The sequence below is a fragment of the Aegilops tauschii genome, chromosome 3, assembly GCF_002575655.3.
Source record: "Aegilops tauschii subsp. strangulata cultivar AL8/78 chromosome 3, Aet v6.0, whole genome shotgun sequence".
NCBI lineage: Eukaryota > Viridiplantae > Streptophyta > Magnoliopsida > Poales > Poaceae > Aegilops > Aegilops tauschii.
The window spans coordinates 623,930,679-624,002,767 of NC_053037.3; the positions used below are offsets into that span (position 1 = coordinate 623,930,679).

At 46.7% G+C, this 72,089-nt stretch overlaps 3 protein-coding genes across 3 annotated transcripts; 2 read left to right on the forward strand and 1 right to left on the reverse strand.

Annotated features, from left to right (window-relative positions):
- Positions 1-1,360: 1,360 nt before the first annotated feature.
- LOC109748979 (uncharacterized) lies at positions 1,361-4,585 on the reverse strand. The gene is made up of 4 exons (XM_020307983.4): positions 4,511-4,585; positions 3,122-3,752; positions 2,344-2,918; positions 1,361-2,166 (listed from the first exon to the last, which is right to left on the reverse strand). Exons 2-4 carry the CDS (start codon positions 3,726-3,728, stop codon positions 1,534-1,536), a joined length of 1,815 nt encoding a protein of 604 aa, XP_020163572.1. The 5' UTR covers positions 3,729-3,752; positions 4,511-4,585; the 3' UTR covers positions 1,361-1,533.
- A 9,732-nt stretch (positions 4,586-14,317) lies between these two features.
- Positions 14,318-15,574, forward strand: LOC109748978 (uncharacterized). The gene has a single exon (XM_020307982.1). The coding sequence runs from the start codon at positions 14,318-14,320 to the stop codon at positions 15,572-15,574; it is 1,257 nt and encodes a 418-aa protein (XP_020163571.1).
- A 26,912-nt stretch (positions 15,575-42,486) lies between these two features.
- On the forward strand, positions 42,487-44,213 carry LOC109748982 (anthocyanidin 5,3-O-glucosyltransferase). The gene has a single exon (XM_020307986.4). The coding sequence runs from the start codon at positions 42,604-42,606 to the stop codon at positions 44,047-44,049; it is 1,446 nt and encodes a 481-aa protein (XP_020163575.1). The 5' UTR covers positions 42,487-42,603; the 3' UTR covers positions 44,050-44,213.
- Positions 44,214-72,089: the final 27,876 nt, after the last annotated feature.

Genomic DNA, 72,089 nt, shown 5'->3' on the forward strand with positions numbered 1-72,089 from the left:
CTGCTCTCTACAAGCTCCTGCTCAACTGAGTCTAAGGACCAGAGGCGGCATCGTATTATGCTCACGGTGTGCCGCCGGTAGATGCAGGAGGAAAGACTTCGACATCCCCATGTGTTTAAATGTAATTTTATATTTCTGTATGTGTGTGTTTGTAAGAAGCTCAGATAAATGTTTGCCTCTAGCGCAGATAAAATTTCTTTCTTCTATACCGCAATTGCTAGGTAGACATGCCACTGTCGCAATTGGTAAGTATTTGTTCAGGTATCACCGTTGCTTCTTTTTCTTTTTTAGTTTCTTCCAGAAAGGGATTTCTCCATATTTTCCATTAGTGGAAACCAATACAACACTGTTGCTGCAAGTGGCCATTAAGTACACCGATCGAGATTTAAGGCACATGCTAGATATTTGTTCAGCCATTTATTTTGATGTCTAAAGTTACTGATCGGTTCAACCACATACACGCTTTCGTATGTAATGTTTGTTTGCTAATATCGTATAGTTAGGGAGTGGTTCCGAGATCTATCGATCAAGATACATTTTGATATGTAATCGCTCTTGCTGCAAGTGGCCATTAGGTACACACAGATCGGTCGAGATTAAGGCACATGCTAGATGCTTGTGAAGGGACTGTCATCTATCCATTCTATTATTAAAAGAGATAAACCATCATTGGTCACTGAACTCTCGTGAGATGAGCACATTGGCCACACTTCTCTCAAAATGTGATGCATCGGTCACTTTGGTCCATTTTATGAGCGAATGAGTCAATCCACCATTTCCGACTGTTATTTGCACTGACATAGCCTGTTTACTCAGCATGGGGCCGACTCGACACCCTTCGCTGGAGTGTTAATTTGCAGGAAACACCCTGCAAAGACATTGGTCTCATTTTTCGACCCTGACATTTTGTTTTGAACAGAGAGCGGCATGTAGTCGGCTGGAACCCTAATCCAAGCCAACAAGGAGCACGGCCAGATCCACAACACAGACCGCGAGCTCCCCTGAGAACTCATCGGCCTCCGTCTCAGAGTCGTTGTCATCAGCCAGGGACTAGAAATGTTTGATTCTACACCTCGGAGGAACGGAAGAGGCCGGCAAGGAAGGGGGGTGGGATGGACTTGCTGGGGTAAGCGACGAGCACGAGTCGCCTCACGAATCTCCCACTAGCAAAAGCGAGAGAGACATTCAAACACATTGTTTTATTTATGTTAGTTAAACAATATGGAGTTATCAGAATAATATTTATTTATGGTGCTCTAAAGTATATATTTTTTGATTTCATGGGAAATCTTATATTTCAAATGCAACTAAACACATGCCAATTGTCATTGGATGTGGCACGAACAATGAACCATCTCTGCGGTGATGAAAGCACTGCATTATATTTGAACAGAATACAAGAGTGAACAGTACATTGTAGTTTTCCCGATAAATTAACAATACTATATGAATATCCAACAATGATAATTACATATGACATGTAAAATATTTTTAAAGCGTAACGATAAAATGAATTGTGGAGGTCAGGCCATGTTACTGAAATTGGAATTGGAGGTCAAACCATTGCAGAAATTTGAGCTCCAAGTCATGCCAAGTTTGACCCAACCGAAAACTGAGCTTCAAGGAAGGCCATTTTGCTATAAAAATAGTAAGAATGAAGAAAAAAGCTACCAGAGAGCAAATCAGAATGGCCAACCAGTGGATACGTGGCGCCAGGACCGTGTACAATCCAGTTGAAAAAGCCGTAACTGTTGCCAAGTATGCAAACCAGGTGAGCTTCTTAGTTACAAAGATGTAACAGGTTGTGAATTTATCATCCTCCCACTTTCCCATGAGGCATATAAAGGCAACAACAAATGCAGAGCACATTGCTAAGGTGTCAAAGATCAAGAATACTATAAATGTAACCTTTCCAGACATGGTGGGAAGTCCCGCATTTCCAGAATCACTGCTATATCCTCCGGGTAGAGTGAAAGCAGCAGTAAAGGTGATTGTTGCAAGGAGGATTGCCACTAATGATGTGTTGCTTCTGTATTTTTGCGTCATTGACTCTCTCTGCCTCCTTGATTTAATATTTTCCTGTTTCTTGGCCCCCTTGCGAAGATTATACAAGGAGATGTCATCATCATTGGGATCAGCTTTTGACATGAGAACGTGCACTTCCTTCTGCAAATGAACATAAGGATTAATACAATGTATGGTTCAATATACTGGATTAATAAGGTTTTGTAGTACAGCCATAAAGAATAGCTACATGGTTCAATAAACTGGATTAATGAGGTTTTGTAGAACAACCATAAAGACTAGCTACATGGTTCAATATACTGTATCATAATTACGTACCCAGTCCAAAGTCTTGTCAACAATTGTGATGCTCGACAATTGCGAAGCCGCTGAATTCCCTCGGTTGTCCAAAATTGTTGGGTCTATACTCCCATGAGATAATAAAGCAGCAACAAGTCTAGGATCACATTGCTCGACTGCGTAATGTAGAGCGGTTCTTCCAACCTTGTCTTGCATGTTAATAAGTTTCCGAAGTTGTCGTGTCTGCAAGATAAATTTGACAAACTCCAGATGGCCATTTTTTACAGCTATTTGAAGGCATGTCAAGGTATCACCACTTAATGAACTCTCTCCAATTATTGGACTCTTTTCAATTACCAGACGGCAATAGAAAGCATCTGGACAAAATTTGAGAAGTGCACGAGCAACATCAACTTGACCCCGAGTTGCAGCAGAATAGAGGAGAGGATAGCCATCTTTGTCGGTTTCATAGGCTAAAGAAGAACGCTGTTCCAGCAATACTTGTAGCACATCAACCTTGTTATAAGATATAGCCATTCTTAATGGAGTTATCCCATCCCAGTCAGCTTCTGTGGCCAAGCGAGGACGTTTCTTCATAATTTGGAGAGCAATATCTGAAATCAAGTCAAGACATGCATGAATGATGGTTAACAACCAAGTGATGTTACGACACGTCCTTTGATATGAAAAATGATCGTCGAGTATTAGACTATTAGTAATGATGATATATAACATAATAGAAAACTTGAACTCGCTAGCTCTGGTTTGCTGTACATACGTACTTTTGTAACCGTAACTTATATTCCACAGTTCTCACCTTTATTTCCATTTCTAGCTGCAGCATGAAGAGCATGGCATCCATACTGTCCCATATGAGAAGAATCGACAATGTCTAGTAGGTTTTCCAAAACATCTACAAAATTCCACATCACGGCGATGAGTGACTCATTGTATCTGGTCACAGCTCCTGACAGGGCAGGCTCTTCTGCTATCAAATCTAGCGCAAGTTGCTTGTGGCCGTTGCGAATAGCATGGTGCAGTGCATTAAATCCATACCTGTCTTGTTGCAAGATTGCTCGACTCAATCGTGGTCTTCCACAGCATTGCTGGAGCAATTTAGAAGCCAAAGAGGCATGGCCAAGTGAAACAGCAATTACAAGCGGAGTCTCGTTCTCGCAGTTGACATTCTCAAGGAGAGAACGCTCTAGTGCCAACGCATACAAGCAGAACTCTTCGTGCCCATGAATGGTGGATATGTGGAGGCAGTTGTTCCCTTGCGGAGTTACTCCAAGAAGAATGCTTGGACTCGTTGTAGCCAACACCTCAATGTCCCAGAAAATACCAGAGGTGGCTGCTTTCAGGATCCGTTCGTCCATCGCTGACTGTCCTCCAGTTCCATCAGTTGTGGGTGTATTGGCAGCCATCTATCTCTGCTTGAGCTAGGTTTACTGCAGAAAAGAAGAAAGAAAAGGAACAAAAACATAAATATAATAAGGTGGTCTGCTATATGCTGGATAGTAGCGTGTATATTACTCCCTCGTTCCTTATTAGTTGTCACTGATTTAATAAATATATTAGCAAATATAATAAAGGTGGTTTGTGAACACGATAACTACGCATCAGACTTTATGCAGCAGATTAACACATGTACATTGACGAAGAGAAATTCCTCAAATTAGTGTACAATATACTGAATGTTTACAAATTAATTTTATTTTTAAAAATCAAAAGAAAACAAATTTGTACAATACGCAACTATTTTCCATGGAAAATCCAATTACACACTAGTTCAACTTAGGAGTTTAAATATTTTGTATTTATATTAATAATCAACTTTTAGAAATTTGACCGAACGCTTTATAGGAACTAATCTATTTTACGGGTAGAGGTGTAATAAGTTTGATTGGATTCTCTTGGGGTGCTTGGGACAAAAGGTTGTAATTTTTAGTGAAACCCTATTATTACTTCAAAGAACAGTAATGAGAGTGATGCACATATTAAGAAAAGTTATCAATACTAATAGTTAACAAAATTGTTTTAGATTGTACGTTCACTTGATAGTAGTATATTTTTTCAAAAGAAAATACTATTTAGATGTTGCGTGGCCCAATATGTGCTAATTTCGTAAAAAAAAAAATCAAGCTGGCCGATGAAGGAAACGATGGAGAGACGACAGTTGTGGCAAAGAAAAGTAGTAGATACACACCTCGCACAATATCAATAGCAGAGAAGGTGCGTGCGTAGTCGCAAGATGAAGGTATGTAGCAGCCCGCGCGATGATGTTTTCCATGGAGATGCCAACAACTTTAAAAGGAATTGCAAGTCTAGTGTCAACGCACAACTCGTGACTGGAGCTAGAGTCCAGGTCCTAGTCTTTGCTGTGTCGTGTTGTTATACCAAGTTGTGGCAAGGATTGTCTTGATTCATTCTTTTTGGAGATGTATCTGTTCTTTTAGAAAAAGAAAAACAAGGATTATCATCTTGTTGTGAGGCTGTAAGTTGGGCAGCCCAGATTTTCTCCTACTAGTCCTTGCTCCACATATTGACTCGTTTGGCACAGAGGTTCACACTGGTCACATCATTTCTACTACCTGTATTAATATATTGGGAATCTTGCGCCTAGGACTCGGTCCTTTGCAGTAACTAGTGAATGCGCACGTGCCATGCACGTTAATATTTAGGCAATATATTAATTGCACGTGGATATTAGGTATGCTATTATTTGTGTGATAATTCTATGATTAGTGCAATTGTTTGATATGATATTAATTGCACGTTAAACATGTTGAACGCTCGCCATTGCAGCAGTGTAGGTCGTTGGATTGACCTGATTTGATGGTCGAGATCAGTTGGATCTGCTCCTTTGGGTCTTTTTATATTGATGATATAGATAAACGTGAACCGAAGCAAATACAAATATACAATAAGGATATTTTTTTGGAAAAGGAGAATCAGTCCCCCAGGCTCTGCATCCTAACGATGCACACGACCATAATGGTTATTAAAGAAGTACAGCACGGGTAGCAAAATTCAGTACAAATCAGACAATCGAGGAAGAAAAAATGCCACAGTTGGCGTAAAACAGGCCAACATGCAACATCCAAAACCGTTTGTATGATCCCATGCTACCCTCCTAAACGTCATATACTCCCGCACTTCCGCAGTTTGCCGTATATAAGGACCACGTACGGATCCATTCCGTATCATTGAAAATGACCTGCAAAAAATTTGGTATCCTCATCTTCCATCTATCTATTCTATCTATTATATATAAACGCAAAATAAGGGTCTGAAATAGAGGAATATGCTAAAAAATCCTACAAGAATAAGAAAGATCTGATCATCGATTTGTTAGACTTCAGTTAATTTGTAGCCGTTAAATTTAAGTAAAGAAAAATTATCCACTTTGCCATTAAAAAAAGGGAAACGTTTCCCTACGGTGCGTTTCGGCCGGTCGCGTGCAAGTCGGGCGTGTGCATTCAGATCACGCTGGATCCTTTCACGCAGGGGGTGCCACGACCACGGCCCATGCCTGCGTCCCGCTAGCCTTATCCTCTCATGCGGGTGTCTCTGCTATCTCCGTCTCTCGATCCCATCTCTTCTTTTTGCTTCATGGCGACGGCGAGTCGTGGCGACCTCGGTGATGTGTGACGGAGGCCAGGCGATGTGCGATGGGGGAGCCACCACACATCTGGTTGCAGCCGCAGCTCTGGCGAGCTCCGCCATGGCTGTTGTCACCGCGTGCTGGAACCAACGCCCACCCATGCTGGAACCAGCCACTGTGGTTGCTGGAACCGGCATCAATTTTTGCTACAACCGATGAGTTTTTTTGCTACCACCATCTTTTTCTTCATCGTTCATGAGAATTGGCTGGTCTTTTTTAGCAGCAATCGTCATCAAATTTTGCTACGACCGGAGAGTTTTTTTGCTACCACTGCCATTTCTTTTCATCGTTCATGAGAAATTGGTGAGGTCTTTTTCTTTTTGCTACAAGCACCAACGATTTTGCTACATTCATCAATGATTTTTGCTGGAGCCGGCGACGAGGCATTTTTGCTGGAGCCAGCGCCTCAAATGCACCCCTTTTTGGCTACATCCGGCATCATTTTTTGCTACAGTAGGCATAGTTGTTGCTGGAACCAGTTAACTGTCGGCTACGACCGTCGGGCGTCCGGCAAGATGCTACAACCATGTCTCCATTTTATTACGACCGACAACGAAAAATGCTACAACGGGCAATTCTATTTGTTGGAACCAGTCAATCGCCGGAGCTGCATCCATGGCATGCGCGGGCGGCGAGGGCAGGATCCATCCATGGCGAGCACGGGGGGCGGCGAAGTTGCATCCATGGCAAGCGCTGACGGCGGAGCTGCATCCAGGGGGTGCAAGACACATTGAGATGCAAAGACAGAGCTGCATCTGGCGAGCGCCCCCGGCGAGCGGCCTCGGCGACGAGGATAGCCGGCGAGGGTGCTAACCGGCAACGGGAACGCCGCGGTGGTTCTTCAAGCTTGGTCGCTGGGGATGGTGGGGTGTCGAACATCGCTGTGGGCGTTACACATTTTTTCCAGGGGAATAACCGGGAGGAAGACGAAGCAGGGAATCAGATCTAACGGCCCTTAATCGTGGTATCGGGTGGCTGGGGCTGGACCGGCCGAACAGTTCGGCTGGCGCGCCGGCACCTATAAGCGGCCTAAAATACTGCATGCATTAGATACATCATTTTGCATTCTTAGAATAATTTGTTTAATATTACCCACCGCTTGCCATGCATAAGCATGTCCTAACCTAATTTTTCACCCCATCCTCTCCCGTTCAAATAGCAAGTCAATGGCGGCTGCTGTCATCATTCTCCGACTCAAATCTAGTCAGCCGCCTGCTTCCGTCTCCTCTCCTAAATTTTTCCGTCCGTAACCTCTTGATGTTTTCCATGGCTGCATGCCAAATCGAGCCCTTAATGTCTCACGCTACCGCTACACTCGCGTCTCGATGTCGGTTCTGTTTCAACGCTACCCGATCCTCTACCACTTGCCGTGGAGCGTCTCACTGATTTACATCCTTTCTCTCGACCTAACCCTAAACATGTCCTTCTGTGCCCTTTCTCCTAGTTGTAGGTGTGAGCTATGCTGACGGAAGAAACTAAGGTTGACCATAATGGAAAGTATCATATGATACTATCATGCAGTGGCGGACCTAGAAATAAAATGGAGGGTGTGCATACTTTAAAAAAATTTGAAATCTATTTCAATTAGTTTGCATGGGCCTTAAAAATAAGCTAATTTTTACATGGTGAAAAAATATTTTCCAAAAATCTGGGTGTGCCATGGCACACGTGACACACCCCCTGGGTACGCCACTGCTATCATGCATATAATACCTTCACAGTGCATAATGTCATAGATTAATATCATAGTAACCTTATTTATTGTCATGCAAGACACATACTAATACATCATTTAATATGATGCAGTATCATATCATGATACTCAATTCTCTTTTTTCTCATTTAATTGTGTGCCACCTCAATAAAAATATTTAGTTGGCATGCATGATACCATCTGTGATACTCTCATTATGACCAGCCTAAGAGCATGGACTGAAGAAGAATGATAGGGATTGTCACTTCATTCATCATCTCAATCATCTTCAAGTGGATTTACCTGGTGGCATTGAGGTCATGACTGTAAACTTAGATGTATTCTGTGAGAGAGATTAAGGGGACAATGCACGACACCCATAGGTGCGGCATATACATCATATATATAGGCATACAACCTTTCCTAATTACAGGGGATTAGATTAGATCCTAACTGATTCTAATTAGTAGAATACTTGAAGGACACGTACTCTCTCAGCCACCCTCAATCTCAACTATCGATAGCATATTGAGATTGCGCTTACACTCTTGAAACAATGGAAGCGGTAGTGGTTTGGTAAAAATATCTGCAAGTTGATCCTTCGATGAGATAAACCGGATGTGCAGAAGCTTCCGTGCAACTCGCTCTCGAACAAAGTGATAATCAATCTCGATGTGCTTCGTTCGAGCATGAAACACTGGGTTAGAGGATAAAGATGTAGCACCAATGTTGTCACACCATAGAATAGGAGGGGAGACTTGCCGAACACCAAGCTCCTTCAATAGTGCTTCTACCCAGGTCAGCTCAGCAGTAGCATCGGCAACAGCCTTATATTCAGACTCGGTACTCGAACGAGAGACAGTGGACTGCTTCTTGGCACTCCAGGCGATCAAGTTAGGTCCATAAAAGAGAGCATACCCCCCGGTTGATCGCCGATCATCGAGACTCCCAGCCCAATCTGCATCAGAGAAGGCCGACAACGGACTAGATGTAGATGGTTGTATAAGGAGACCATGTGCAATAGTACCATGAACAAACCGAAGGATACGTTTCGCCGCGGACCAATGAGAACTGCGAGGAGCATGAAGGTACTGACACACTCGATTAACCGCAAAAGAAAGGTCAGGACGAGTAAGTGTCAAGTACTGAAGACCTCCAACCAGGCTGCGATATAGAGTAGCATCATCATCACTTAGAGAGTCCCCATCAGTAGCACAAAGATGATCGGTGGATGACACTGGGGTTGTTGCTGACTTGCACTTGAGCATACCAGCACGAGCAAGAAGATCACGTGCATATTTGCGCTGAGTAAGGGACAAGCCTTTCTTGAGACTAGCAACCTCAACACCAAGAAAATAGTGAAGAACCCCCAAGTCCTTGATAGCAAACTGCTGACGAAGTCTAGATACCAACCGATCAACTGCTGATGAAGAGGAACTGAGCACAATAATGTCATCAACATAGACCAATAAGTACATCGTGAGTTCTTGTCGGTGAAAGATGAACAATAAAGTGTCAGCCGTGGAGGCAACAAAACCATGAGCATTAAGAGCAGAGCCAAGTCGATGATGCCATGCACGAGGTGCCTGCTTGAGACCATAGAGAGCTTTATCAAGCCGACATAGATGATGTGGGTGTTGTGGATCCTCAAACCCAGGAGGCTGTCGCATAAACACCTCTTCTTCAAGAACTCCATGGAGAAAGGCATTTTGAACATCAAGCTGCCGCAAAGACCGCCCTCGACTAACAGCAAGTGACAGAAGGAGTCGAATAGTTGTTGGTTTAACCACCGGACTAAACGTATCCTCATAACCAAGTCCATACCTTTGCTTGAACCCCTTGGCAACTAAACGTGCTTTATACCGCTCAATAGAGCCATCAGAATGACGTTTAACCTTGAATACCCATTTGGAATCAATAATATTTATACTAGGAATAGGGGGAACAAGTCGCCAAGTTTTGTTCTTGAGGAGAGCATCAAACTCTTGTTCCATAGCTGCACGCCAATGTGGAATACCAAGAGCTGCACGAAAATGTCGAGGCTCGGCCGTAGGATCAGCAATATAGCGAGCAACACATGCGGCGAGCCACGCAACCGTACCATCCGTACGCTGCTTGGGCTGATGAATCCCATGCATGGAGCGCGTAACAGGCCGCAGAGGTGCCGAAGCAGAGGTGGGTGCAGAGCCCGAAAGCGAGCCGGCTGGAGAGCAAGCAAAGGAGTCATGCCCCGGCTCAGACGATACGGACGAAGCCGGCTGAGGTACGTCCGGCTCAGACAAAGCCATGCATCCATCGTCGTGTTCTATGCCGCCATGCACGTCCACGTCATTGACGTGATCATCAACAAGAAGCTCAAGGCGAGCTCCTCGTCCGGTACCTGCACCATGATTAGGAAGCAACAAAGGTGTATGCGCACAATCATCAAATTGGTCAGCTATAAGGGATGGATGTGACAAGGATGGTGGTAAATCGGAAGAAGGTGCATCGGAGAATGGAAGCACGTTTTCATCAAACACAACATCCCTACTGATGTAAACATGGTTCGATGGAACATGAAGGCACTTGTAGCCCTTGTGAAGGGAGCTATAGCCGAGAAACACACACTTCTTCGACCGAAACTGAAGTTTGTGATTATTATATGGACGAAGGTTAGGCCAACATGCACAACCGAACACCTTGAAGGAGGTATAGTCAGGAACCTCTCCAAACAAACGCTCAAGTGGGGTTTGCATGGAAATAACTCGAGTAGGCATACGGTTTATGAGAAAACATGCCGTAAAGAAGGCATCACTCCAATACGAAAAAGGAACTGAAGCATGCGCTAATAATGTAAGGCCGGTTTCTACAACATGACAGTGCTTGAGCTCGGCAGTGCCATTCTGTTGGTGAGTATGTGGACAAGAAACACGATGCATGATGCCCAACTTATCAAAGAATGAATTTAACTTGATGTATTCGCCGCCCCAATCAGACTGAACACGGAGAATTTTTCGATCAAGGAGTCATTCAACATGATTTTGAAACTTCAGAAATAAATCAAAAACATCACATTTACGCTTGAGCAAATAGAGCCATGTAAAACGACTATAATCGTGAACGAAACTGACATAAAAATTGTGTCCACTAACAGAGGTTTGGGCAGGGCCCCATACATTAGAATGAATAAGTTCCAATGGAGCATGTGTGACATGAGAAGAAAGAGAAAAAGGTAACTGACGACTCTTCCCTTGTTGACATGCATCACAGACAACATCTAATTTATTTGAGACTGAGGGAAGCTCATGACTACGGAAAACATGTTGCACCACTTGTGATGACGGATGACCAAGGCGAGCGTGCCACTGGGCAGACGACGCACGGAGACTGCTGAAGACTTGTTTTATTATGGGTGCATCAAGCTTGTAGAGACCATCACGATAGCGACCTCTAAGAAGAAGCTCCTGGGTGGCCAGCTCTTAACAAAGAAACAATAAGGATGAAATTCAACAATTACACGATTGTCTTGAGTAAAGCGAGGAACTGACAAAAGATTGATTGTAACTTCAGGAACATGAAGAACGTTGTTGAGATGAAGATTGCGAGATGAAGGAGTGGGTAGAATTGCTTGACCAACATGATGAATACGCATACCTGAGCTGTCGGCCGTATGAATTCGCTCCTCCCCCTGGTAGGTCTCCTTCACGTGCATCTTGTCAAGTTCATTAGTAAGATGATCAGTCGCCCCCGTGTCCATGTACCAGCTGGCATCAGCAGGAAGGGACTGAGTATGCCCATAAGAGACGTGATTGGCCATGGCCAGTTGACGGGCAGTGAAGTGCCCATTGTTGCCAATCCCAAGAAAATCCTTCTGAAAACGCTTGAAGCAGCAGGACGCAACATGTCCAACGTCACCGCACATCTAACAGATCGGGCGCGTCCCAGCGCCGCGACCACCGCCACCGCCACCGCCACCGGAGGACTGCTGCGACGAATGAGTGGCACGCGGAGCCGGCACAGAAGCACCTGTAGCGGCGTGATGCTGGGCAGGGGCAGTGGAACGCGAGGGGCGGCCACCCAGCCGGGCTGCATGCATCGAGTGAGGACCAGCAGCAAGTGACGCAGAACGACGGCTCTCGATGCGTTGCTCCGTTGACAGGAGGCGTGCATAGAGATCACGCACGGGCATGGGATCATCACGCCCCATCACCATCTCCACAAGGGCATCGTACTCTTCATCAAGACCATGCAGAACAAAGGAAGTGAATTCCTCAGATCGAAGGGGCTTGCCGATGGATGTCAGCGTATCTGAAACAGACTTGATCTTGTTAAAGAAGGCCGCTGCCGAGGAGTCAAGTTTCTTCACCAGGCCCAATTCTGAACGAATCTGCATCGCCCGAGCATTGGATTGGGACGCAAAGCTACTGGAGAGCGTGCGTGGTACAGGCATCATAGGAGGACGCCGCGAACATCACCATGCCACGAGAGGATCGCAGACAAGATCGCTTGATCCTGCTGGTGCCATGTGTTGTACGCCGGGTTAGGAACGACCACATCAGGGTCAGTTTCCTTGACCTCTTTGCCGACCGGACGGAGCGACAAAGAGGCCGGAGGGCACAGGTGGGTGCCGTCAACATAGCCAAGGAGGAGATGACTACGGAGAAGGGACATGACCTGCGCCCGCCAGATCATGAAGGTATCCGGCGAGAGCTTGATGGTGATCAGATGCCCGAAGTGGAACGGGCCAGTCGAAGCGACGCCAAGGGAAGTCGACAACGACGGGGAAGAAACAAGGGCGGAGGAGGTGGCGGCGAGAGAGTTGGCGGAAGACGACATAGCGAAACCTAGTCTGATACCATGTAAACTTAGATGTATTCTGTGAGAGAGATTAAGGGGACAATGCACGACACCCATAGGTGCGGCAAATACATCATATATACAGGCATACAACCTTTCCTAATTACAAGGGATTAGATTAGATCCTAACTGATTCTAATTAGTAGAATACTTGAAGGACACGTACTCTATCAATGACATGCACCCCATACCTGCTGAGCACCGACAATGACGCCAACGCCTACAGTATGGCTCATCAGTGTTGGTGGGATCGACGCGTCGTCGCCGTCACCATGTTCCTTTGATGCGTCGTGTGCATTCCCAGTAACTAAAGGTACTGCTAAGTTGAACTATTTTCTTGCTTTATCATCAACTTTATATATACACCACAAAAACTGAGAGAACATGTTATATTGGTGTGATACTGTGATGTACTATCTTAAGTTGTCATCTTTGTGTTATGGTGCAGGATTTCTATGTCTTTCAGATATAACATCTACAGCTTTGCAATTTTAATTGAGCCTTCCGATAAACAGCATAGGCACTTGCTACCGATGCAGATGTGGTGCTGCAGGATTATTTTACATATGTTCTAGAACATAGAACTGCCATTTAAATATTTAATAAAAACTAGTGAGTTGTGCTCCGTAATTGCGCATATATTGATTACATATCATTTTACATATTCCATCTTTTCATCTCCATGTTGGTTTAATTGCTCTCCCAAAAGGACCCAAATTGAGTTCTTGGTAGTCATTGATCGCTGTTTGATAGCTCTGTCCTCCCCCATTTTCATCTACCGTTTGTGTTCAAGTGTGCAAAAGCTCGAATTTCCCTGAATAGAACTCCTTCACGCGCGAGATCCGCTTCAGATCCACGAATCGCTTTGATTAACTCCTGGCAATCTGATTCAACTTCAATATCCGTCATGCCCCAATCAGACGCCAACTTTAGAGCCTCCACACATGCCTTAGCTTCTGCATGTAACGCTGAAGCAGCGTTTTTAATATGACCCGCTCCCGAGGCTCGGACATCGCCTTCGCTGTCACGGCCGGCCCTGCATATTGAAGGTGTGGAAGCCTCCTCTTAACTCGGATGAGTAAGAATGGAGGCCTCGAGGGAGTAGATTTTATACCACATGTTTGGAAGAGCCGCAAAACCAAGGTCTTTCATGATGAACGTTCCGCTCCTCTGTTATTGTATGCGATATTGCATTCCGCGTCCTACCGTGATGGTGGCAATTTTCTGCGTAGTGTGTGGTCTCGATGGCCCGGTTCCTGCCATCCCGGTGGGTGCCACAAAACGCTTGTAACTCTGTGCTTTTCACCGGAGTATAGACACAAGCATTCATATATACGCGTCAACACTCACCCTATGAACGCACATAAGCATAATATAAATGCGAGCATCAGGATTTGAACCTTGGCAGGTCGGGAATACCAATGTCCTCATAACCGTCCAACCACAGGTTGGTTCACCGCTTGTAACTTAATTTGTATGTAATACCGGTTAAATGGAAATTCTGGTGGGCTTTTGCCCCCGGTTACGTTTCAAAATGAAATTTATTTGAGGGACTCAGGAATATCCAATTAACTGGTTATTGAGATGAAAGGGGGGAAGGGGGGGGGGGGGGGGGGGGGGGTCATTTTTTATTATAATAATTCAATTAACGTGCGTGCGTGAGTTGCCCACCAAATAAACCCAGATCTCTTTCCTCAAAAAAAAAAAAAAAAACTTAGTACGTACTCCCCGCGCGTACGTAAGCGATAGAACCCAGCAAAAGAACCCTAGCAGTACGTATATGGTATAGTGGTAAACGGGCGTGATCTATGTCCGCGCCGATGGCCGCCGCCGCCGCCTACGATGAACTGGAAAACAAGCGCGCGCATGCGGGGAGCCAGTGCTGGTCCGCCACTTTCCCCGACGATCTCCTCGCCCTCGTCTACAGCATGATCGCCTCCCCGCGCGGCCGCGTACGCTTCGCTGCCGTCTGTCGGTCGTGGCGCGCTGCCGCACGAGCGGCGCCACCGGTGACGGCGCTCCCATGGCTGCTCCTCTTGCCACGCGACTGCAACAGGAGGAAGGCTCTCCACTGCCTCGAGGACAGTTCCCTGGTGCGCTTGTGGGTCCTCCGCGAGGACGCCGGGAGGCGGATCATCGGTGGCCACGACGGCGGCTGGGTTGCCATGCCAGTGCCAGGTCTGATCAAGATCGTGAACCTTTTCTCGGGCGCCGAGGTGCGCCTCGCCGAGAAGAACGCGCCGATCCTCTGCACGAGCCAGCACCATGGCCCCACCCGCCTGGTCGTTATCTTGAGAGTTATCTTCTCCGCGCCGCCCACCTCGCCCCGGTGTATCCTTGCCGCCATAACATACAAGTGCGGCATCGCACTCTGCAGGGTTGGTGGTCCCAACAATGGGTGGACGGTACAAGGATGTCCTGATCACGGGAGGCTTGTCGACATCGCATTTTGCAACGACGAGCTCTACGGCCTACGCTGTTACAATATGGCAATCGTCAAGTTTGAGATTGGCGTGAACGAGGATGGTGCCCGGATGGTCATTACAGAACGCCCGCTGGTCATGCAATGGATTGACGGTGTTAGGGACTACTCGAGCAGCACTAGTTTCATCTTTGATCTGCACGGCAAGCTTGGGTTGGCGTTGAAGACCCGGTGGTTGGGAAATACCCAGCCTTTCTTCAAGGTTTTCAGCCTTGTTGATAACCCTACAGGTAGACAGAAGGCACTTTACAAGCACGAGTGGGTGGAGGTCATAGACTTGGGTGACCACTCATTGTTTTTGGGGGAGACATTCTCTAAGGCAGTGCATGTGCCAACGAACATGTGTGGCAACGTGGAGAGAAACCACATCTACTACTCGCATCGTTGTCCGTTAGGTCAAGACGCCATCATCCCTAGTTACAAGGTTTCCGTGACAATTTTGAACAACCTTCACGGCGAGACCTCCTACAAGGAAGACGACTCATGGAACGACATCACCAACAATGGCCTGAAGAGGATCAGGTCGGTAGGATACTTCATGAAGGGTCATTCACATGGTGGCATGTGGATTCTCCCTCCATATACTCCTATATAGCTAGTCTACACTGTGTGATAGCTAGTAGTGCATTGAACTATCTATAAGAGATGTCATATAATTATCTATGAAGTAGGAGAAAAGAAGAATGTAACACAGATGACAAGGTTAGTTGTCATTTTGTAGACAGACAGTAGTCTCATAGATGGGTAAAAGATCCAACGAGTAGCTCGTTTCTTGTAAGCATGATAAAGGCCTGGAATATTTTGGTAGAAACAAGAAGTTTAGAAAACTCAATTCAAGTACCATGGCAAAATCTATGTACTCTTGCTAACATGGTATATATGAAGTACCTGAACTTTATTTGGGTTGCCTATGCAATTTTACCAACATGTAGCATTTGGTTCCTCAGAAATTCAGTGGCGATCACGACTCAATGCAGGACACTGGTGTACAAGCTGGCATGCACGTTTACTGTGGGCTTGGCGAGATGTTCACCTGCACATAACATTTCTGAACTCTAATGTTGAAGGTTCAGCTTTTATAGCTAGCTGTCCAACAGATTAATTTACCCCTTGGTTTTTGGTTGTATTTGTAGACTGAACTTCAGGATCCAACTTTTTTTAGATGATTACTATGCATCCATACTATAACCATGGTCATGGGCATGCATTGATGTTTCGGATCTCATGGACAAAGTCAGTTAGCTCCAGTTCCGCACAACTTTCAGAAACTCCCACAGCAAAAAAAAGGACTTGTTCATATGGCCAAGCCTTTGAAAGCTATATCATGGTGTCCTTGTTCTTCATGTTTTCTGCACCAAAGACGTAGAATTTATGAAAGCTTACCATTTTGCAGAGAGTTGTTGGGTAAAAATACCATTTATTGCTGATGCTGATGAAATGATGCTGCAACCACACAACTCCGATGCAGAATAAAACTGGACGAGGTTGATTTGTAGCAAGCCAAACAAATTTTAATGATGGATCAATGAGCGGGAGCTTACTGTACCTTGGTACCAACCTTCTATCTTTTGGGTATATCGCCCGACGCCCAAGCAAACAGTCGTTGGTTGGAAGACCTGAATGAAAATTTGATGTCTAGTTAGTTCGTCTTCAGGATTACGTGTGCGTGTGTGATGACGTGACCTGTTGTGCTACTTTGTATCTGTTTTTGTTTTTCAGATGAATGAGACCAAATTATATCTCATCTAGATGAGTTCTAGGCACTCCCTTTCAATAAGGCCAACAGTATCAAGCTATTCGTTGCAACCTTTTTCATATACACGAGCATGCCGGCCGGTATTCAGATACGTACTTGTACTGCCGGTCACCTTTACGATATATACCATAGATTGATGTAGACCTGGCCTTCGATCATACGTAGGCAAACTTAACTTACCACTAGTGCAGAACCGGGCTTTAGCGCCGGTTTGTAAGGGCCTTTAATACCGGTTCTGCAACCGGCACTAAAGAGTGGAGAATAAAGCCCCCCACCCCCCCTCCCCCCACTACCGGTTCGGCATGAACCGGCGCTAAAGTGCCACCACGTGGCACGAGCCAGGCCCGGGTGCTGGTAGACCATTAGTACCGGTTTCTATTTTACGATACTACATATTGCACACGTTATGCATATATATAAATAGATTTTCTCGTAGAACCGATCATATATATATATATAATCGAATGTCTCACAACCATCATTAATTATTCACACGTACACATGTATATATATATACAATTTCTCCTACATGTTGCCTTGGTGCCTTCGGAGCACGATGACAAGTGGTTCCTGGGGGCGGTATCGGGTAATAGTGTTCTCCTTTGGGATCTATGATCTGGTCGAGCAAAAATCCCGTTATTTCCTCTTGAAGTGCTCGTATGCGCTCCTCTGGTAGGAGCTGGTCCCGCACCTCTTTGTACTGTTAAGAAGGAGACCAATATGCATGTGTATTAGTTGTGTGACTAGATATCGACAATCATGTAAGATTTATAAATAGTGTTCTGGCAAACGTACCCAGTCCTGTCTATCAGATCTGCTCCTTTCGGACGCGATCATGCGAATGTTCTCGCAAACGTAGTATGCACATACTTCAGTCCCCGGCGCCTGCTTCAGAGCCTTTACGAGAATAGAATTGAATCAGATAATAATTAATCAAACATGTTAATTAATTAATGGTATTGAAACAAGAATTAAAGAGATGGTAGCTACCTAGCTAGTACTGCTTAATTACTTACCTTGGGTCGATACCAAGATAGCTTTTGTCGCCATTTTCCTGGAGTCATCTTGATGTACTTTGCCCAAGCCCTGCCCGCCGGCAAAGAAAATTAATAAAGGGGTTATTAAAAATAGTTCATATCAGGAAATGACGAACTAAATAGGCCGAGATATAGTTAATAATGATTGAAATAACCTGTCGACTATCCCCTTCACGATGCTGTAGTCATTATCTTTTTTAAGTAGTGAGTCAAGTACTTCAACTTTTCCTTCGTCAACTTTAATGTCTAAAAAGATCCAGTGGAAGCTGCATGCGCATACGTTTGCATGTATAAATTAAGCGGGCATGTGCATAACACTAATCAACTATAACCCTAAACCCTATACACTTATTAACATTTAGCTAGTAAGCAAAAACAGAATTTGTAGTACAAGACAGTGTGACTCACTCGAAGTTGTAAGGAAGTAGTATATCTTCATTGCTATTGAGGCGCTTCAAGAACTCTACCATGTTTTTCTCTACATCTTGTCTACACCATTCCAATTTCCATGTGTATTCATTAACGGTATTTGGGTCAATGAACCCAATGCCATAGCGTCCAGCTTTTTTCATTTCATACATCTTCATCCTGCATAATACCACAGAAAAGAATATATATGAAGGATATATAATTACAGGTAATTAATGATCAATCAATGAGCACTAGAGCTAGCTTGAGACTTAAATTACAGAAAGAAATCACTTACAGACAATAGCAACTGACGATAGATTTGTCGAGTGCATCTTGATTGAATAACTGAAATAGTTCTGAATACTCAACGGACAGATCTTTCTTATTGAAGTAATGATCTTCCTCGACTTGCACCATGAGGGACTCTCGATTGGAAATCTTGGTAATTTTCATGTACCAATCATGCAATTCATACATTCTCGTTGGGAGGTTCTTGACCTCCTCGGGATCGACCAAAGGTTGGCCCCGGATATATTTCCGTTTTATTTTCTCCTCTCTAAGCGGAGACATGGGCTCGATATCGAGGAGTTGTCCAACAGTGATCTTGAGCATTTCAGCCTGCATTATATGCTCCTCGGTTATTACCACATCGCCCAGCTCGGGAACGTAAACGGTTTGCCCACAATAATATTGGGCGCGCGTACTCTCATGTGTGTTGGCACAACAAGCGGGGGGTCGATTGCGCCGCCTGTTCTCCCAGCTGGGGAACGGTTTTTCCGCATTTTTTGACAGCTGCTTGTTGGCTCGAGCTCGAGCTCTCTTCTTTCTGTAGTCGTGCTCGATGTGCCTTCTTGATTTGGCGCTCATAGTCTGAGTCAACAGGCTTGGGAGCTGGTGGTCTAGCCATACGAATGAAGTGGTCAATCTTTTCCTCAGGCACTTTCTCCCTCGGCGGCGTTGCCGGTTTCGGTCCAAAATGAGCGTCCACTTCGGCCCGCACTATTGCATCGTTTTGCTCCTCGGTCATGTCGTAAGGCCTCTGAGGAAGAGGAGCGAGGCTGCTTGGACCATATTTATATCGCTTGTCTCCGCCTGTACTTCCTGTACTACCTCAACTCATACCGCTACGCACCATAGCTGCGGCGTGTCTCTTCTGCGATTGCTTAGGCGGCGGAGACGGCTGACGTGGCTTAGTTGGAGCAGGAGGAGTGGCCTGACGCTGTGCCGGACTTGAAGCAGGAGGTGTGGCCTGACACGGTGTCGGACTTGAAGCAGGAGGTGTGGCCTGATGCTGTGCCGGACTTGAAGCAGGAGGTGTGGCCTGACACGGTGTCGGACTTGAAACAGGAGGAGTGGCCTGATGCTGTGTCGGACTTGAAGCAGGAGTCTGCTCACGCGTTCGTGAACTTGGAGGAGCGGGAGTCTGCTGACACGGTGGCGGACTTCAAGGAGGAGTCGGCAGACGCGGTGTCGGTGGACTTCGAAAGATGATGCAATCCTTTCTCCATAGGATGATACGATGTATGGCCTCTCCCAGTGTGTGCTCGTCGTCACCTCCAGGAATGTCAAGCTCTAGCCCCGAATATGGGTCCATCACCTCATCAACCAAGACACGAGCATAGCCCGCTGGAATCGGGGCGCAATGGAAGGTTGCTTTGGGGGTAATTGTAAAAGCAATGACGTCTGCCACCTTCATGGATATGTTCTTCATTTTGAAGTGTAGCTCACAGTTAGTGTTCTCTATGATGTCATCCACAGGGTATGTATCCAGCAGTGCGTCGCCCGGGGCGGAACCAACGCTGCTTCTCGGCATGGATGGGACGGTGCTATCCAATGCTGGATGATCATCCGCTTGATGCTGCCGCTGCTGAGACCCCCTTTCCTGGCTAAGTGAGTCGATCTGCTGCTGCTGGAATTTGAGTGCCAAGTCCGCGTGCCTTGCTTCTAGGCCTTGAAGGCGTTCCGCGTCCTGCTTCCTCTGCTCCTCCTCCAACTTCCTCTTCTTCTCCTCCTCCATATTCTTTCTTGCACGGGTCCTGTAGTCGTCATTCCATTCCGAAAAGCCCTCATACCAGGGAATAACGCCCTTGCCTCGTGTTCTTCCCAGGTGTTCAGGATTTCCCAGGGCGCGCGTAAGCTCGTCGTTCTCTCTGTCGGGCGTGAACACCCCCTTTCGAGCATCTTCTATTGCGTCAAGTAACTTTTGTTCTGCTCCTTTTAGACTTGCCTTCTTCGAAACCAGGCCTGTCTTCGGGTCCAACGCCCCCCATGCGCATAGAACCAAGTTCTGCACCTGGAGGGCCAGCTCCTAGTAACCGGAGTGACCCCTGCATCCTCCATCTCTTGCTCAGACTTATCCCACTTAGGCATTGCCAGCGCGTAGCCACCTGGACCCAGCCTATGGAACTGCGTCTTTTTGCGGCATTGGCCTTGTTTTTTCTCGACCGTTCCTTAGATAATTCGGATTCCTTGAATTTCACGAAACCGGGCCAGTGTTCTCTTTGCTTCTCCAGTGTTCCCTTGAATTCTGAAGTCTTCCTTTCTGCAGCGAGGTAGTTGGCCCATACAGTTTTCTTGTGGGTGTTGAATGCAATTGCCATCTTCTTAAGAGCAGCGTCCTTGACTTTCTGCACATCTGCATTAGTGAAATAATCTGGTAGGGTGAAATGTTCCATCAGAGATTCTCAAAGCTTTTGTTTTGCTCTGTCGTCGACCCAAGTAACATCTGGGCGTTTAGTTTTTGGCTCTTTCCATTCTTGAATGGAGATCGGGAGTTGGTCCTTCACAAGAACTCCGCACTGACGAACGAACTTGTTTGCAATGTTCTTAGACGTGAGGGGTTCGCCACTAGCTTTGATGGAATCAATGTTGTACTTTACACCCTCCTTCAACTTTTTGCCCGGGCCGCGCTTTGTCCTGCTGTCTGTAGAAGCAGATTTGCTCGATCCGGAGGGCTGAAAGAAGAAAGATAGATTCGTTAATATATCTTCAAATAATAAAAACATGTGATGATCACTAGATGCCTGCTTATATAAATATACCTCGCCGGTAGTCTTTGTTATTTCAAGATCAACATTGTATTCGTCATCATAATCATTGTCTGCGTCATCATAATCATAATCATAGTTCATGACTTCATTAGCTCGGTCGTTGAGATCGAATATCTTATCATCACCCTCCCCGGTATTGTTCAGATATTGGGAGCCGTCATTTGCTTCATTCAGATCATCTGGCCTGTTAGGGCTGCGTATGATCTCGAACAGGGCCTCTTCTCCCTCTCTGCCGGTATTGTCCGCCATAGCTTTTATTTAACTAATACAGAAGAAATATAAAATAATTTAGTATTCAAATTACAATGCATGGATGCAATCAATAAGGAAAAACTGAATCATATAGTACATAATATGCATCGTCTCGAATAATATATAATCTCGAATACATCGTCTCGAATAATATATAGTCTCGAATACATCACTGGCTAGGTAGCTAATAAAGATCGAATACTATAGAAGAATCTAGGCCACTCGCGGTTCCTGGGGCGCGGGCGGTGGACTCCCAAAGACAAGGAACCATCACAGGATCATATCTTCGGTCATCTGCCCAAAGAACCTGCCAGGTATTGGAGAACCTGACGTCCATAGCAGCCATGTAGCGATGGACGTGCTTGTCCTCCTCCCTGACACGACGACGCACCACCTCCGGCGGGGCCGGCTCCCTCTGCACCGAATGTGGCCCACGCGAACGCCACCAAAGGAGATCAGGGTCGACGACGGGACCCGAGGCCGGGTTCCTCACCAAGCGGCGCGCCCCTCCAGGTAGCACCTCCCAGTGCCAGCCCGGCGGAGCCCAATCCCGGACATGGGTCAGCCGGACGTCGTCGCGAACGGGTCGACGGCGAGGATGCGGGCCGGGCATCGTCGAGAACAAATACTATATGCCCGCAAAAAGTAACATTTTTTAAATGATTGGATTGTGATAACTAAAATTCGATATGCAAATTCTAACAATTTGACCTTAATCTAATTCATCTAACTAAAACTAATTCTAAAATTTCTAACATTTCTATATATATAACTAACATTTCTCATATTTCTATAACTAAAAATAGAAAAATTGCTAACATTTCTATAAATATTTCTATAACTTAAAAACAGAAAAATTTATAACATTTCTATATAACTAACATTTCTATAACATTTCTAATATTTCTATAACTAAAAAACAGAAAAATTTCTATAATTAAAAAACTAAAAAACAATGTGTGTGTGTGTGGACATGGCGGCCGGGGCAGGAGCTCATCGGCGAGGCGAGGCGACGGGGGACGGCGACGACGGGGATGGGGACGGGGCGGTGATGCCGGGGACGGGGACGGGCCGGGCGGGGCGCGGCGACGACGGGGACGGGGCTGGGGCGGCGACGACGGGGACGGGGCGGCGACGGGGGCGTCGACGGGGGCATCGACGAGGGTGGCGACGGGGGCGGCGACGGGGGACGGCGGGCGACGGGGCAGAGGAGAAGCAGATGAGAAACTGAATTTTTTGAAGTGTTTTCTTATATAGGATGGGCCTTTAGTACCGGTTGGAGCGACCAACCGGTACTAAAGGTCAATTTTGGCCAGGCCAAGCGGCGGGAAGCGCCCACCTTTAGTACCGGGTGGTGGCTCCAACCGGTACTAAAGACCCTCCCTTTAATACCGGTTTGAGCCACCACCCGGTACTAAAGGTGGTGCACTGGCGCAGGTGCGGTGCGTCATGTTTAGTCCCACCTCGCTAGCCGAGGGGCGTCCGCACTGGTTTATAAGCCCCAGTGCGGTAGCTCTCTCGAGTTCCTCTCCAAAGCAGGCCTACTGGGCCTAAATGTTCTGTGCTGCCTTGTGGGCCTAATGGGCCTTTGCGGGCCTGCATCCTGGCCCAACAACAGGTTGGGTTTCTAGTCGTATGCAGGCCGCTGTGGCGCAGTAGGCGGGCTTTTTTATTTTCTTATTTTTTTGCTTTATTTATTTTTGTTTTATTTATTTTTGAGTTGTTTTTTGCTGTATTTAGAGTTTCTTTGTGAATATTTTTGCTTTAGGTACAAAAAATTACAAACTTTCTATTAGTGCCGGTAGTTTACAAATTTGAATAGTTTACATTTTGAATTATTTAAAATTTGTGTGAATCACTAGTTTGTGAATAACTTAACTTTGAAAATAGATTTTTCAGTGATTCTTTTTTCTTATGTTAAAATTAGTGTGTTTTATCATTATATTCAATTTGGTAATGCTTAGGTTATTTAAAAAATGAAATGCCTTTGTAACGGATGAGTTTTCGTCCGAAACCCTGATACTTCGAAAGAGATTGTCCATTTTGTACACGAAGTGCATCCAGTTTTTGCGGTAACCCTCTCTACTTTTTTGCACATGCTATGTGGGTGAAATTATGATACCATGCCAATTTTCAACCTTTTCTGAGTTCATTTGAAATGCTTTTCAATTTCAGGGTCATTTAGCTGAAAAAATCAATAAATGCATGAAAGAATTTGTTTGCACATAAAATTTATTCGCGTTTCAAATGCCAAAACACATAACTCCCCTAACTATTACAGAGATTCCCTCCTGGGTGTGAAACACAAAACAAAGTGATGATAGTGAAGCCGATCACATCCCAGATCTTTGGGTGTGAATTTCTTCGCATGTGTCTCTTTGCGCCGTAGCCATGGAAAATCTTCATCATTTAACTAGATGCTCGGGTCAATATTCACTATGAATGGAGCAATTTCATCAAACTTTTCATAATCTTCTGACATGTCTGTCTTGTCATCCACTCCCAGAAAGAACTATGTGGCGCTTTGGCTCATCGTATGATGCATTCGCTTTCTTATCTTTTCTTTTTCTCGGCTTGGTAGACATATCCTTCACATAGAAAACCTGTGCCACATCATTAGCTAGGACGAATGGTTCGTCTGCATACACAAGATTGTTGAGATCCACTGTTGTCATTCCATACTGCGGGTCTTCCGTTATCCCGCCTCGTGTCATATTGACCCATTTGCACCGAAACAAAGGGACCTTCAAACCACGTCCATAGTCAAGTTCCCATGTCTCCTCTATGTAACCATAATATGTTTCCTTTCCCGTCTTGGTTGTTGCATCAAAACGGACACCACTGTTTTGGTTGGTGCTCTTCTTATCTTGGGCGATCGTGTAAAATGTATTACCATTTATCTCGTACCCTTTGAAAGTCATTATATTCGAAGATGGTAACTGGGACAGCGAGTATAGGTCATTTTCAATAGAGGTGTCATGCATGGTACGTGTCTGCAACCAGCCGGCGAAACTCCTGGTTTGTTCACGTGTAATCCAGTCATCAGACCGCTCCGGGTGTTTGGAGAGTAGAAAATTCTTGTGTTCGTCCATATACGGAGCCACCAAGGCGGAATTCTGTAGAACTGTGTAGTGTGCTTCAGTGAGAGAATGTCCGTCCATACATATTTTTGGATTCCCTTCTGGCGTGCCTTTTCCATCCAGTCTGCCCTTATGCCGCGATTCAGGAACACCAATCGGCTTAAGGTCAGGAATAAAGTCAATACAAAACTAAATGACCTCCTCATTTTCATGGCCCTTGGAGATGCTTCCTTCTGGCCTAGCACGGTTATGAACATATTTCTTTAAGACTCCCATGAACCTCTCAAAGGGGAACATATTGTGTAGAAATACAGGACCCAAAACGTTAATCTCTTCGCATAGGTGAACTAGGACGTGCGTCATGATGTTGAAGAAGGATGGTGGGAACACCAACTCGAAACTGACAAGACATTGCACCAAATCATTCTCTAACCTTGTATGATTTCTGGATCGATTACCTTCTGAAAGATTGCATTGAGGAATGCACATAGCTTCACAATGGCTAATCGAACGTTATCCGGTAGAAGCCCCCTCAATGCAACCGGAAGCAGTTGCGTCATAATCACGTGGCAGTCATGAGACTTTAGGTTCTGGAACTTTTTCTCTGCCATGTTTATTATTCCCTTTATATTCGACGAGAAGCCAGACGGTACCTTAATACTGAGCAGGCATTCAAAGAAGATTTCCTTCTCTTCTTTGGTAAGAGCGTAGCTGGCTTGACCCTGATGTATGCCGTCTTTTCCATGCATACGTTGCTGGTCCTCCCGTGCCTCAGGTGTATCTTTTGTCTTCCCATACACGCCCAAGAAGCCAAGCAGGGTCACGCAAAGATTCTTCGTCACGTGCATCACGTCGATTGCAGAGCGGACCTCTAGGTCTTTCCAATAGGGCAGGTCCCAAAATATAGATTTCTTCTTCCACATGGGTGCGCGTCCGTCAGCGTCATTCGGAACAGGTTGTCCGCCAGGACCCTTTCCAAAGACTACCTTCAAATCCTTGACCATATCATGTACATCAGCACCAGTACGGTGGCGAGGCTTCGCGGTGATCCGCCTCACCTTTGAAATGCTTGCCTTTTTTTCTTACGGGATGCCTGCTCAGAAGAAATCGACGATGTCCCAGGTACACATTCTTCCTACAATTGTCCAAATATATACTGTCGGTATCATCCAAACAGTGCGTGCATGCGCGGTATCCCTTGTTTGTCTGTCCTGAAAGGTTACTGAGAGCAGGCCAATCATTGATGGTCACGAACAGCAAGGCCTTTAGGTCAAATTCTTCCCCCATGTGCTCATCCCACGCACGTACACCTGTTCCATTCCACAACTGTAAGAGTTCTTCAACTAATGGCCTTAGGTACACATCAATGTCGTTGTCGGGTTGCTTAGGGCCTTGGATGAGCACTGGCATCATAATGAACTTCCGCTTCATGCACAACCAAGGAGGAAGGTTATACAAACATAGAGTCACAGGCCAGGTGCTATGGTTGCTGCTATGCTCCCCAAAAGGATTAATGTCATCTGCGCTTAGACCAAACCATACGTTCCTTGCGTCATCTGCAAACTCCTTCCCGTACTTTCTCTCGATTTTTCTCCACTGCGACCCGTCAGCGGGTACTCTCAACTTTCCGTCTTTCTTACGGTCCTCTCTGTGCCATCGCATCGCCTTGGCATGCTCTTTGTTTTGGAACAAACGTTTCAACCGTGGTATTATAGGAGCATACCACATCACCTTGGCAGGAATCTTCTTCCTGGGGCGCTCGCCCTCGACATCACCAGGGTCATCGCGCCTGATCTTATAGCGCAATGCACCGCATACCGGGCAAGCGTTCAAATCCTCGTACTCACCGTGGTAGAGGATGCAGTCATTAGGGCATGCATGTATCTTCTGCACCTCTAACCCTAGAGGGCAGATAGCCTTCTTTGCTTCGTACATACTCTCGGGCAATTCGTTGTCCTTTGGAAGCATATTCTTTATCATTACCAGCAACTTTCCAAATCCCTTATCAGATACACCATTCTCTGCCTTCCATTGCAGCAATTCCAGTGTGGTGCCCAACTTTTTCTTGTCAGCTTCGCAATTCGGGTACAACAATTTCTTGTGATCCTCTAACATGCGCTGCAACTTCTTCTTCTCCAAATCACTTGCGCAGTTTCTCTCTGCATCGGCAATGACCCGACCTAGATCATCAGCGGGCTCATCTGATGCCTCTTCTTCAGCTTTATCCCGCATTGCCGGCTCAGCTTCTTCCCCCATTGTTGTATCATCGTATTCAGGGAACCCATGGCCAGGATAGTTGTCGTCGTCCTCTTCTTCTTCATTGTCTTCCATCATAACCCCTCTTTATCCGTGCTTGGTCCAAACATTATAGTGGGGCATGAAACCGGACTTAAACAGGTGGACGTGAATGGTTCTTGACGTAGAGTGATTGTGATCATTCTTACAGACTAAACATGGACAAGGCATAAAACCATCCGTCCGCTTGTTTGCCTCAGCCGCAAGCAGAAAAGTTTGCACGCCATTAATGAACTCGGGAGAGCATCGGTCATCGTACATCCATTGTCGGCTCATCTTCATTACACAACACCGAAAAGACCAAATTAATACAAGTTCATACAAGACTTAAATGCAACAAACAAATGACTCTCTAACTAAAGAATTTAAATGCAACAACAAATGCGATCAGGATCGCAACTAAGGTAACAATTGATCCAACAGCATAATGATACCAAGCCTCACTATCAATGGCATATTTTCTAATCTTTCTAATCTTCAAGCGCATTTTCTCCATCTTGATCTTGTGATCATCGACGACATCGGCAACATGCAACTCCAATTCCATCTTCTCCCCCTCAATTCTTTTCAATTTTTCTTTCAAATACTCGTTTTCTCTTTCAACTAAATTTAACCTCTCGACAATAGGGTCGGTTGGAATTTCCGGTTCACAAACCTCCTAGACAAAAATATCTATGTCAACTTGATGGGCATAATTTGTCATAAACACGAAATGCAACAACTAGTTTTAAAAGAGAATATACCACATCCGAATCATAAGAAGGACGAGGGCCAACGGGGACGGATATCAAAACCATGGCACTATGTATAACAAACAACGCACGGATAAGATAATTATACGAGTAACTATATATCCAAATCACACAAACATCAATTTGGTAATGTAAAATATTCATGAACAAGAGGCTCACCACAAGATGGTGCCGGCGACGGAACGGTGCGGGCGATCGACTGTGGTTACGACGGAGATTTAGAAGGCACTAAGTAAACCACACCTACATATGCAAACTAAGTGTTATTTTTGACCTCAAATTGCATATAAATCAAATACTAGCACATATATTTCCTCCCAAATTACTAAACTCATAAATTAATCACTATACAAAGCATTGCAAGAGCTAATCTAGCAATGAGAGATGAAAGGACAAAGTTGCTAACCTTTTTGATCATTTGAATGGATGGGGGCCTTCAAATCTTGACAAAATTTGGGCAAAATGTGTGATGAGCTCGAGAGGAAGAGGGGAAGAACAGAGAGGAGAGGGGAAAGGGGAAGAACAGAGCGAGCTCGGGTGGTCGAACTGATTTTGCTCTGTATTTTGCAAGTGGAATTACAGTGTATTTTTAGTGGAATTACTGTGCATTTTCCATGGTATTTACACTGTAATTATTAGTGGAATTTACATTGTAAGTCTTAGTGGATTTACAGTGTACTTTTAGTGGATTTTTGCTCTGTATTTTGCAAGTGGAATTACAGTGCATTTTTAATGGAATTACCGTGCATTTTCCATGGTTTTTACACTGTAAATATTAGTGGTATTTTTGCCCTTTGTATAGTTGACTCAGTGCATCAGCAACCCCAATTTTTCAATATTTTAGTGCTCAGAGTGTTATTCAGCTGTGTGGTTAGATGTCATTAGTTTTGGTCCTTCTCATCTTCCGGTAGTTAGCTTAGTTCACCTTTTGTTAGCTTTTAACGCTTTTACCTGCTTTCTGTACGAGTTTCAGTAGTTTGGGGTGTGAATCCGTTTATAGTTTGGTATGTGGACCTGTTTAGAAGCGACTTGCTGGACAGAAAGATGTGATTTGCAGGGCAGAAAGAAAAAAACAGGGAACAGGGGAGGGGAAAGGGGAAGGCATCTCCCAACTCTCCTCAGTGTATCCTTGCCGCTGGAACATCCAATTGTGGCATCGCGCTCTGCAGAGTTGGTTGTCCGAATAGTGGGTGGACCGTACAAGGATGTCCTAATAACCGAGTGTTTGTCGACATCACGTTTTGCAACGGCGAGCTCTATATAGTCAGAGCAAAATCATCAAGTTTGAGATTGGCGTGGATGATGATGGTGCACCAGCGGTCACCGGGGAACACCGGTTAGCCATGCGAAGGATAGACCGCTAAATCCATACGGACGATGACAATACCAGTTACATCTTTGATCTAAAGGGCAAGCTTGCGATCGCGTTGAAGACCCGGTGGTTGCCAAACATCCAGCCTTTCTTCAAGGTCTTCCAGCTTGTTGACAACACAGGTAAACAAAAGGCACCTTACAAGCACAAGTGGCTGGAGGTTACAAGCTTGGGTGACCAAGCATTGTTTCTAGGGAAGTCATTCTCCAAGGCGGTGCATGTGCCAGCGAACACATGCGGCAGCGTGGAGAGAAACCACTTCTATTACTCGCAATATTGTTGGTTAGGTGAAAACACTATCATCGCAAGTGACAGAGTAGTCTTGAAAATCTCGAACGACATCAACAGCATGAGATGCTATAAGGAAGACGACTCGGAAAACAGCATCACCGACAACAACGTCAAGAGGATCATGTCGGTAGGATACTTCGTGCAGGGTGGTTTACATGGTGGCATGTGGATTCTTCCTCCAGATATATAGCTAGTCTAGACTCTGTTTCTGTCAAAATAAAGAGTCCAGACTCTTTGATTTTAGTGCCTTAAACAATCTATAAGAGATATCATATACTTATCTATGAAGTAGAAGGAAAGAAGAATGTAAGACAGATAGCAAGATAGTGTGCCTTTTTGTAGACGGACCGTAGTCTCATAAATGGAAAAAAGATTCAACGAGTAGCTCTTTTCTTGTGAGCATGATATAGGTCTAGAATATTTTTGCAGAAAACAAAAGTTCAGAAAACTGAATCTAAGTATCAGGTCAAAACCTCTGGGGCACCTCGGCGACTTGTTCTGGTGGAGGCTGTGGTTGTGCGGAGGTCCATGGTCTTTGATGTAATTTTTTTTTGTTTTGGAAGTGTTTTATACCTCTGGTGAATCTTTATTCTAGATCTGAGTCTCCTTTTCGCCAAAAAAAAGAACTGCCCATTGTAGAAGCGCTTCTTATCAACTTTACTCTCCGAAGATTGCATACCCCTTGCTTTTTGGTTGTGTTATTAGAATGAACTTCAGGATCCAACTTTTTTTTTTTGAGAAGTACTGAGTATGCGTACTGTAACGGTGGTCATGGTGGTAAAGTCACTTTGCATCAGTTCGACACAAGTTTCACAAACTTACACATCAGAAGATATGTTTCTCTAGAAATTGATGTTTTAATAAGGCTAAACATCATTGAGTTATTCACTATTGTACTTTTTTGGTGTGTGTGTGTGTGTGTGTGTGTGTGTGTGTGTGTGTGTGTTGTTTTAATAGGAAGTTCATAGCTTGCGAATAACCCATGGTGTTTGTCACTGAAAACGGCATGGATCATCTCCAGAGATATAGAACCACATTGAATCAAATTCAGAACAGGATGCCCAAATTCACAGTAGAATATTTTTGTCGATGATTATATCAGTAGAGTAGCCATACAAATGAACTGGGAATTACTATCAGAAGGCCTCCTTTGGGCAGCACAACAGCCCAGCAAGATTCCATTCAATTTGTCTCTTTTTCCATTGGCTAGCCAGTCACAAACCTAATCTGTTTCGTCTTTCTCTACAAGTAGCAGCACAAGACATCATACCACAGAAAAGTAACATGTTGCCGCCAATTAAGTGTGTCAAACGACAACACATCCGCAGAGTTGCATGATTATTCTTGGGAAATGCTTTGTATCTATAGTCTGATAAGACTCCAGCGTCAGACCACTCGAAGGTCGTTGATCTATTTCAAATCCGACGCTCCAGTGTAAAATGCACAAAACCACCACATTAACGTTATAACTCTCGGAAAATCACCACTTTAGAAAACATGACACTTTGCACCGCAGAAAAGTTTTGATAGTGGCAAAAAACACTGAATGCGCAAATGATACCATTTTGACGTGGCCAATCGTGTGCTGGCCGACAACAGGGGATGGCGCACCCTTAACGGCCGTAGGGACCGAGCCGGTCGGCCCGTTCCCCAAAGGGAAACAGTGCCGTTCCCTCCTCTCCACTCGCTCACTCTGCCTCCACTCCGCCTCGCTCCCCTCTGGCCACCGCCGCCGCCGCGTAGACGCATTCATAGCACAGCAGTATTGCATTTGTCAAGAGATGTTAGAGATGGTGTAAATTAAAAGCCCCGTCTGACATTGTTTGTGTGTCGGAAAACTGTTGGCGGGTTTGAATATTTATGTTTTCTAAACTCTGCAATTTCTTAACCATTGAGGTCGGTGATTTATGATATACCTTTAACTGGTCTTGCTTATGTTGTACTGTCAGATCTGATTATACCGTCCTTCTTATGACAGCTTATAAGAATGTTTCCTAGCATCATCCTTCTTACCTGTTTCCCCGCATCGTCCTCCTTACGACTGCAACAAAGTTTCCCGATCCCTGGGAAAATACATAGGAGGTTTGGAAATTTTGTGTTATGACACTGGCATGTAGTAACTGTCTGAGAGTAAACTCCAGCAACGTGAGTGAAGTCTGTGTTATTTTTGTGAGGCAGATGGAACTGGAACCTCCAATGTATGGAAAATCCCACACATATTCTTTTTGCGCGGGAATTTCAAGAGCTTTATATTCAAATAAAGGCATTTGCCGAACAGTTAACCAACAAGCTGCTGATCAGGAAGCTAGGAGTTTTGTCCAACCAGCTTTCGGTCACATCAATCGTGCTAGAATGCTTGGCACATATATGAGACAGGCTATTAGGTGATCTTAAAACATGTTGAATAACAGAATAACTGAAACTACTAGCAAGCTCTACAATTTATGTAAAAATTGGTGCCATGATTGAATGAGAGTATTGGCGAGAGGTCAAGAGGTTCACCAACTATATGCAACCCGTCTACAGAATGACATTTGTAAATCCCCTAAGCTTGGCTAAGATGACATTGTCTCGTACTACCATCGCTTCCGCAATGAGACGATTAGCTACTCCCAGGTATAGCTTACTCCACACACTTGAAACGAACTGGATGATAGAGCAAAAACCCCAGCCCCTCCTCTCCCATCTTCTCGCGTGATCACAGCGTGGGTGTTAATCTTGGCATAATCCGGGTCTTGAGGATGCCAACCATGGGCGGGCATCACTAGAGCATGATGTCAAGGAATATCCAGGAGTGTGAGGGCGAATCAGGAGACGCACGACCGGACCGTCCCCACCTTGACTGACCTAGCCGCCTCCCGGGTGACTCCGGAGGAACCCCCCCCCCCCCCCCCCCCCCCCCCCGTCCCCCGTCCCCTCCAGACCCTTTCATCGGCATGCCCTTGGCCACCGCTGCCGCCGATGCCGGCCGCAGTGGCAGCGCCCTTCTCGTCTAAAGACGGAGGGGAGGAGAGTGCATCATGGCGGCGGCTCCATGGGTGGTTGTGGAGTGTTGGCAGCGGTTCAAGGGCGGTGCGGCCTGTAGCCGTGGCCTGAAGCCAGAGCGGCGGGTGGTGTGCAGCGTCGGCACCAATCTCCGGCGGCATGGTGGTGGGTGGGATCTAGGCCTAAGGGCCTGTTCTGGGTCGCCCCCTGCCATGGACGGTTTGTGGTTGTGCGCCATGGCTGCCTTCTTCGACACTGCTCCGACTAGCGGTGTGGGAGCCTGCTGATGTGCTCGGATAAAGGTGGATGTCCTTGGGTTCCTCTTGCGTCAAGATGAAGATCTTCCTGACGCCTGTCCTTCCTAATCTGGCCGGAGTGGCGGGTTCCGGAAGGCTCCGCCGACGAACTCCCATGGGCTTGTTATGCCTGGAGATTGCTGGATCGGGTGGGATTTGGTCGTGCCCGTTGGTTCTTTGTTAAGGAGTGAGCAGCGCGAAGCTCTGCTATCTGTTGCCATCAGGAGATATGTTTAGCTCCATGGTGAAGTCAGAGGCGGAGAATATCATGGAAGTCGAGATTGGATGACTAGTAATGGTGATTGGAGCCTACGACGTTGAGGAACTTGCTTGGAGTTTCGGGATTCTTAGTAGCGGTATGTAAGTGGGGGCGACAACACAGGTGAAGTTCAAAGCCTTGCTTTTCAAGGCGAAAATCCAAGGTCTGACCTTAATTGGTTGTGCCTAGCAATGGCCTTGTTGAAGGCATTGTTTTGACAGCGGGGATTATCTCTGAGGTGAAAACCCAAAATCTACGATCAGGCGATGAGAACGCTGGTGCACTGTTTCCTCCTTGGAGGCGTCGCTTTTGGAGAACTTGGGCATCAGGTGTTGTCTTGGTGGTGGTTGTGCTGCTGCTGCAGGGCCTGGGACGTTGTAGCGGGACTTTTTTTTTTATAGCCTCTTCTTCTTTTTCTGGCCGTGTGCATCTGTTATGTCATTAGGGCATTGCGTTGTTGTAGAGGCTGGGCGTAACCGGTATCCTCGCGATATTAATAAATACTCTTTATCGAAAAAAGGAGTGTGAGGGCCTCCCTAATAAGATGGACAGAGGTCACCGGGTGGAAGCCTTCCTCCTCAGGCTTCAATCTATTTCTTGAGTGTCCAGTTTGTCATGGCGGTGCCGAGGACATATCACATCTGTTGTTTTTTCTGTATAAGATCAAAGGGCATTTGGGACGCTCTTGGGCTAGCACAAGACATTACCTTTGCTAGTATGATTGACCAATCGGGTGCAGCGGTCTTGGACTTTATTCTCTGTGAAATCATGCCAGAGAACTTATGCTGGTCCGATTGAGCTACTGGAACTTATTAGGACGATGTGTTGGTATCTGTGGTGGCAACTGAGGCAACTTGTCCGAGGTGAGGACATATTATCACCTAAGAGAATTGCACCGGCTGTTATTGCCCTGGCTCTGAATTTTGCGCGTGCGGCAGAAGTAAAGATTGTAACGAAAGTAAACAGTGGCCAGGATTTCTCTCTGGGTAGCAAATCTTAAATGTGGATGCATCCTTTTTCGAGGGCGACTATGCAAGGTCGTGCGGAGCTGTTATCCATGATCATCGGGGGAATTTTATAACGGCATCTACGGCAAGGCTGGGGTATGTAGCTTATGTGTTTTCGGCCGAAGCTGCTGCTTTAGCGGAAGGATTGAAGCTGGCAAGGAATACTGGGTGCTCTAACCTAGTGGTCAGATCGGACAACAGTACAGTAGTTGACGCCATAAACTTCAACGAAGGCCATTCTATGGTTGCGGCGCCCGTGCTTGACTATTGTCGTAGTATTTTACTAGATTTTGGGAAGGTGACTGTTGAGCATTGTATAAGAGAGTCAAATTCTGTAGCTCATGGATTAGCTAGATGGGGGCGTGATAAAAATCCATCTTTTTGGGTTGATTGTTGGTGCGCCTTCATGCGCAGCGCCGCTCCTTCTTCCTTGTGCTGCCTCGCATAACTCTTTTCTCTCATGGTTTCTCTCAAGAACACAAGAACCCATGCACACACACACAACCAAGGAAGAAGGCCATCGGCTTTGCGCAGAACACTCTCCCTTAGTGAGCACAAAGACTATATTATTTTGCCCAGCCCTCACGGCCTATTTTTCTCACTGACTCAAATGACTTATATACACAGGAGGTAGACGCACCCACTAACCTGGCCACCATGCTCGGCCACTAACCCAACTAATTCCATGCACTAACCACCTACTGCATGCACGTCCATATCCATTGCGTGGACAGTATATCCTCAACGGCCACACCATTGACCATGCAGCTAACTGCTCCTAGCTAATTGCACGGCCAAGTTCAGCCTTTACGCAGCCACATCAACGACCACGGACCCTGCCAAACTAGCACGCACACCATCAGTGCGTCCCGCACGTCCCGCGCGCTCCCGACGCGCCTGACGAGCCCGACCGCACCAGACGCCGTGGCTTATTCCAACACATACTCCCTAAGCCACGATCTCGCTGTTGCCGGAGAAGTTGCAGCTCTTGTCGTTGTCATCATCATGGACGCCTTCGCTCGACGCCACCGTGTACCTCCGCGCCCGCTGCGACGTGCCGTGTGCTCGTCGCGCCCGCGCCATGGTTGCCGCGTCGCTCGACGTCAAAGCCATGTGCCACCACCGCATCCGGACTAGCTGTGCGTCGTGGCCGCCATGCGCTCGCCGCGCACCGCAACCGTGCCGCCGCGACCTCCATGGCCCCGTGCTCGTCGCGGACTCACCACGCGCCGCCTCCGTGTCCACCATGACAGCCGCAGCGCCGCGCACCTCCATGCCGCCATGCCGTGTTGTGCCCTCCACGTCAGCACACAGGACCTCCGCAGCCTCCTCGCCTCTGCGACCGCCGCTGCTCGTCGCGCGCACGGCACCATACTGCATCGCCGCGGACTTGCCGCACACCGCAGCCGATGCCTCCATGTCCGCCGCGCTCGCCGCGCGCGCCCCCTCCGGAGTTCATCGTTAAACTGTTAGTGGATGATGTAACGGTCATATGATTAATAAAGTTCGGATTTGCTATTTTACAGTCAAGTGTTTTTCAATTCGTCAACATTCAAATTTCTGTCTGTCCGTTCTTTGCTCTGAGATTCACGCTCGGTCTGCTGTTTTTTGGGTTGGTTTTTGTTACCGGGCGCGGTTTTCTTCTTCCGCCCGTTTTCCTCTGCCCGCCCCGTCCCAGCCGGGCATTGTTTGGTTTTTGTCTCTTTTGAATTTGGGAGCGGGGTGTCTGGTCGTTTCCTTTTCTCATCCCTTCGCATTTGGAGAAGGCAGAGAGAGAGAGAGCTCGAGCGGCGGAAGAGGGGGAGGCGAATGCTTGCGTTCATCGCGATTTCGAGCTCATCCACCGCAGGATACTGATTTCTCCCTCTTCTTCTCCTCGTCCGCGGGCTGCTCTGGTTCGTTTTCCTTGTCTCTCGCGCTTTGCCCATGCTTTTTTGTGGCCGTGTAGTTCCAGATCTGGTGATTTTTTGGCTTCGTGGATCCACGGCCTGTAATTTCCGCGGGATGTGCATGTCGATGCCGTGGTGTTCTAGTCCGCCATGGTGCCATGGTTGTTCGTGTGAGTTTTGGGAGGAGCCTGCAATGCGCCTTGTGTAGTTTCCTGTTTTTGTTGTGGGCGCAGACCAAATTCCGGGCCGATTGTGTTCTCGTTATTGATTTGTAGGTAGGTTTAGAGAATAAGTTCTGCTGCTGTCGATGTGGAGGTAGCTTAGTAGGCTTTAATTTCCAGTGGTTGATCCCGTAACTTGTCTCTGAAGGTGGAGGTGTGGTTATAGTCATTGAATTTCTTCATGTTTGTTTACATTTTGTCCCATGATGTTGTTCATTCTGGTGGTTAATGAACTTCTCTGCAACTTGTTAGTCCAAGGTTTTTGTGTACCCTCTTGAATTTCATGCATGTTAGACCAAGGTCTTGCAGAGATATGTGCTTGAGTTATGCTGTTCAATTTTTAACTCTGTTAGTTGCGCTATATGTTCACTGCAACTTGTAATCTAGAGCTTCACTGCTATCTTATGCACCCTATGTAGCTGTGCTGTAGTTTTATTTGTTCCCCCTGTTTTTGCCCTATTTCCCATTTTGTATCTTGCACTAAAGTACTGTGAAACTTGCCCCCCTAATTTTCTGTTTGGCTAACTTGCCCCCCTAATCCCATGTATGCATGTTGGAGTGTAATTTTCTCTTAATTTCAGTTTATTTTCCTGTGTAGTTTGTCCTGATTTTTCACTGTAATCCGATGTGTATTAAATTACTGCATACATTGTCCCTGTTTTATAGTGTAGTCTGATGCGTTATCACAGTGTAAATTTACCGTTAACTACCGCATAGTTACTCTGTAGTTGCACTGTAACCCGATGATTTTTTACAGCGTTATTTTACCCATAGTTACAGTGTAATTATGGGTTATTGTACAGTGTAGTTACAGTGTAAAATGGGTAACCTGATGCTTTTTTTTCAGTGTAATTGTACCCATAATTTATGTACTTTACACTGTAATTCGATGGCGTTCTACACTGCAACCCGTTGCCTTTTTACAGTGTAATTTTATTCATAATTACTGTGTAGTTTGTTCTCTTACAGTGTAAATTTCTCTTCGATTATTACTGTAAATTTACACAGTTTTGCACTTGGAGTCTCTCTATAACTGAGTCTTGATTTCTCTCTTGTTTTTCAGCTAGTAGATCAATGGGCAGACTACGGAAAGTCTCGGCCAAGGATGTTCCGCAAGTTTTTTCAGTTGAGAGTCAGGATTCTTCAAAAGATCCTTCTGTGCCTAATGATTTTGCTGATGAGAATGTTATGTCTTTGGTAGTTATCTTTGTCTTCTTTTCATTTTCATTGTGTTTTTTCTGTTTTTCATTTTCTGTGTTGTGCTTATTGTCTGAATTTTTCCTTTTTCAGGATTTCTCTGCTGAGTTTGATAAAGCACTTTACAATTCCTATGTGACTAATGTAAGTATTTTTCTGATCTAACTTTAGATGTTGGTTTGATGTTCATGTATTTGTTTTGTACAGAAAGTCAAGCACCTCAAGAGGAAATTATCATCTGTTGGTAGAAGGAATGTTGTAAGTCTCTTTCCTCTTCTTGTGTTTCTTTTTTCCTTCTCTTCTTATCATTTTGATTGCTTGTCTGATGTTTGTTTTGCTGAGGTTTCCCCTTTGTGTATTTAGTTTATTTTGGATTTAATGACGTTCTTATTATCTTTTTCTAGTAGAGGCAGAAACGATCGTCTGATTTCCATGTGTGTTCAACATTCATTAGATATTCTGGAAAGTTCTTATCAGGAGTTGTTGATGGCATGTGTCCTAGGTACAAGGGTGTTATTCAGAATTATGGGTTGGGCTGTCTCCTCAATTTTGTCCGTAGCGAGGTTCCTCTTAGGCTTGTTAAGTGGCTTGCATCTAGGTTTGATGTTCCTGCGTCTGAGTTTCAGTTGAAAAGGAAATTCATTCCCTTAACTAAGTATGATATCCATGACATCCTTGACCTCCCAGTAGATGGTGAGCCACTTGTTTCTGATCCTGAGTCTGGCCCTGATTTTATCCTCTCTCATTTCAATCTTACCAGTATCCCTCCAGTGTCCTTTTTCGCCAATTTGCAGTGTAGTAAAACTTGTAAGTACATGCATTTTACAGTAGTAGTTACACTGCAAATTAGAAGTTTCTTACAATAGTTTTTACTCTGGGATTTACACTATAAAACATGTATTTACTCTGGAAATTACAAGATTCTTACAGTAGTTTTTACTGTAGGATTTACACTGTAAAACATGTGTTTGCAATGTAAATTACAAGATTCTTGCAGTAGTTTTTACTGTTGGATTTACACTATACAACATGTTTTTACACTGGAAATTACAAGATACTTACAGTCATTTTTACTGTGGGATTTACACTGGAAATCATGTATTTACAATGTAAATTACAAGATACTTACAGTAGTTTTACTGTTGGATTTACACTGTAAAACATGTTTTTACAATGTAAATTACAAGATACTTACAGTAGTTTTTACTGTGGGATTTACACTGTAAAACATGTTTTTACACTGGAAACTACAAGATACTTACAGTAGTTTTTACAGTGGGATTTACACTGGAAATCATGTTTTTACAGTGTAAATTACAAGATACTTACAGTCACTGTAAAACATGTTTTTACAGTGTAAATTACAAGATAATTACAGTAGTTTTTACTGATTTTCACTGTAAAACATGTTTTCACAGTGGAAATTACAAGATACTTGCAGTAGGTTTTATACTGGGATCTACACTGGAAATTACCAGCTACTTACGCTAGAATTTACTAGGGATTTACACTGGAATTTGTTTATTTTCCTCTGTAATTATTCTTGTAAGTTTTCTGAATTTTTTTACACTGTATTTTTTCCATTTCGAAACAACTTCAGTGTTTTCAATGTAATTTCCATGATGATGTCAATGTAATTGATCCCAAAATTTATGTAATTTCCTACAATTACAGCAGATGTTGATCTATCTCTTTTTGCAGATGAATAAATTTCCTCCCCTGATTTGTTCATGTGAGAGGTGAAGAGAGAAGTTGGCGAGCAGTTGGGACTGTTTTTGCTGACCTGTGGATCATGATGCCGATTTCCCTCTGATGTCCTTCTTTCTTGCTGCTCGTCAGTTACAACATCTTCTTCGAAGCTCTTCTGGTTTCTGTTTGCCCTCCTTCTTCTTCTGCCCCATCGCCCATGGCCGCCTCCATGTTCTCCCTTCTTTTCTTCTCCCCCTTTCTGATTCGCTTTTTGTGTTGTTAGGTGAGATCTGTCCAGTGGTTTGCGGAGGGGTTTGGCCCTTTTCGTGCGTTGCAAGCTGGGCACATGTTGTGTGGCCCTGGAGATCAAGAGAGGGGTAGGCCGCTGATTTTTCTGGAGCGGTTTGTTGTCCAGGCTTACCGGGTCAGCTACTTTCTCTGACCCGTTTTGGCGTCCTTTTTGTCTGTCAGCTGTTTTTGTGACTGTACAGGTGTCATATGTTCATTTGTCAGGATTTTTGAATGTTCTCAAATTGTAAAACAGTCGAATATCAAATAGACAGTCCCATAAAGTTTGCCTTCCCGTTAAAACAAAAATCTATTTCTTGAGTGCCAAATTGACCACATGACAGAGATCATGATAGAACGCTCCCTGCCAATAAACCTGTCATCACACGCAATGTCCTTGGGCCACGTTGATGGATGGAGCCTAGGCATATGGAAGTCCAACAGCTGTCGCGCCTCGTCCTACAAACGTGTGGCATGTGAACACTTCAACATTGCATGCTTGAGATCTTCAACCATAGCCATACATATTTTGCGAAGACCAATCTTTCTCGTAAAAAAGCTGTTCTGATCGGTTCAATAAGTTTCATGAGTGTTCTTTATGAAACAGTTGGTACTGAAAGAGACGTGTGAAAGTTGGGACCCATCCACGCTTTACATGGCCCCGTGTGTCAAACACAAAAAACACACGGGAAATGGAAGCATTTTCTCCAGCAGCGTCTTTGTCAGTACTGCAGCAAAGCCCCAGGATCCCTTGAAAAATAGATGGGAGGTTTGGAAAATTTCTGTTAGGACAACGAGAAGTTGTAACTGTTTGAGAGTAACCTCTAGCAGCGCAAGCGAAGTCTGGGTTACTTGTGTGAGGCAGATAGAAGTGGAGCCTCCAATCTATTATTCTATAATCCCACATGTATTTGTTTAGTGTAAAATTTGAGTGCAATGTATAGTACAGGTTGAATAATACTTCGATCTTTAGTGGAAAGCTTTGTGTGAAATTTGTATGTCAATGGTAGAATAATGGAATTAACACACGGAGAAACATAAACTGCAATCGATGAAGGACGGCCAGGCCATGCATATTGTTTCTCCTTCTCGACAAGAGGCACTTGTATTTTGTTGTTACTTAAACGGGCAGAAGACACGTGTATTAGAAAAGACACGTGTGAAAGTTGGGATCCATCCGTTAAATATATTTGAAAAATAAACATGCAAAATAGTTTGGGAAAGAAATGGAGCACGCTCAATTTCCTCTTGAATACTATTGGGGGGTTTATCGGGCCACACTTATCTAAAATAGGCCGCTCTCAAACAGTTACAACATGTCATTGTCAGAAGGCAAAAATTTCAAAATGTCCGTACATATATGTACAGGGTCGACGACTTTAATCAGTGGAGCTGTCGTATTATGGCAGGCTCCTCTTTCTCTCTTTTCCTGCTCACTGTACAACTATGACATAAAGTGTCTTTGACATTATCTCTCCCCTCTCTCTCAAAATCCATCGATTTTCTCTCTCATAGTTTAGATTGTTCATATCCTTCAAACCAAAATTTATTATTTTTAAACATATTACATATTTGAACTCGTGGGGTCAAAAGCTTTAGAACAAGATAAATCTTGGATACATTTCAAACACGTTAAAATATCAGCATTTCAATCCACTTTTCGTTCAATCTATTTTGAGTGTGCAAAATTAGTTTCTTGAAACGAGTGAAATCATATTTTGGAAATGAATGAAAATATTCTTTTAAATGAGTGAATTTTTTTAATTAAGTGAAATCAGTATTTTAAAATGAGTGACATATAATTTTTTTGATTTAAAAAATATGTATTTTGAAATTAATGAATTTATCTTTTTGAAATGAGTGAAATCTGCTAGTGAAATGAGTCAACTCATTTTTCTTGAAATGAGTGAATTTTGATAATTGATTGAAATAAGTGTTTTGAAATGAGTGAATATGAATTTTAAAATATAATATTTTTCAATAAAGCGCAATCAGTTTTTTCCGCAAAAGGGTGGATTTTATTAGCTTAAATTGAAGCATCAAGAGAATACAAACACGATGAGCACACACCCGGCCTCTGCATAGCTAGGATGCACACAGCCAACACCAAAACACACACAAAAAAAACCAAATGGGCGAGAAAAAAGAAAATGCAAATGATCGGATCCGTGAAGATCTGAAGAGATGAACTCCCCGAAGATCTTTCGATGTCGAATGCCAACATGGAGCCACAGGAGGTCGCTGCACCATCACAGTCTGCAGCCACCGGCGCTAGGCCGACCAAGATCTGGACCATTGTCACCGGCCGAGGTACCATGCACCGACGTCGCGAGACCAAGCCGCCATCTAGCAAAGCCCGGCCCAAGCACCGCCAGAGGCCGCACGCATCCACCACCTCCGCTGGAACAAGTCCATGCTAAGGAAGTCCACGCGCTGCAGTACCACCCCAACGAGCAGCCACCCATGCAAACATGAACATCCCCACCGTCACATCCTGAACCATCCGCCAGGGGCTGCCTTAACTACGTGCAGCCAGCTGCCGAGCCCCTCCGCCGACTGCCAGGACCTCGCGTCCGCCCGTCTCCATGCCCACCAGAATTGAGTTGCCGCCACGAGAAGAAACCACGCCGCCGCTGTTGGCCGCACAAGCTTCACTAGGCGGCGTCCTCTGGCGGCGGCAAGGCAGGAGGAGGAGGGAGGAATGGTGGGGCGCTAGGGTAGAGTCACGCCCGAGCCGCCTTGGGCAAGGCGACACGGGGTCGAGTTTGTTTTTAGCAGCGCAATCAGTTTTAAAAATGAGTAAAATACGTATTTTAAAATGTGTGTAATCTACTTTGCTGTGTGAAATTATTTTGAATTGAGTAAAATCAGCTTTTTTGAATGGAGTGAATTTTTTTAAAATAAACGAGTGAAATCTGTTTTTTTTAGAAATGAGTACTATGTTGCACGGAATTTAAACTTATTTAAAATATATTCAAGATTGATCTTGTTTTAAAGATCTCGCTGTGAGGTAGTCAATATATATCAATGAATTAATATCGCACAATGCAATAAAATGCTAACTTTTTTTGGTAGAGTAAAACGTAGTGGATGGGTAGAAGGGATGACTTTAGCATCGCTGAGCCCACACGAGGTAATGTCGACACACAATTCCAAAAAGTGACACGTTAGGTGGGTACCAAGCCGCTATCAACAAAAAGATGCAACCAAAGATGGGTATTGTACGGAGCAGTGCCAAGAAAAAGCTGGAGAGTAGTTTGTCTCGTGCACGAAAAGAATGGCTGGCTGGACAATTCACGGGAGGTCTCGTGCACGGAAGAATTTCCAGTTTCCACTATATAACGTCCGCATATCTCTGAGTCGTGAGATTCCATGCCCAAACTGCTCCTCTCAAGGCAGTTACAATTCGCGTACGGCAACGCCAACTATTTCCACCCCGCCAGTGCCTGTGCCAGTGCCACCTCCAATTCTGTCCACCCACCTTCCATAGGTTCGAGATGAAGCAGACCGTGGTCCTGTACCCCGGTGCCGGCGTCGGTCACGTTCGCCCCATGACAGAGCTCGCCAACGTCTTTCTCAAGCACGGCTACGACGTCACCATGGTGCTCGTCGAGGAGCCCCTTAAGTTGTCAGACTCCGGCACCACCGTCATAGAGCGCATCGCTGCCTCTAACCCGTCCATCTCCTTCCATGTCCTCCCGTCCATCCATGCTCCAGACTTTGCCGCCTCCGGCAAGCACCCTTTCTTACTCATGCTCGAGCTCTTGCACTATTACAACGAGCAGTTCGAAGCATTCCTCCGCGCCATCGACCGGAAAAGCTTGCACTCTGTTGTCCTCGACATGTTCTGCATTGACGCCACCGACGTTTGCACGAATCTCGGCGTCCCTGTCTACACGTTCTTCGCAGGGAGCGCCTCGTGCCTGTCAGCCCTAACCCAGCTCCCGACACTGATTGCCGGCAGGCAGACGGGCTTGAAGGAACTCGGGGACACGCCGCTCGATTTCGTCGGCGTTCCGCCGATGCCAGCGTCTCATCTCATCAAGGAACTGCTGGAGCACCCCGAAGATGAGATGTGCAAGGCCATGATGAACATCTGGAAGCGCAATACGGAGACCATGGGCGTTCTCCTGAACACGTTCGAGTCGTTGGAGAGTCGGGCGGTACAGTCTCTGAGGGGCCCGCTCTGCGTTCCCGAACGGGTTCTGCCTCCGATCTACTGCGTCGGTCCATTGGTCGGCAAGGGCGCCAAGGATGTGGAAAAAGTAGAGAGGACCAAATGCCTCGAGTGGCTAGACATGCAGCCCGACCGCAGTGTCGTGTTCTTCTGTTTGGGGAGCAAGGGCACGCTCTCGACAGAGCAGCTGAAGGAGATGGCCATTGGCTTTGAGAGGTCAGGGCAGCGGTTCCTATGGTCCGTGCGCATGCCTGCGGGAAGCGACAGCCCAGAAAAATATTTGGAAGGGTGCCCTGAGCCGGAACCTGACGCGCTCCTGCCTCAAGGGTTCTTAGAGCGGACCAATGGCAGGGGTCTGGTCATCAAGTCGTGGGTACCGCAGATGGACGTGCTCGGCCACAGGGCAACCGGCGCGTTCGTGACACACTGCGGATGGAACTCGGTACTGGAGGCCATTGTGGCTGGGGTGCCGATGTTGTGTCTGCCGCTGGAAGGAGAGCAAAGGATGAACAAGGTGTCTATGACAGAGGGCATGGGCGTCGCTGTGGAGCTGGAGGGATACATGACAGGTTTTGTGAAAGCAGGCGAGGTGGAGACCAAGGTGCGGCTCGTGATTGAGGGTGAGGAAGGGAGGCATCTCAGGGCCCGGGTAGCTGCTCTCAGGGAAGAGGCCAAGGCGGCCCTGGAGGAAGGTGGCCCGTCGCGGGTGGCGTTTGCCCAGTTTCTGTTGGATGTTGATAATCTTGGAAAGCAACTCGGCGATTGACGCACTAGTATGTACATTTATGTTGCCAGCATGTTGCTAGTCCAAGCCGCCCTATTTACATTTTGGTTGCGTGGTCAATAACTTAAGTCACTACTACCTCCATCCTCTCAAGAATATGACCTATATCGATATAATTCAATTCATAACTAGGGAAATTATTCATAGATTTGGTATTCCTTACATTTTAACTATGGATAGTCCATCCATTATTGCAGAAAAGGAAAACATCAAAAACAAAGTTGTAGAGGTAACCTCCAGCAACGTGAGCGAAGTCTGCGTTATTTATGTGATCAGGTGGATGGAACTGGAACCTCCAATTTATGGAAAATCCCACACATATTCTTTTTGCGGGGGAATTTCAATAGCTTTATTCAAATAAAGGCATTTGCCCAACAGTCAGCCAACAGGTTGCTGGTCAGGAAGCTAGGAGTTTTGTCCAACCAGCTTTCAGTCACGTCAATCATGTTAGAATGCTTGGCACAAATATTTAACACATGTTCAATAACAAAATAATCAAAACTACTAACAAGCTCTCCAATTTCTATGAAAATTGGTGCCACGACTGAACGAGAGTCATGGCGAGTGGTCCAGAGAGGTTCACCAACTCTAGGTAATCCATCTACGGAATGACATGTGTAAATACCCTAAGCTTGGCAAAGATGACCCATCGGCTCCGCAATGAGAGGATCAGTTACTCCTGGGTATAGCTTACTCCATGCCCCTAGAAATGAACTGGATGATCGAGCAACACGCCCAGCCCCTCCTCTCCCATCTTCTCGCTTGATAGCAGTGTGGGTTAATCTTGGCATAATCCGGGTCTCGAGGATGCCACCAACCATGGCCGGGCATCACAAGAGCATGAGGTCCAGGAATATCCACGAGTGTGATGGCCTCCCTAATAAGACGGATAGAGGTTGCCGGGTCGGAGCCTTCCCCCTCCTGCGTCAATCTATTTCTTAGGTGCCAAATTGGCCACATCATGAACGATCCCTGCCAATGAACCTATCATCACACAGTGCCCCTGGCCCATATTGATGGATGTAGCCTAGGCATATGGAAGCCGCACCTGCTGCTGTGGCTGGTCCCACAAACGTTTTGGATGTGAACACTTTAGCAGTGCGTGCTCCAGATATTCATCCATAGCCATACATATTTTGCAAAGACCAATCTGCCTTGTATGACTAGGATTGAGGGTTCAGTTCAATAAGTTTCGTCAGTGTTTTTTAGTAATGAAACACTTCACAGAGACGCGTGAATGTGTGAAACACTTGGCACGCTTTACACAGCCCCATGTGTCAAACGCTAAAAAGACAAGGGAGAGAGTTGGCCGGAACACACGGGACTAAGTGACGGTTTTCTAAATACGGTAAAGCAAAATTCACCGACCGTATTTGAGCTGGGTGTTATATCACGAGTGATATACTCATGAAAATTTATTCTCACGATAATTGACGTTAAGCAATAGCTGACTCGTACTATTGGAAATTTCTTGTATTTTCAGATATGGTGGTGGAGGCAGCTTAGAGCAACTCTAGCAGACCCCGCATCCCGCCCCGGCCCGCAAAATAACCGCCAAAGTGCGGGTCGGGGCGGGAAAACCTGCCCGATCAGACCCCACATCCCGCCCCGGCCCGCAAATATTTTTGCGGGGCGCGGCAAATCTTCTCCCCCAACCTCTAGTTTCACGGGCTGGGAGGCCGACCCGAGCTCAACCCTTATCCTCAGCGAGATTTGGCGGGAGGGACATTTCCGAGCTCCCTTTCCCGCTCCTCCCACCCTCCGCCACCATTGCCCCGCCTCCGCACGCTCCGGTGCTTCCTCCCTGGCCGTCCCTCGCCGCCATGTCCGACCCCCAGCTGTCCCCCGTCACCGTTGAGGTCGCGCACGGTCCTTCCCCTCAGGCGGATCTCGTCGCCGACCATGTTGGCCCCGCCGCCGTCGCCCAAGCAAACGACGCGCTTGCCCGCAAGCGGCAGGGCAACGTGGTCGTGCAAGGCAGGAATCCGGCTGCCCCCGCCGCGATGGCCCGCGCTCCGGGCGCCAACGCGGCAGCGCGATCCCGGCCGGCGACGGAGAAGGTCGGCATGGTCGCGGGCGTAAAGCGGAGGAAGATTCCGGCTACAAAGAAGCCACCTTCTTCATCCTCTCACTCCAAGATGGACTCGATGGCGAGGAGTAAGGATCGACCAGGATGGTGCCGGACATGGGCGCAAACTTTTGCAGGGCCCTCTTTTGCGTTTGCCATACTCAACTTGGCTTTTATTTGCGCGTAAAACTGTGTTATGTCGTTTGAATTTGGACTTGTTTGTGAAACCCTATATCAAATGCGAGAATTGCAGTTTTTCTGTTTGCGGGTCGTCGCGGTGGTGCCCGAGCAGAACCCGCAGAAGTCGACCCGTAAAAAAGCATATTCTGCGGATATACTTTTATGCGGGTCCATTTAAGGGGTCTGCATCTGCGGCCGTCCGCGCCGGCCCGCAAAATCGGTTTTGCTTGAATTGCAAACACATTTTGCGGGCCGGCAAGATGCAAGGTCTGCTAGAGTTGCTCTTAGTAGAATTTTTTCCAGCAGCGTCCTTGTCAGGACTGCAGCAAAGTCCCTGTATCCCATGGAAAATAGACAGGAGGTTTGGAAATTTTGTGTTATGACACTTACGAGTTCTAACTCTTTGAGAGTGACCTCGCACAGCGCAAGCAAAGTAGTCCGGGTTACTAAGAGAAAATAGATTCTCCCGTGCATGCATCTACCGTTGGTATAGTTGGTGATCACAGTGCATCCAAACTAGCCTTCAATGTACACGTGTAGTATTGGCTATCAATTTAGCTAGATTTCAGTCGACAGACTTTTCGAGTTTGGGTCAATCGATTTTCAAACCATGGAAGGAGAAGGAAGGAGAAGGAAGGGCCTCGCCGGAGAGAAGGAATGGGCTCGCCGTCATCGCCAAATTATCTATCTTAGGGTTCAGGGTGGGGGCAGTGGTAGCCGGCGGTGGTGAGGGGCGGTGGCCGGAGAAAAAACTCGGTGTTGGGGGGCCCTAGAGGGATGGCCGGGACGGCGGAAGACCGGTGGTGGGGGGTGGTTTACGGAAGGGCGGGGCAGCGAGGCGGTCGCGGGAGGCGGCGGCCGGCGGATAGGGCTGGGCTGGATCGGCGGGTGCGCGAGAGAAAGAAGAGGCAGAAGGTTGAAGATGAATGGCGTCCGTTAGATTTTGATCAAACGGTTGGAATAGAAGAAGGAGAATCGACTGACCCTTTTGAAATTTCAGTGGACTGTCGCCTAGCCGCTCCGTTGTGTATTATGGTAGGCCATCAACCCACTTTACCGCCGTATAATGGACGCATGCAGGCTTGTCTTTCTCTTTTTTCCTGCTCACACTACAATCATGACATAAACTGTCTCCGGCATTACCTCTCGTCAGAAATTCAAATATTCAAAAATAGAGTTTTTATTCGATAGATATCAATGAATTAATATCGCACAAGCAAATAAAATGCTAGATTTCCTATGTGTAGAGTCGTTCTGGATGGGTAGAAGAGGATGACTTTTGCGTTGCTCAGCCAGCACGACTGACGTATCACTGTTCCACTGCGAATGTTGACGCACGATTTCTGAGACGGGTTGATTGGTGTTGTACGGAGCAGTGCCAAGAAAAAGCATTGGAGTAGTTTGTCCCGTGCACGGAACGAACGCTGGCTGGACCATGCAACGGGAGGTCCCCGTGCACTTCGCCTCAGATGGAAATGGTACGAATGGACTGACAAGGATCGGCCCTAGACCAGCACTGAGATCCCTTGTGATAAGGATGATCTTGCTCTCTTCTCTGCATCCACTGTGGTTTCCGTCGGGAACGGAGTTTCTGCCAGTTTTTGAAACGATCGTTGGCACGAGGGAAATGTGCCACGGCTCCTTGCTCCGGATGTCTTCAAGCTCTGCTCCCACAAAAGCGTCTCTGTCCATGATGCAGTCTCCAACAACAAATGGATGCTGTGCCTCCATCGGATTTCCGAGATTACGCAACTCTGACAGTTTGCTGACCTCTGGACTCGGGTGCAACAGGTAACACTGGATCGACTAGCTTCTGACTCCATCTCCTGGGTCTGGAACAGCTCCAAGTCAGGGGCGAACCCACGTTATGGTGAGTGGGGGCCTAGGCACCCACTGAAAATTTGAAATTTCAGTAATATTTGCTTGTGTTTTGGGAAAAATATGCTTAAATTCTTTGAATTTCTATAGAATATGCCCCCACTCAATTAGTTTGCCCCCACTCCAAATACTTTCTAGGTCCGCCCCTGCTCCAAGTCCTACTCCGCATCCTCGGCGTACCAGTGTCAGTTCCTTGGCTCCGTCTCTCCATTTCATGTGGGCAATAAAGGTGGACGCCAAGTGCAAATTCTTCATGTGGCTTTGGCTACGGCCGTATCATCACAGCAAATAACCTGGCTGTTCGTGGAATACCTCATGATGACATGTGCAGCCTTTGTGACCAGGAGAATGAGACCCCCACCCATCTCATCCTTGCTTGCCCGTTTGCTCGGACAATATGGACTATGGTGGGGAATGACCTGGGCATGCCCATTCTTGCAACTAATGCTCACATGGCTGTATCTATTAAGCATTGGTGGGATGACTTGACTTCGTGTCTTCAAGGAACGGCCAAGAAGGCGGCCATCTACAGTGCTTGGAACATCTGGAAGGAACGGAACAGGCGTGTGTTTGAGCACCATTTGCTCCAGGAACCTGCTATCCTCCATCTCATCAAGCAAGGCATCTCTCTTCCTTCTATCTCTGCTCGTTGGCTTTCTGATGTAGAGAACTCACCGGAACCTGAGCCGGACTGATCCTTTTATTTTCTTGGTGCGGGTCACCCTAACCCCACACTGTGTACCGTAACATTTTTTTCTCCTTATTATTATACTAGTCGTCAACCCGTGCACTAGTACTTTTTACTTCTTAGTATGTTAAGTTTTTTTGCAATATGAAATGTCTGACAATTATACAATGTTTTCATAAATAATTATTAAACACGACATGCACTATTTTTATTGGTTAGACATAGGACAAAAAGGAGTTATGAACCTTAACTAATGTCTCATTATTAATTTTGAATGCTAAATGTGCCACCATAATACACAAAGATTGTTCTCGTGTCATTGCAAAAGACCTCAGATTTGTAGGTATTGTAAAAATATGAACCTGAAAGTTTGTTAAGGTATACATTTGTGGACAATATATACAGTTGCATAACATGGTAGAATTCACATGATGGTACTGGGAACAGAGGACGCAAAGTTATAAGTGTGGTTACAAATAGCAAACCGGAAAGGTTGGACCTAAATATTAACGAATATAAGTAATATGTGCATGTTCTCTTCAATTATAACTTATAAGTTCTGCAAATTGAATACCCTGTAGTAGCATATGGTGACATTTTGCCATGAAGAAAGATAGAGTTATGAAATAATTTATTTAGATAGTTCGTGAAGAAAAACATTCGGAATGTTCTGGGCAAAAAATGATACTCCTAAAAGACTTTGTAACTTAGCATGTGGAGACATCGAATGTAGACGGCACATTGCATTCCTTCTAGAGACTGGCATGTAGCCTGCACCTGGTGGCGTAAAGGAGGAGTTTTTAACTACTTAGTGGACCTTAGAGCTTCGCTTTTTGTCTCAGTATGTTGAGTCATGACGGCTCCACAGACGCCGAGCATATTACTCATGCATGGTCGCAAGAAATAAATTACATAGAAGCACTATGCATGTACGTATGTTGATATCCACCTAAGAAGCTAAAAGAAATTCTACACCTTATGTGATTCACGAAAACATTTATCATTAGGACCGTTTCTGGAAAAAAAACAATATATCATTAAGATGGACACTTCTTTTGCCTTTGCACGTACTGTGCACATATCAAGATTTTTAAGTGATTCACATAAACATATATCATTTGGACTCTTCCCAAAAAAAAAAATATCAATAGGACTAAAGAGCACGTACAATTTATGGGCACGTACATGCATGCGCAGGGGAAAAAAGAGACCACATAGGATTTGCATTAGAACTTGGGATGGTTAGGAGGAGACCACATATAGATTTCATTTTGTTTTTTTCTTTCTAGGAAACGGGGAGAGACCCGGGTGAGAACGCCTCCTTTGTTTTATTATTATTAAGAGGAAACGTGGAGAGATCCAGGTGAGCATGTCTCCTTTTTTTCATGTCGCATGCTTCATCCTACGGCTAAAGTCACATTATATGCTAATCGGATGGATGCAATTTCTTAACTTTCAGGATTAACGTGGTGCCCCGTATCCCAACTGCCGGTTCCTAAAAAAAGTATTTCCACGTTCCTCTATATAGTATATCCGGATATCTTCTACCTCGACAGTGCCAGTGCCAGTGCCACCTCCAAAACATTTCTAAAGTCAAGAAGAAGCAGACTGTGGTGTTGTACCCTGGCGCCGGCGTCGGTGATGTTGGCCCCATGACAGAGCTCGCCAACGTCTTTCTCAAGCATGGCTACGATGTCACCGTGGTGCTTGTCAAGCCGCCCTTTAAGTTGCCAGTCTCTGGCGCCACCGCCATCGAGCACATTGCCGCCTCACATCCGTCCACCTCCTTCGATGTCCTCCCGTCCATCTGTACTCCAGGCTTTGCCGCCTCCGGAAAGCACCCATTCTAACTCATTCTCCAGCTCTTGCACGATAATAATGAGCAGTTCGAAGCATTCCTCCGAACCGTCGACCGGAAAAACTTGCGCTCTGTTGTCCTCGACATGTTCTGCATTGATGCAACCGACATTTGCCTGAATCTCGGCGTCCTGGTCTACACGTTCTTCGCAGGGAGCGCCTCGTGCCTGTCAGCCCTAACCCAGCTCCCGACACTGATTGCCGGCGGGCAGACGGGCTTGAAGGAACTCGGGGACACACCACTCAATTTCGTCAGCGTTCCGCTGATGCCAGTGTCTCATCTCATCAAGGAACTGCTGGAGCACCCCGAAGATGAGATGTGCAAGGCCAAGATGAACATTTGGAAGCGCAACACAGAGACCATGGTGTTGGGTTCTACGTAGGGTGCGTCGACTGCAAATTAAAATTTCCTACACGCAGAACAACCAAGAACATGCTACGGAGATGGATCACAGTTCGTTACCACTAGACGCGCAGTGCCGTGCAGCGGAAGAAGAGTTGGGGCAGCGCGTCCGCGTGGATCGTCTCCTCCTCGTCCGATCTCCCTCGAACAGCCGGTCGTCGGTTCCCACGTACAGGTTCACCGGAGCGGCACAAGTGCACCGCCTCTAACGGTATCCGCGCGTGCAGAAGGAACGTCGTGCGGCGGACTGCTAGGTCCGCACAACCGGCGCCGAGTGGAGGTGTCTATTCGCAACACATGCAAACCCTAGTGACAGCGCCGAAGCGATCAATCGCATGAGTGTGCCTCACCTCCACTTTATATAGGCATCCGTCGCGGGCTCAACACTTGGGCCTCGCACGGACCCTAAAGCCCATAAGTCTACTCGGCCATAATCCGAATACAGATCGGATCACATCCGACCAGTGTCCTCGGATCCGACCTCGTAGGTTCCTTCCCTTAAGCGCGCTACCCCTTAGGTTCAAGCCAGCCTGGTCACAGTTCGGATCACCTCCGAACTGCACGGTTGGTAGCGGCCTCTAGCAAGGCATGCCGAACACCAAGCAGACTATGATGCATGTTAGCGAACCTGTACATCATACTTTCATTCCTTTTGCCACACGATATATGTTGTCGGGCTCAAGGCGAGTCTGTCATCCTTGTGCTAGCCCGACCTCTTTCTCGTTCCAGTGATGTTGACCACTATCCGGATTATCTCATAATCCTTGTCGCATGGCCATGCTTATCCTGGTCGGATAACACGAGGGACCCAGAGTATATCTCTCCTGATCGGAGGGGCAAATCCCATCTTGCACAACCATGTCTCGCAGCATGAGTCTGGACAAGCCTGAAACTTACCTTTGTAACTACCCAGTCACGGAGTAGCGTTTGGTTGGCCCAAAGCAGGCCTGTCACCATCTCGAGTACATCTGCCAGCTCAGGTCTTAGGACATAGAACATATGTTGTACTAGAGACTCACACATAACATATCGCTGCGTCTCATAGTTGGGTCTGTCCGACTCGGACCTTATCTCGACTCGGATCCGACTACGTCGAATCCGACAAGACCTTTCCATGTCCATATTATCCGGTTAGCATCCAATGCTTAGCGGCTAGTGAGACTGAGCCATCGACCGTGTCATATGCTAGTCTAGTCGGCTGCGCGTCCACACAGCCCTTTCGACTAGGGACCTTTTAGGACCGTCATCATACAATGCATAGTCCCACAAACAAGTCACGTACTTGCTGATACACATCATTGACAATGTCCAAGGACTATCTTTATTCATAAACACATAGGAAATATCATCATACATGATTGCCTCTAGGGCATATCTCCAACAGTCTCCCACTTGCACTAGAGTCAATCAAATAGACATCGAATGCCCATAGCTCTAACATGCCCCTAATGCTTGGGTTGTGGAAGCGACTTAGTCAACGGATCTGCAACATTTGCATCTGTGTGAATTTTGCATAACTCTACATCACCATTCTTTACGATCTTTCGTATCAGGTGATATTTTCGATTTATGTGTCTGACCTTGTGGTGATTCCTCGGTTCCTTGGCTTGTGCGATGGCACCAGAATTATCACAATAAAGGTCCAACGGTTTCACCGAGGCTGGGAAAATACCGAGATCGTCCAGCAAGTTCCGGATCCAAACACCTTCCTTCGCAGCTTCACAAGCCGCAATGTATTCGGCTTCTGTGGTAGAATCGGCCACCGTATCTTGCTTGGAACTCATCCAGCTCACTGCTCCTCCGTTCATGACGTACACCAATCCGGACTGTGATCGACAATCATCTCTGTCGGTTTGGAAACTAGCATCGGCGTAACCCCTTATGACGAGCTCTTCCTCACCTCCATAAACTAGGAACATCTCTTTAGTCCTTTTCAGGTACTTCAAAATAGTCTTTACCGCTGCCCAGTGGCTCTCACCTGGGTTGGCCTGGTATCTACTCGTTAGGCTTATTGCAAAAGCAACATCAGGCCTTGTACATATCATGGCATACATGATGGATCCGATTGCCGAGGCATAAGGAATGTACATTGCCTCACCAAGGTCCTTCATCGAAAACTTGCCATTCAATGACTCCTTGATCGAGTTGAGCATCGAAACATCATTTCCAATCAGTACTATGTCATCCACATACAAGATCAAAAACACTGTCGAGCTCCCACTTAACTTCTTGTATAAACAAGTCCTCTTTGCTTTTGATGAAGCCGAAACCAGTGACGACCTCATCAAAACGAATTTTCCAGCTCCGAGATGCTTGCCTCAACCCATAAATGGATCTCTTGAGCTTGCATACCTTACTAGTGCTAGTCGGATCGAGAAAACCCTCGGGTTGTATCATATACACATCCTCGGTTAAATTTTCATGAAGGAAAGCCGTCTTGACATCCATCTGCCATATCTCGTAATCGAAATATGCGGCTATAGCTAGTACGATCCTCACCGACTTCAGCATCGCTACCGGCGAGTAAGTCTCGTCGTAGTCAATTCCTTGAACTTGTCCATAACCCGTTGAGGATATAACCATTAGAGTCACCCGCCCAGGAGGGGCCGGGTTACGTCATAATGATCATCACGTGAAGCCCAGTACCAAGCTTGAGGATGGCGGTTCAGTAATGGGCTTAAGACCCGGAGGCGGCTTAAGGCCCGTAGTAATAAACCGCCGTTATGGCAAGACTTGTAGTGTAAGGCAAGAATAGTTAAGAGTCCGAGCCACACACTGTTATAAGCCGGCTGGGACTCTGAGAGCCGCTGGGCGTCAACCTCTCTATATAAAGGGACGACCTGGCGGCGGTTCAGGACAGGCAACATCAGATCGATAGCCAGGCATAGCGGTTAAGCTCCCTGGTCATCGAAACCCTAAGTAATTCCACCTCAACTGGAGTAGGCTTTTACCTTCATCGTAAGGGGCCGAACCAGTATAATCCTCGTGTCCTTTGTCCCGTTTAACCCCTTTAAGCTTCCTAGCTGCGATGGCTCCATGACTAAGTCCTTGCACGAGGACATCTGTCGTGACAATTCGACGACAGTTGGCGCCCACCGTGGGGCCAGCGCACGGTGGATTTGAGTTCTTGAAGGGCAGCTTCGAAGGGCTCAAGGGATACGCTGTGGGCCGGATGACCAAGAGTCGTCGCGGCAAGCTCTACATCGACGATGCAAGCTGGGGCCCCGACGCCGGCTCAATCGAGTATGGGTACCGGGTCCCCTTCGGCGGAATTCACATTTTCATTGGCAAGATTGGCGAGCCGGGCCCTGAGCCGGACCACTGCGCCGACCCCATCGAGATGGCTCAGCGTGCAAGACCCGTCCGGACTCTGCCTGCTTTGAAGCGTGCTTTCGTGGGATGCGTCCATGAAGGACTCTCTGAAGGATCTGGATCTGGCGATGAGGCGGCCGCTCGCTCTGACGGCGAGTCGTCCACGGATGAGACCAACTCGTTATACCAGCTTCAAGATAGCAGGCTCAGGGGTTGTTCCGATGGCGACAGTATTCCGGACCCCTTTGAGCCGTCGAGCCGGGTTGGAATCTTCATGGCCGGCGCACAACCTGTTCAAAACCCCGCTGCTGGGGCAGGAGGCCCTGCGCACTCACCGGCTCAGGCGCTGATGGATCTCACAGATAAGATGATAGCCCTGTTAACTGCTACGGTCGTTCCAGCGGATCAAGCTCAGCATGATGCGGAGGTGGCGCAGTTAAAGCTGGATATAGCGAGAGCCAAGGAAGATCTAGCAGCGGAGGGGATCAGGATGGCTACAGAGCGGGCGGCTCTCGACGCCCAGACTCAGCTGATTCAGGCGCAGTCTTTCCGGCTCACGATGGATCAGAACGCATCCAATGAGATCATGAGAAGGAGGCATCAGAAGGCTCAATCTCGACTCCCTCCGGTTTATGATCCTCGGAACCTTTTCAACACGCCCGGTGCAGGGCCTAGTAACCCGCCAGAAATCACGGCACCCGGGGCTGGAACGCCGTTTCAGCCGCAAGTGATGGGGCCTCCCCGTGTGAACACTACCCCGCCTCAGTACGTGCCAATACCACCGGGTCATTATGCCAACCCGTTGGAAAACATGGCCGCCGCGGCGGCGCGACTGGCGGCTCTCCCAATCGATGGCGACTCTCCAACGGCGGTCGAAACCCGCCGGGTCAGAGAACTTCTTCAAACGGCTCTGGCGCAACAGGAGGCATATTCATATAGCCGGGACATGATTCATTCAACCCCTCGTCCAGGCCGGAGCCCAAGTTATAGCAGACACATGGTCTCAGCGACCGGCTCAAGCAACGTCCGGCGCCGTGCATTGCCAGCGGGCCACCGCCCGGCTCATAACGGAGCCTTTAACGCGGTAGACCAAGACAGAGCATGGCAAGAGGCGGAGCAGGCACCTCAGTTAACGGCTTACCAGCCCCTCCCGGTTTATCCGACGGCTTCTATAGAGGCGGGTATACCTACGAGGACCGGAGGTGTCCCTTGTCTGGTGCCAGCTCTCCGTAATGAACGTTTGCCCAAGGATGTCAAAGGACCTAGGAAGGTACCTAATTACACGGCTGATTTACAACCCGGAGCATGGATCGAGAGCTACGAGATGGCTATGGAGTTACTGGAGGTTAGTGAAGCGGCAATGGCCAAATACTTCACCATGATGTTGGATGGGACTGCCCGCACTTGGTTGAAAGGACTGCCGCCTAACTCCATCGGGTCATGGGCCGAGCTAAAAGCCCGGTTTATCCAGAACTTCAAAGATACATGTAGGAAATCTATGTCCATTATGGATTTGACGAATTGCAAACAGCAAGAAGGCGAGTCTACAACCCATTGGGTTCACCGGGTCAAAGAGATAATACATTCGTCTGATAAGATGGATGCCGGCTCTGCAGTTTTAATGTTGGAGCAAAATTGTCGTTATGCGCCCCTAAAGATGAAGCTCGGGCGGCTCAAGCGCGATTGCAATGATATGGGTACGCTGATGGCGGCTCTGGTCAAGTACGCCGACTCTGATAGTACCAAGGATCCCGCGTCGGATGATGAAAGGACATGGAAGGGAAAGAAGAACGGCAATGGCAAGGGCCCTCAGCATAACCCGGCGAACCAGGGAGGTAACAAGTGTAAGACTGATGGCAGTATGGAGTTTGTGGCCAACGCCAATTCACAGGGTAACAACCACCGACGTAAGGGAAGACCACCTCCCCGAGCCGGCGGGTCAGGCCCGACGCTGGAGCAGTTGTTGAATGAGCCTTGTCCAAGGCATGGCTCTAGGGAGAAGCCGGCCACTCATCTATGGAAGGACTGTGCAATCATGAAGGCCTTCAAAAATTCCAATGCTTTTAATGGCAACAATGGCCCGGGCGGCGGCTCAGGCGCCGACGGTTTTCATGGCCCGGGCGGCGGCTCAAATCCCAATTCTCAGAGTTTCCAAGGGGGTTTTAATCAGCAATCTGGCCAGGGTAATCAGCAGCAGCAGCAGGGGGGATACCAGACCAATCCAAAGCAGCTTAATGGTGGGCAGTATCATGTGTTTACTACCAGTCTGTGCAAGCGAGACCAGAAGCTTCATAAGAGGGATGTAAATGCTGTTGAGCCGGCGGTTCCCCGTTATTTGAGATGGTCTGAACAGCCTATTGTGTGGAGTAGGGAAGATCACCCTCCTCGGGTTGATAATCCGGGTCACCTGGCCTTGGTGGTGGCTCCTCAGGTTGGAGGTTATAAATTCACTAAAGTGCTCATGGACGGAGGCAGCAGCATCAACATCCTCTATTATGAGACTTTCCGTCGTATGGGATTAACTGATAAGAACCTCAGCCTGTCCAATACTGTTTTCCATGGGGTGGTGCCCGGTAAGTCGGCGTATCCAGTCGGGAAGATCGAGCTGGAAGTAGCCTTTGGAGATGAGTACAACTACAAGGCGGAAAAACTAACCTTTGAGGTGGTTAAGATAAGAAGTCCGTACCATGCTCTATTTGGGCGGCCGGCTTACGCCAAGTTCATGGCGCGGCCATGTTACGTGTATTTACAGCTCAAGATGCCGGGTCACAATGAGACCATTACGGTTCATTGCAGCCGAAAAGATAGCCTTGGAATGTGAGGAAGGTGACGCTGCTTATGTTGAGTCTGTTTGTGCGACAGAGGAATTGAAGTTTTACAAGGATAATGTTGACCCGGCAGATATGACGTCTTTGAAAAATCCAACCACGGAGCATGAGCCGGCAATGAAATTTAAGTCAGCGGATGAGACTAAACTTGTTGATTTTGTTCCAGGTGACTCATCTCAGCAGTTCAGCATCAGTGCCAATCTGGATCCGAAATAGGAAGGCGCGCTCATCGAGTTCATCCGTGAGAATAGGGACATCTTTGCATGGAAACCTTCTGACATGCCGGGTGTACCTAGAGAACTCGCTGAGCACACCCTTAATATCGATCCGAAATTTAAGCCGGTCAGGCAATTCCTCCGGCGGTTTAATGAGGAGAGGCGGAAAGCCATTGGTGAGGAAGTAGCCCGGCTCTTGGCGGCCGGGTTTATTGTTGAAGTTTTCCATCTAGAATGGTTAGCTAACCTGGTGCTCGTGCTCAAGAAGAACAGCACCTGGCGGATGTGTGTGGACTATACGGATTTAAACAAAGCTTGTGCGGCTGATCCTTTTGCTCTCCCCCGTATTGATCAAATTATTGATGCTACGGTGGGTTGTGAGCGTTTAAGCTTTTTGGATGCTTACTCTGGATACCATCAGATCAAAATGGCAGTTAAGGACCAGGAGAAGACGAGGTTCATCACTCCCTTTGGAGCCTTCTGTTATGTGTCTATACCTTTTGGGCTCAAGAGTGCACAGGCGACTTACCAGCGTTGCGTGCAGAATTGTCTTCATAACCAGATTGGGCGCAACGTTCATGCCTATGTAGATGATATCGTGGTTAAATCCAGGGAGAAGGACACCTTCATAGATGATCTGAGAGAGACCTTTGATAATCTCCGGGTCTACAAGATGATGCTTAACCCGGCCAAGTGTGTTTTTGGTGTTCCCGTAGGCAAGCTCTTGGGTTTCTGGTTTCTCGCAGAGGCATTGAAGCTAACCCGGAAAAGATAAAGGCAATCACCTCTCTGGCTAAGCCGGCGTGCATAAACGACGTCCAGCGTCTGGCGGGTCGCATCGCTGCTTTGAGCCGGTTTATAAGCCGGTTGGGTGAAAAGGCCATGCCACTGTACCAGATGATGAAGAAAACAGATGACTTTATCTGGAATGATGCTGCTAATGCTGCTTTTGAGGATTTGAAAAGACAGCTAGCTGAGCCACCAGTCCTTGCTGCTCCTGTTGACAAGGAGCCTTTATTGCTGTATGTAGCCGGTAACACACGAGCCGTCAGTGTGGCTGTGGTGGTGGAGCGTAAGGAAGCGGGTACGGAGTATCCGGTTCAGCGGCCGGTTTACTATGTCAGCGAAGTACTCATTGAGTCCAAACAACGGTATCCACATTGGCAGAAGCTTGTTTATGGGGTATTCTGTTGGAAATATGCCCTAGAGGCAATAATAAATGGTTATTATTATATTTCTTTGTTCATGATAATTGTCTATTATTGATGCTATAATTGTATTGTCCGAAAATCGTAATACATGTGTGAATACATAGACCACAACGTGTCCCTAGTAAGCCTCTAGTTGACTAGCTCGTTGATCAACTGATAGTCATGGTTTCCTGACTATGGACATTGGATGTCATTGATAACGGGATCACATCATTAGGAGAATGATGTGATGGACAAGACCCAATCCTAAGCATAGCATAAAAGATCGTGTAGTTTCGTTTGCTAGAGCTTTTCCAATGTCAAGTATCTTTTCCTTAGACCATGAGATCGTGCAACTCCCGGATACCGTAGGAGTGCTTTGGGTGTGCCAAACGTCACAACGTAACTGGGTGACTATAAAGGTGCACTACGGGTATCTCCGAAAGTGTCTTTTGGGTTGGCACGGATCGAGACTGGGATTTGTCACTCTGTGTGACGGAGAGGTATCTCTGGGCCCACTCGGTAATGCATCATCATAATGAGCTCAATCTGACTAAGGCGTTAGTCACGGGATCATGCATTGCGGTACGAGTAAAGAGACTTTCCGGTAACGAGATTGAACAAGGTATTGGGATACCGACGATCGAATCTCGGGCAAGTAACATACCGTTTGACAAAGGGAATTGCATACGGGATTGACTGAATCCTCGACATCGTGGTTCATCCGATGAGATCATCGTGGAACATGTGGGAGCCAACATGGGTATCCAGATCCCGCTGTTGGTTATTGACCGGAGAGGCGTCTCGGTCATGTCTGCATGTCTCCCGAACCCGTAGGGTCTACACACTTAAGGTCCGGTGACGCTAGGGTTGTAGAGATATATGTATGCGGAAAACCAAAAGTTGTTCGGAGTCCCGGATGAGATCCCGGACGTCACGAGAGGTTCCGGAATGGTCCGGAGGTGAAGAATTATATATAGGAAGTCAAGTTTCGGCCACCGGGAAAGTTTCGGGGGTTACCGGTATTGTACCGGGACCACCGGAAGGGTCCCAGGGGTCCACCGGGTGGGGCCACCTATCCCGGAGGGCCCCGTGGGCTGAAAGTGGAAGGGAACCAGCCCTTAGTGGGCTGGGGCGCCCCCCTTGGGCCTCCCCCCATGCGCCTAGGGTTGGAAACCCTAGGGGGGGAGCTTCCCCCTTGACTTGGGGGGCAAGGCACCCCTTCCCCCCACTTGGCCGCCGCCCCCCTTGGAGATCTGATCTCCCAAGGGCTGGCGCCCCCCCAGGGGTCCTATAAATAGTGGGGGGGGGAGGGCAGCTATATACAGCCTTGGGCGCCTCCCTCCCCCCCTGCAACACCTCTCTCTCTCTCGCAGAAGCTTGCCGAAGCCCTGCCAGAGACCCGCTACATCCACCACCACGCCGTCGTGCTGCTGGATCTCCACCAACCTCTCCTTCCCCCTTGCTGGATCAAGAAGGAGGAGACGTCGCTGCACCGTACGTGTGTTGAACGCGGAGGTGCCGTCCGTTCGGCACTCGGTCATCGGTGATTTGGATCACGGCGAGTACGACTCCGTCATCCACGTTCATTGGAATGCTTCCGCTCGCGATCTACAAGGGTATGTAGATGCACTCCTTTCCCCTCGTTGCTAGTAGACTCCATAGATGCATCTTGGTGAGCGTAGGAAAATTTTAAAATTATGCTACGATTCCCAACAGTGGCATCATGAGCCAGGCCTATGCGTAGTTACTATGCACGAGTAGAACACAAAGAAGTTGTGGGCGTTGAGTTTGCCAATTCTTCTTGCCGCTACTAGTCGTTTCTTGTTTCGGCGGCATTGTAGGATGAAGCGGCCCGGACCGACCTTACACGTACACTTACGTGAGACAGGTTCCACCGACTGACATGCACAAGTTGCATAAGGTGGCTAGCGGGTGTCTGTCTCTCCTACTTTAGTCGGAACGGATTCGATGAAAAGGGTCCTTATGAAGGGTAAATAGAAATTGGCAAATCACGTTGTGGTCATACGTAGGTAAGAAACGTTCTTGCTAGAAACCTACAAACCACGTAAAAAAACTTGCAACAACAATTAGAGGACGTCTAACTTGTTTTTGCAGCAAGTGCTATGTGATGTGATATGGCCAGAAGATGTGATGAATGATATATGTGATGTATGAGATTGATCATATTCTTGTAATAGGAATCACGACTTGCATGTCGATGAGTATGACAACCGGCAGGAGCCATAGGAGTTGTCTTTATTATTTTGCATAACCTGCGTGTCATTGAATAACGCCATGTAAATTACTTTACTTTGTTGCTAAACGCGTTAGCCATAGAAGTAGAAGTAATCGTTGGCGTGACGACTTCATGAAGACACAATGATGGAGATCATGGTGTCATGCCGGTGACGAAGATGATCATGGTGCCCCGAAGATGGAGATCAAAGGAGCATAATGATATTGGCCATATCATGTCACTATTTGATTGCATGTGATGTTTATCATGTTTTTGCATCTTATTTGCTTAGAACGACGGTAGCAAGTAGGATGATCCCTTATAACAATTTCAAGAAAGTGTTCACCCTAACTGTGCACCGTTGCGAAGGTTCGTTGTTTCGAAGCACCACGTGATGATCGGGTGTGATAGATTCTAACGTTCGAATACAACGGGTGTTGACGAGCCTAGCATGTACAGACATGGCCTCGGAACACACGCAATACACTTAGGTTGACTTGACGAGCCTAGCATGTACAGACATGGCCTCGGAACACGGAGGACCGAAAGGTCGAGCATGAGTCGTATAGAAGATACGATCAACATGGAGATGTTCACCGATCTTGACTAGTCCGTCTCACGTGATGATCGGACACGGCCTAGTTAAACTCGGATCATGTTTCACTTAGATGACTAGAGGGATGTCTATATGAGTGGGAGTTCATAATCATATGAACTTCATTATCATGAACATAGTCAAATAGGTACTTGCAAATTATGTCATAGCTTGCGCTTTAGTTCTACTGGTTAAGATATGTTCCTAGAGAAAATTTAGTTGAAAGTTGGTAGTAGCAATTATGCGGGCTGGGTGCGAAAACTGAGGATTGTCCTCATTGCTGCACAGAAGGCTTATGTCCTTAATGCACCGCTCGGTGTGCTGAACCTCAGCGTCGTCTGTAGATGTTACGAAACATCTGACATACACGTTTTGATGACTACGTGATAGTTCAGTGCGGTTTAGAATTGTGGCACCCAAGACGTTTTTGAAACGTCGCAGAACATGTGAGATGTTCCGAAGACTGAAATTGGGATTTCAGACTAGTGCCCACGTCAAGAGGTATGAGACCTCTGACAAGTTTCTTAAGCCTGCAAACTAAGGGAGAAAAGCTCAATCGTTGAGCATGTGCTCAGATTGTCTGAGTGCCACAATCGCTTGAATCTAGTGGGAGTTAATCTCCCAGATGAGATAGTGATAGTTCTCCATAGTCACTGCCACCAAGCTAGTAGAGCTTCGTGATGAACTATAACATATCAAGGATAGTTATGATGATCCTTGAGCTATTCGCGATGTTTGACACCGCGAGAGTAGAAATCAAGAAGGAGCATCAATTGTTGATGGTTAGTAAAACCACTAGTTTAAGAAGGGCAAGGGCAAAAGGGATACTTCATGAAACAGCAAGTCGTTTGCTGCTCTAGTGAAGAATCCCAAGGTTGAACCCAAACCCGAGACTAAGTGCTTCTGTAATGAGAGGAACGGTCACTGAAGCAGTACTACCCTAGATATTTGGTAGATGAGAAGGCAGGCAAGGTCGACAGAAGTATATTGGATATACATTATATGAATGTGTACTTTACTAGTACTCCTAGCAGCACCAGGGTATTAGATACTGGTTCGGTTGCTAAGTGTTAGTAACTCGAAATAAAAGCTGCGGAATAAACGGAGACTAGCTAAAGGGGAGATGACAATATGTGTTGGAAGTGTTTCCAAAGTTGATGTGATCAAGCATCGCATGCTCCCTCTGCCATCGAGGTTTGGTGTTTGCGTTGAGCATGATTGGATTATGTTTATCGCAATACGGTTATTCATTTAAGGAGAATAATGGTTACTCTGTTTATTTGAATAATACCTTCAATGGTCTTGCACCTGAAATGAATCTCGATCGCCGTGATACACATGTTCGTGCCAAAAGATATAAGATAGTAATGATAGTACCACATACTTGTGGCACTGCCACTTGAGTCATATTGGTGTAGAACGCATGAAGAAGCTCCATGTAGGTGGATCTTTGGACTCACTCATTTTTGAAAAGATTGAGACATGCGAACCATGTCTATTGGTATATATATGCATGAAGAAACTCCATACAGATGGATCGTTTGGACTCACTTGATTATGAATCACTTGAGACATGCAAATCATACCACATGGGCAAAATGACTGAAAGTCCTCGTTTTCAGTGAGATGGAACAAGAGAGCAACTTATTGGAAGTAATACATTTTGATGTACGCAGTCCAATGAGTGCTGAGGCATGCAGTGGATATCGTTATGTTCTTACTTCACAGATGATTTGAGTAGATGCTGAGTGTATTTACTTGATGAAACACTAGTCTGAATTATTGAAAGGTTCAAGTAATTTCAGGGTGAAGTTGAAGATCGTCGTGACAAGAGGATAAAATGTCTGTGATATGATCATAGAGATGAGTATCTGAGATACGAGTTTGGCACACAATTGAGACATTGTGGAAAGTGTTTCACAATTAATACCGCCTGGAACACCATAGTGTGATGGTGTGTCCGAACATCATAACTGCACCCTATTGGATATGGTGCATACCATGATGTTTCTTATCAAATTACCACTATCGTTTATGGGTTAGGCATTAGAGACAACCGCATTCACTTTAAAAGGGGCACCACGCAATTCCGTTGAGACGACACCGTTTATAGAAACCTAAGTTGTCGTTTCTTAAAAGTTTGGGGTTGCGATGCTTATGTGAAAAAGTTTCAGGCTGATAAGCTCGAACCCAAAGCGGATAAATGCATCTTCATAGAATACCCAAAAAAGTTGGGTATACCTCCTATTTCAAATCTGGAAGCAAAAGTAATTGCTTCTAGAAACGAGTCCTTTCTCGAGGAAAAGTTTCTCTCGAAAGAATTGAGTGGGAGGATGGTGGAGACTTGATAAGGTTATTGAACCGTCGCTTCAACTAGTGTGTAGCAGGGCACAGGAAGTTGTTCCTGTGGCACCTACACCAATTGAAGTGGAAGCTTATGATAGTGATCATGAAACTTCGGATCAAGTCACTACCAGACCTCGTAGGACGACGAGGATGCGCACTACTTCAGAGTAATGCGTGATCCTGTCTTGGAAGTCATGTTGCTAGACAACAATGAACCTACGAGCTATGGAGAAGCGATGGTGGGCCCATATTCCGACGAATGGCTCGAGGCCATGAAATCCGAGATAGAATCCATGTATCAGAACAAAGCATGGACTTTGGTGAACTTGCCCGATGATCGGCAAGCCATTGAGATAAATGGATCTTTAAGAAGAAGACGGACATGGACGGTAATGTTACCGTCTATGAAGCTCGACTTGTGGCAAAGAGTATTTTCACAAGTTCAAGGAGTTGACTACAATGAGTTTTCTCTCATCCGTAGCGATGCTTAGGTCCGTCGGAATCATGTTAGCATTAGCTACATTTATGAAATCTGGCAGATGGATGTCAAAACAAGTTTCCTTACCAGTTTTTCGTGAGGAAAGGTTGTATGTGATACAATCAGAAAGGTTTTGTCGATCCTAAGGATGCTAAAAGGTATGCTAGCTCCAGCGATCCTTCCATGGATTAGAGCAAGCATCTCGGAGTCAGAATATACGCTTTGATGGGGTGATCAAAGTTTTTGGGTTTATACAAAGTTTGTTAGAAACTTGTATTTACAATAAAGTGAGTGGGAGCGCTACAACATTTCTGATAATTATATGTGAATGACATATTGTTGATCCGAAATGATGTAAAATTTCTGGAAAGCATAAAGGTTGTTTGAAAGGAGTTTTTCAAAGGAAGACCTGGATAAAGCTACTTACATATTGGGCATCAAGATCCATAGAGATAGATCAAGACGCCTGATGATACTTTCAAAAGACAGCACACCTTGACATGATTTTGAAAGAGTTCAAAATAGATCAGCAAAGAAGTAGTTCTTGGCTGTGTTACAAGGTGTGAGTATTGAGTGAGACTCAAGACCTGACCACAGCGGAAGATAGAGAAAGGACGAAGGTCGTCCCCTATGCTTTAGACATAGGCTCTATAGTATGCTATGCTGTGTACCGCACATGTAGTGTGCCTTGCCATGAGTTGGTCAAGAGGGTACAATGGTGATCCGGGAAAGGATCCCATGACAGCGGTCGAACTTATCCTTAGTACCTAGTGGATTAAGGAATTTTCTCGATTATGGAGGTGGAAAGGAGTTCGTCGTAAAGGGTTACGTCCATGCGAACTTTGACACTAATCCGGATGACTCTGAGTAGTAAACCGGATTCGTATAGTAGAGCAATTATTTGAAATGGCTCCAAATAGCGCGTGGTAGCATCCACAAGATGACATAGATATTCGTAAAGCACACGGTTCTGAAAGGTTCAGACCCGTTGACTAATAACCTCTCTCACAAGCATAACATGACCAAACTAGAACACATTGAGTGATAATCACATAGTGATGTGAACTAGATTGTTGACTCTAGTAAACTCTTTAGATGTTGGTCACATGGTGATGTGACCAGTGAGTGTTAATCACATGGTGATGTGAACTAGATTATTGACTCTAGTGCAAGTGGGAGACTGTTGGAAATATGCCCTAGAGGCAATAATAAATGGTTATTATTATATTTCTTTGTTCATGATAATTGTCTATTATTCATGCTATAATTGTATTGTCCGGAAATCGTAATACATGTGTGAATACATAGACCACAACGTGTCCCTAGTAAGCCTCTAGTTGACTAGCTCGTTGATCAACTGATAATCATGGTTTCCTGACTATGGACATTGGATGTCATTGATAACGGGATCACATCATTAGGAGAATGATGTGATGGACAAGACCCAATCCTAAGCATAGCATAAAAGATCGTGTAGTTTCGTTTGCTAGAGCTTTTCCAATGTCAAGTATCTTTTCCTTAGACCATGAGATCGTGCAACTCCCGGATACCGTAGGAGTGCTTTGGGTGTGCCAAACGTCACAACGTAACTGGGTGACTATAAAGGTGCACTACGGGTATCTCCGAAAGTGTCTTTTGGGTTGGCACGGATCGAGACTGGGATTTGTCACTCTGTGTGACGGAGAGGTATCTCTGGGCCCACTCGGTAATGCATCATCATAATGAGCTCAATCTGACTAAGGCGTTAGTCACGGGATCATGCATTGCGGTACGAGTAAAGAGACTTGCCGGTAACGAGATTGAACAAGGTATTGGGATACCGACGATCGAATCTCGGGCAAGTAACATACCGTTTGACAAAGGGAATTGCATACGGGATTGACTGAATCCTCGACATCGTGGTTCATCCGATGAGATCATCGTGGAACATGTGGGAGCCAACATGGGTATCCAGATCCCGCTGTTGGTTATTGACCGGAGAGGCGTCTCGGTCATGTCTGCATGTCTCCCGAACCCGTAGGGTCTACACACTTAAGGTCCGGTGACGCTAGGGTTGTAGAGATATATGTATGCGGAAACCCGAAAGTTGTTCGGAGTCCCGGATGAGATCCCGGACGTCATGAGAGGTTCCGGAATGGTCCGGAGGTGAAGAATTATATATAGGAAGTCAAGTTTCGGCCACCGGGAAAGTTTCGGGGGTTACCGGTATTGTACCGGAACCACCGGAAGGGTCCCGGGGGTCCACCGGGTGGGGCCACCTATCCCGGAGGGCCCCGTGGGCTGAAAGTGGAAGGGAACCAGCCCTTAGTGGGCTGGGGCGCCCCCCTTGGGCCTCCCCCCATGCGCCTAGGGTTGGAAACCCTAGGGGGGGAGCTTCCCCCTTGACTTGGGGGGCAAGGCACCCCTTCCCCCCCCCCCACTTGGCCGCCGCCCCCCTTGGAGATCTGATCTCCCAAGGGCTGGCGCCCCCCAGGGGTCCTATAAATAGTGGGGGGGAGGGCAGCTATATACAGCCTTGGGCGCCTCCCTCCCCCCTGCAACACCTCTCTCTCTCTCGTAGAAGCTTGGCGAAGCCCTGCCAGAGACCCGCTACATCCACCACCACGCCGTCGTGCTGCTGGATCTCCATCAACCTCTCCTTCCCCCTTGCTGGATCAAGAAGGAGGAGACGTCGCTGCACCGTACGTGTGTTGAACGCGGAGGTGCCGTCCGTTCGGCACTCGGTCATCGGTGATTTGGATCACGGCGAGTACGACTCCGTCATCCACGTTCATTGGAACGCTTTCGCTCGCGATCTACAAGGGTATGTAGATGCACTCCTTTCCCCTCGTTGCTAGTAGACTCCATAGATGCATCTTGGTGAGCGTAGGAAAATTTTAAAATTATGCTACGATTCCCAACATATTCATGGCAAGCCGGAAGCTTAAGCATTATTTCCAGGGTCACCCTATCACCGTGGTTAGTTCTGCTCCCCTAGGAGATATCATCCAAAACAGAGAAGCCACAGGAAGAGTTGCTAAGTGGGCTATAGAACTTGGGCCCCATGGTCTAAAATACGTGCCGCGCACTGCTATCAAATCTCAAGCATTGGTGGATTTCATCAACGATTGGATAGAGCTGCAGGTGCCTGAAGAGAAACCGGATAATACATACTGGACTATTCACTTCGACGGGTCCAGGCAATTGGAGGGCTCGGGGGCTGGAGTTGTATTAGCTTCCCCTCGAGGTGACAAGTTTTGCTATGTGCTACGGTTGATGTTTCCCTGTACTAACAATGCAGCTGAGGACGAGGCCTTGCTCCATGGTCTTCGGATGGCTAAGGAGATGAGCTTAAGCCGGGTAAGGTGTTTTGGCGACTCAGATTTAGTGCCCAACAAGTGTCAGGCAAGTGGGATTCCAAGGACCCCCTCATGGCGGCTTATCGCCGCGAAGTTGATGCCATTGCTGGACATTTTCAGGGTTATCAAGTAGAGCACATCGATCGCAGGAAGAACGAGGCGGCTGATGCATTAAGCCGGCTGGGCTCTCAGCGAAAGCCGGTGCCGCCTAATACTTTCTTGGACATTTTGCATAACCCTTCTGTTAAGTTGCCTACGGAGGACGACTTGGCTGTTCCTGACCCAGAAGCACAGTTGGTGGCGGCTCTCCACATTATCCCAGATTGGACAGTACCATACTTGGCTTACATGACCCGGGAAGAATTGCCTGAGGATGAAACTTTGGCCAGACAAATAACCCGGCGGTCTAAGTCAATGATAATTATCAATGGCGAGCTGCATCGTCGCAGTGTCACTGGAACTTTCCAGCGTTGTGTTTCCCTTGAGGAAGGTCAAGAAATTTTACGTGAGATTTACGAGGGGGATTGTGGCCATCATGCCGGCTCAAAATCCCTTGTGGCCAAGGCTTTTCGTCATGGTTTTTATTGGCTGACGGCTCATGCTGATGCAGAGGACTTGGTCAGTAAATGTGACGGTTGTCAGAGGTTCTCACGACGGGCTCATGTGCCGGCTCAAGAGTTGAGGATGATTCCAATCACTTGGCCATTTGCGGTCTGGGGGCTTGATATGGTTGGGCCTTTTAAAAGGTCTAAGGATAAGAAGACCCACCTCTTGGTGGCGATCGACAAGTTCACAAAGTGGGTTGAGGCAGAGCCAGTTAGTAAGTGTGGTGCAGCCACAGCGGTTCAGTTCATGAAAAGGGTGATATTTCGCTTTGGTTTTCCACACAGCATTATAACTGACAATGGCACTAATCTGTCTAGAGGCGCCATGGAAGAATTTTGTCAACGAGAGCATATCCGGCTCGATGTTTCATCAGTGGCTCACCCTCAATCCAATGGTCAGGCTGAGAGAGCCAATCAGGAGATCTTAAAGGGCATCAAGCCCCGGCTTTTGGTCCCTTTGCAACGGACGCCGGGTTGTTGGGTAGAGGAATTACCTTCCGTGTTATGGAGCATCAATACTACTCCTAACAGGTCTACGGGTTACATGCCTTTCTTCATGGTTCACGGAGCTGAGGCGGTCCTCCCTAGCGATATCCGTCATGACTCGCCTCGAGTGGCGGCTTATGTCGAGGCGGCTAATGAGCAGGCGCGTCAAGAAGCTCTTGACTTGTTGGATGAACAACGTGACGTAGCAGCAGCTCGCTCGGCGATTTACCAACAAGACCTGCGCCGCTATCACAGCCGCCGGGTTAAGTCTCGGGTCTTTCAGGAAGGTGATTTGGTGCTCCGGCTCATCCAGGATCAAACAGATGCGCACAAGTTATCCCCACCTTGGGAAGGGCCCTTTGTGATCAGCAAGAACTTGCACAACGGGTCATACTACCTTATTGATGTTCGGGAGCACAGAGATTCACGTAAGTCAGAGGAGGAGACCCGCCGGCCGTGGAACATAGCTCAGCTTCGGCCTTATTACACTTGAGCCACCGGCTCTCATAATGTACATATTTCTATAGCCATGTATATATTATGATAAATAATAAAGCAGGACCTCTGTCCTTTTTTCGTCCAAAGGTAAATGTATTATTGTTATTTCCATTGCAACATTACATGGTCACTTGGAGGTTGATCCGGCTTATGATCGTATTCGAATCTAGCCGTTAACAACATGATCACTTGGGGGCTTCCTATTCAAACATAGGTCGTATTCGAACCAAAGAGAACATAGCTGTCGATACCCACTTGATTGGCATATTGCCGAGCTCATTGGGGAGTTTTTCTTGATCATATTTGAATCATAGCTCGACCCCCTTTGGGAACCGACGTGGATCGTATTCGAATCAGCGTCGTTAAACAACTCTCAAGGTCATTTGGGGGCTTCCTGTTCAAACATAGGTCGTATTCGAACCAAAGAGAACATAGCTGTCGGTACCCTCTTGATCGACAACGCCAAAGCCACTGGGGGCTATATGATCGCATTCCAATCTTAGCTTAACCCCTTTGGGACGGTTCTCTGGTCGTATTCGAATCAGAAGCCCCTAAGTTTTTGATCTCTTGATTTGCAACAAATTCTTTTGATCATGTCAAAAGTGTTCCAGGGTGGTTCTTTGTCCACCGTCTTAACTTTGATTAATAATATTGATAGCACACAATAAGCATTATAGGTGCTGGTGAACTGGAGTTGAGTTCTCAACCTTATTATTTGGGTTACATAAACCGGAAGTGCACTTGAAGGCTTGCAGCCGCCTAGAGACTTGTGATTTGTTTTCTATGCAGGACAATTAAAGACAGCTCTTTAAGCTTAAGGAAAGCAAATGATCAAACATAACCCGGAGGAATATAAAAGAGCAGCCTAAACAGAGTTGAGCACTGCACACGTGCACGATGGCACGACAAAATTAAGTATTTGTCCTACTCTATTACAGGACTCCCCGAGTCCAAAAGGTGAGGCATTGTTTTTAAGGCATAACCATAAGCCACCTACGAAATTAAAGCGCTTGTTGGGTTGAAGCTTCCGGCTCATCCCTCTCCGCTCCTCCGGCTGTTTCCATGACCTGGAATGTTGATGATTTCCAGTCAATGCCACTCAAAGCTTCAAATTGAGCCTCATCATCAATTAACCCGGCCGGGTCAACTTCAGGGGCGAAGGTATGCTTACGAGTAGGCGGAATCAGGCTGACTGCCTCATAGCGTGGTGTTGGGATCCTCTGATTCTCCGCGTCATAGCCCGGCTGATATTTGGTAAGATCTGTGTCATTGCCAATCAAAGTGGCCACAGGGCGTACGCTCTTCACACAGGCGGCGAAGTCCTTCTGGTCAAAGGGGGTGACGTCTTCCTTCAAGCTGGGATACCCAAGGGCGATGTCGGCTGGGTCTAGCTCCGGTAGAAACGCCTTGGCCCGGCTCAGAGCGGCTATGGCTCCGGCTCTTGGAGAAGCCCGTCTCAGCTCTTGGAAGCGCTGAGGAAGTACGACAAGCCGCCTGAGTACATCTGCCAGGTGAGTGGGAACTTCATTGGACAGAGCCACAACGGCTAAAGCACATTGTGACCCGGTGTAAAGTTGCTCTACCAAGGTGTAAACCGCCTTCAGCTTAGTCAGCACGCTCTGGTTGAGATTGGAACTCATGGGACCTGCATTACAAAGTCAAGTGAGCTGTTGGCAATTGAGATGTTTATGGGAACTAAACAATGTGAACTGATTAGAAATTTACCAAAGATTGCGGAGACCATCTGAGAGACATGGCGTTTTAAGCCGGATAGCTCGGCGGTTCTTTCAGAAAGAGTGGCCTTCGCTTGTTCGGCCCGGCTGAGCAAAGCAGCTTTTTCATCTGCCCAGGCTTTCCTTTCTGCTTCAAACTTTTTCTTCAGTCTCTCTTGTGTGGATACACTGAGTTCAAATTTGGAGTTGGCTTTTTGGGTTTCACTCTCCTGGGTCTTCAGGCGGCTCTTCAAATCAGAGATTTCCGATTCAAATTTCTTACAGGCGGCCTGTACAAATTCTGGGTTACAGTTAAGGTGATTATAATGCAATATTAAGTCCCAAGCACTTTGCAAGCAAAGACACTTGGCACTTGGGGACTAATGTATGCTGAAAGGTTCTATCTACAGTGCCGGTTCATGAAAGTAAGTCCCAAGCACTTTGCAGGCAAAGGTACTCGGCACTTGGGGGCTAATGTGTAAAGTTGCTCAACTACTCGATTAACATAAGTAATTATTAAGCCGGTATTAAGTCTACAACATATTCCATCATAAGTAATAGACTTGGGGGCTGGCATGGTAAGGATGACTATGGAGTAAGCAAGGGAGTCGTACCTCAGATTTTTGCTGTATTTGCTTCACCATGTCAATCTCGAGGTCCCGGCTGTTGTGCACTTGACCAATATAGCCAGCGACAATATCTCCAATGCTTAGATTGGCATAGTTAGTAATGTCCAGCCTGGCTCTGCGGCGTTCCAGAAGTTCCTCCTTGGCAGAGCACCTAGCCAGCACGGTGGGTCTTCCCGGTTCAACAAATTCGGTCCGGGTAATCACCACGTCCGGGTCATCTGGATGAGCCGGGCTGGGGATCTCCGGGTTATCAGAACCCTCCATAACTTGCTCATTAGATGGGGCAGTGGTGGTTTCCGGAGCAGGTGCAGGCGGCGGCTCAGGGGCAGAGGCATCAGGTTCAGTCAAGACCGGCTCTTCGGCCGGCTTACTTTTCTTCGCCCTCTTGCTGGGCTTTACTTGTACACTAAAAGTCAAAGAGTTAGTGCAAAACCATGAGTAAGATAAGCACAAAGTAAGCTGATCATCATTACCCGG

Coding starts and splice junctions, on each gene's coding strand:
- LOC109748979 (XM_020307983.4), bottom strand. CDS start 3,728: ATGGCTGCCAATACACCCACAACTGATGGAACTGGAGGACAGTCAGCG. Junction 2,919..3,121: donor AGCTAGAAATGGAAATAAAG/GTGAGAACTGTG, acceptor ACTTGATTTCAG/ATATTGCTCTCCAAATTATG. Junction 2,167..2,343: donor TTGACAAGACTTTGGACTGG/GTACGTAATTAT, acceptor GTTCATTTGCAG/AAGGAAGTGCACGTTCTCAT.
- LOC109748978 (XM_020307982.1), top strand. CDS start 14,318: ATGGCCGCCGCCGCCGCCTACGATGAACTGGAAAACAAGCGCGCGCAT.
- LOC109748982 (XM_020307986.4), top strand. CDS start 42,604: ATGAAGCAGACCGTGGTCCTGTACCCCGGTGCCGGCGTCGGTCACGTT.